Here is a 72,089-nt window from a genome sequence, read left to right as displayed (position 1 = left end):
CATAAAAGGAAATTTTCGTTTATAAGTCTATTCAATGGACTTAACAAACTTCCTGTTCCTAGTATTATAGGTTTGAGTTTATCTAAACCTATGGCTTGTGGTATACCTGGTAATTACTTACTCTAAGGCAAGCAACTTACTTTGGTAAGATGCTGAAGCATCTTCTTTCTAATGGAAATCTATAGAAGCTTCACAACTTCTTAGACATAGATTTTATTTATCTAAGGAAAAGTCTCAACTATTCCAGAAAAGATAAAGTCATTTCTTATATCAAAAGTGAGAGGTCTTAGATATGCTTTTGTATGCCTTAGACCAGACACCTGCTGTTGAGTGGGAGTAATGAGTAGGTATCAGATTAATCCAGGAGAAGAACATTGGAAGACAATCAAGTAAATCTTAAGATAAATAAGAGGAACTATATGTTAGTCTATAAGGGTGTGTTTAAAACTCTTAGACTACACCATATCAGATTTTGAAATTTGCCTTTGTGCTAGTAAATCTTACTGATAAGATGGTGATTACTTTGGGGGTGGAATAGTGATTTTGGAGAAGTGTAAAAACCTATCTGAAGTCTCTAGGTCTACCAGAGAGGGACTGAATGTTAAAGTTGCAGGAAAGTACTTATTCAGTCTAAGGAACGTTCTATACATTTTTGGCATCATTCCAAATTGCCTTAAACTACTAGTGTTAATTTCCTGATTAACCAAAAGTAGTTGCCAAAGATATAGAATCCAGTATCCCAAGAGAGTAGACATATTGAGAGGAATTTCACATAATCAATGATTTTGTGATTAAAGGAAGAGTAATGGTGGAGAAAAGGTTGTGTTTAATTCAACCTTTCAGATCCAATTACGAGGAGTTTACTACTACTACACTTGATTTGTATATCAAGGTGTTGAGATTATTTGAAACACACTTTTTTGTTTTATATTAGTGCAAGTGGGAGTTTGTTGGGTTTTATGCCCTAAATAAAACTCATTTCAATATAATCAGATTTACTTATTAATATAGATCAGAAATAACATTTAATGTTGCATGGTTCACATGATTTATTTCATGATTATATGTAAATAATGTATAAATTCATCCGAAACCCTTTTCACATACTTGATCCTGTTTATTGTGTTGTCAACACATTGGAAGGTAAACATGACTATGTGAAAAAAGTTTCCTAGATTTATCAGACACAGGGTTTTACTGATATGATAATCTACAACAGAGTTTACTTGCATTTGGAGAAATGCTATGTTCTTTCCAGAGCATTGGTTAAAGTAAAGCTCAGGTTGGATGCATGCAGTATGCATCGGAAGGGACCGATATTGAACTTTGACTTAGATTTATTAAACTTACCGCAATATCTATTCAAGTCAATATCGCCTAGTTGATCCTAGATCAAATGTTCTTAATCCTGTTATGATTAGGCTCAATCTTGAAAGGCTCGTGTTCTTTGATTTGTTAGTTAAGCCTACTCTTAGGTCAGGGTGATACGTACATTTTGGGAACACGGTAGTGCAATTGAGTGGGAGTGCTAGCATAAACATGGAATCTATAGCTTCTATCTGGCGAATAGTAAGCAAAGGATGATCTCCTTCGAGCTTGACCAAACGAACATAAATGGTGGAGTACTCATTTCACATAAGCTGAAATATCATTTATACGAGGTCAAGTGTTTTAAGGATAAAATACATTGTAGGGTGTAACGGTAATCTAATCCCTTTACAGTGTAGATCATTCATATAAAGGATCATTGATCAAATTAGAATTATAACAATGGATAACTAATGATGTGTCTATATGGTGGAACATATAGAGCATTCTATATACTGAGAGTGCAATTCTAAGTTCTATGCGTGGATTCAACGAAGAATTAATAAGTTAGTGAATTTCAGTGCTAAATTCTTGATCTACTTATTGGAAGCTCGGTTATATAGACCCATGGTCCCCGCATTAGTTGAGATAATATTGCTTGTAAGACTCATATAATTGGTTTTGATTAATCAATTATAATTCTCAAATTAGACTTTGTCTATTTGTGAATTTTTCACTAAGTAAGGACGAAATTGTAAAGAAAGAGTTTATAGGGGCATATTTGTTAATTATGATACTTTGTATGGTTCAATTAATAAATATGATAAATGACAATATTATTTAATAATTATTTATAGTTATTAAATAGTTAGAATTGGCATTTAAATGGTTGAATTTGAAAATTGGCGTTTTTGAGAAAATCAGATGCAGAATTGAGAAAACTGCAAAATCCAAGTAAGGCCCATTACTCTACATGGCCGGCCACTTGGTTTGAATTTTTAAACTGATATTTTCATTATTTTAATGCCAAATAATTCAACCTAACCCTAGTGGAATGCTATAAATAGATAGTGAAGGCTTCAAGAAATTTACACTTAAATTTTCTACTTTTTCATTCAGAAAAAACTGAGCCTTCTCTCTCCCTATCTTTGGCCGAACCCACTCTCTCTCTCTTCCTCATTGAGATTTCGAAATTCTTAGTGTAAGAGTAGTGCCCACACAAAGCAAGTGATACCTCAATCATAGTGAGGAAGATCGTGAAGAAAGACTTTCAGCAAGAAGGAGTTTCAGCATCAAAGATTCAGAGAAAGAGATCCAGGTTCTGATATTGATAATGCTCTGCTACAGAAAGGAATCAAGGGCTAGATATCTGAACGGAAGGAGTCATTATATTCCGCTGCACCCAATGTAAGGTTTCCTAAACTTTATATGTGTTTATTTCATCGTTTTAGAAAGTTCATATTTAGGGTGTTAATCAACATACTTGTCAGTAGATCTAAGATCCTGGTAAAATAATTTCCAACAGAAAACCGCTGCAAAAATCTTACAATGCGGTCTTTACTGGCCCACTTTGTTCAAAGACACCAATGATTTTTGTCGTTGTTGTGTAAGGGGCCAAAGGTTAGTGTGACAGTCAGTAGTCCTGTGATCCGTAAGGGGAAATACCGGGTAAGCTGTGCAATCCCACATTGCCTGGGGAAGGTCAAGTGGGATGATTCTGAGACTGTGTAGGTATAGGACTACACAGTTGAAGAGAGCTTAAATGGATTGATTGGTACTACCTATATCAACAAGGTGCATCTTATTTTTTGGTAGCCCATCACGAAAGAACTCCACAGTTAAGCGTGCTTGACCTGGGGCAATTTTAGAATGGGTGACCTCTTGAGAAGTTTTCTCAGGAAGCGTGCGAGTGAGGACAAAGCACGCTGGAAACACTTGTGTTGGTCTGTAGGGTCAGTCATCAATCCAGGAAGCAACCAGAGTGGCGTACTCGTGTATGAGAGCCATTCATTCCGTGGGTGTAAGGACCCAATGGAGGCTTAAAGCAAGGACGTTAAAAATGGTATCAGAGCCTTGACCCAGCCGGAAGTGTGGTCGACGAGGACATCAGACCTCGTAAGGTGGGGTGATTGTGATAGTCAGTAGTCCCGTGATCCGTAAGGGGAAATACCGAGTAAGCTGTGCAATCCCACATCGCCTCAGGAAGGTCAAGTGGGATGATTCTGAGATTGTATAGGTATGGGACTACACAGTCAAAGAGAGCTTAAATGGATTGATTGGTACTACCTATATCAACAAGGTGCATCTTCTTTTTCAGTAGCCCATCACGAAAGAACTCCAGAGTTAAGCGTGCTTGACTTGGGGCAATTTCAGGATGGGTGACCTCCTGGGAAGTTTTCACAGGAAGCGTGTGAGTGAGGACAAAGCACGCTGAAACACTCGTGTTGGTCTGTAGGGTCAGTCATCAATCCAGGAAGCAGCCAGAGTGGCGTACTCGCGTATAAGAGCCATTCATTCCGTGGGTGTAAGGACCCAATGGAGGCTTGAAGCAAGGACGTTAAAAATGGTATCAGAGCCTTGACCTAGCCGGAAGTGTGGTCAACAAGGATATCGGACCCCGTAAGGTGGGGTGATTGTGATAGTCAGTAGTCCCGTGATCCGTAAGGGGAAATACCGAGTAAGTTGTGCAATCCCACATCGCCTGGGGAAGGTCAAGTGGGATGATTCTGAGATTGTGTAAGTATGGGACTACACAGTTGAAGAGAGCTTAAATGGATTGATTGGTACTACCTATATCAACAAGGTGCATCTTGTTTTTCGGTAGCCCATCACGAAAGAACTCCATAGTTAAGCGTGCTTGACCTTGGACAATTTCAGGATGGGTGACCTCTTGGGAAGTTTTCACAGGAAGCGTGTGAGTGAGGACAAAGCACGCTGGAAACACTCGTGTTCGTCTGTAGGGTCAGTCATCAATCCAGGAAGCAGCCAGAGTGGCGTACTCGTGTATAAGAGCCATTCATTCCATCGGTGTAAGGACCCAATGGAGGCTTGAAGTGAGGACGTTACAGTTAGGCTCCTTGTCCCGACAGCACATGATGCCCTTGAACCCAATCCTTGTCATATAAATATTTTGTTGTTGGGGAATAGACTTTATGGGACTATTTTCGCCTTCTTTTGGTTACGTTTACATCATTCTTGCTGTTGGTTATGTTTCAAAATGGGTCGAGGTGGTACCATCTCGAAATAATGATAACGCTACAGTTGTGAAATTTTTAAAAGAAAATGTGTTATCAAGGTTTGGTACCCCTCGTGCTATCATTAGTGATCAAGGCACTCATTTTTGCAACTGATCTTTTGAGGCTCTCTTGCGAAAGTACGGTGTACTTCACAAAGTTGCAAATGCCTATCATCCACAAACCAATGGTCAAGCTGAGCTAGCTAATAGGGAGATCAAAAACATTCTTGAAAAGATGGTAAATCCCGACCGAAAAGATTGGTCAACACGTCTTCAAGACGCACTTTGGGCATACCGCACAGCTTACAAATCCCCTCTTGGGATGTCTCCCTATCGACTTGTCTATGGAAAAGCATGTCATTTACCTGTCGAACTTGATCACAAAGCTTATTGGGCTATTAAGGCCTTGAACTTCGACCTAAGTGCGACAGGTATGAATCGGAAACTCCAATTGTTTGAAATTGAGGAGTTGAGAAATGATGCTTACGATAATTCCAGGATCTACAAAGCAAAGCTTAAAGTTGCTCACGATAAACAGATCATGAGAAAACATTTTGAGCCAAATCAGAAAGTACATTTGTACGATTCTCGTTTGCATATCTCCACCCTAGAAAGTTGAGATCAAGGTGGACTGGTCCATTTGTGGTGAAACAAGTATTCCCCAATGGTTCTGTTGAGGTCGAGAACCCAACAGATGGGAGGACTTTTTGAGTCGATGGCCAGAGACTGAAATATTACATTGAGAGTATGAGCTTTGTTGAAGAGGTCCTTCTTGAGGACCCAGATTATACACTCTAAATGATTGTTTTTCCTATCTATATGCTATAGTATTTTATTTTATCTTTATGTTTTTGTTGTTTTGCATTTTTTTTCTATGTTTGTTGTTGTTACCATTATCAAGTTATCTCCGCTCTCGTCTTGTGCTTATTATCGTCAATCAGGTGTACTCCTTTTTCTATCTTTTTCATTTCATATTTTGTGACATTGAGGACACTGTCTAATTTTGAGTTGGGGGTGGTGAGCTCTGCTGAGCGTTCATTTGGAGAATTTTAATTATTTTGTTGAATTTTTAAGTCAATTTTTTCAAAATTATCTGAACATGATTGTAAAATTGCGGTTTGAGTCAAATTTTTACTATGTTTTGTTATCAAGTTGTGATTTTTAGAGTTATTTTATGCACTTTCAACTTGTGAAGAAATTTTTGTTAACACATATAGTTGATAAAAATTTAGAGTGTAAATTTTTTTATTTTTTTGTGAGTTGTGAGAGTTGAGAAAACAAATTTTTGAACTTTTATTGGTCATTTGAGTTGGCAAAGTTGAACTTTTAGAATTTCAAACATGATATTTACAAGAGGGATTAATTTCTTTTGTAATAAAGAGCCTTTATTTTATTTCTTTGTAATCTTATTTTATTTCTTTGTACTTTTATTCCTTCGTATATGTTGTCTCTTGTCAAAAAAATAAAAAAAAATCAATCAAAAAAATGAAAAAAAAAAGAAAAATCATTAAAATATATATATATATAGAACAAGAGCAATATCATTTTACTTCAATTTTCAAGTAGTCTCCATTTTTTCTAAATAAAAAAATATATATATAATCAAAAAAAGAGAGAGAACTACAGTAACGCTATCTTACTCTCTCTCTAAAAAAAAGTGTTTCAATTCAAGTATTTTATTCAAAAAAAAAAAAAAGAGAGAAACATCATATTTCTCTTTTAAAATATATATATACATATATTTATGCACATATAATTATCGTTGTATTTTTTTTAATTTGTTGGCTCTTTATCTCTTATTTTGTAAGTGTTTCACAGAAATCCCAAAGGTTGTTTGTCATTTGAATTCTAATGGTTTGATGTGTCTATCTTGTAATCAATTCTTATTCAAATTGTTTGTCCTAAAAAAGATATTTATCCTCTCTCATTTGTGCGTTAATTGCTACATTTCCAACTCCAAAAGAGTGTCACCCTCCCGATAAATACTTTCAATACCCGTGACGATATTGGAGTTGAGACCTTTACACTTTTGATATTTTTCAATACTATTTGTGTTAACACTTAAAAAAAATTGATAAAAGTTTGGTGCATACACACACAACTCTGGAATTACAACTAAAATAACATTGATAGAAATGTTTGACTCCCTACCAATATTTTGAAAATGCTTGGATAGTTTTGCTTGGTTTGACTTGTTTAAACAACTCGATTATTACTTTTCTCCACTTGAATTGCTAGGACTAGCAATAAGCTAGTTGAGGATTGTGATTAATGGTGAAAAATATACATTTAGTAAGCTTAAAGTTTAAAATAAATTAAAAATAAATTAATATTTTCATATGAAATTTACGAGATATATTTTTATTTTGAAAATATTTAATTTAAATTTAATATATTATCTTTATTTTACTATTGATTATACCTTTCTTTACTCTCTTTTAATATTTATTACCAAAACAAAAATCACAAAATCATTGGTTACTATTGTCACTCTTTATTAACCTTTTGTTTTTATTTTTCTACTAACATTTTTGTTCATAATCACCTCCCTGTGGAATCGACCGCCCGATCTATACTACAACCACCGCTGTAGAAGTCACAATTTTGGGCGTTAACAATCACCTGGCCACCAGAACATAGCTTTGAGGTCTTGATACATCATTGTTGACCCTGGATGAACTGAGTAAGGAGTCATATGAGACTCGTTCATAATCTCTCTTTTAATGTCGTCGTTTATAGGCACACACACACGATTCATAAATCGTAGCATTTCCGTATCATCCACTTCAAATTCACCAATCTTTCCAGCTGAAACCCTATCTCAAGATTTCACTAACTCTGGATCTTGCAACTGTGCTTCTCTGATTCGCTCCAAAAGAGTAGATTGTAGGGTAATATTAGCCAATTGCCCCACAACCAACTCGATTTTAGCTCGGGTCATTTCATTTGATAACTGATGGGAGATTTACTTCACTGTATTTATCTGACTCTGGCCCTTTCTACTCAAGGCATCGGCAACCACGTTGGCCTTCCCAGGGTGATAAAGGATCTCACAATCATAATCCTTCACCAACTCTAGCCAGCGTCTCTGTCTCATGTTCAGGTTCCTCTGGGTAAAGAAGTATTTAATTAAGACTTTTATGATCAGTGTATATCTCGCATTTCTTGCCATATAGGTAATGCCGCCAAATCTTTAGTGCAAATACCACTGCTACGAGTTCTAAGTCGTGAGTAGGGTACCTATGCTCGTACTCCTTTAACTACCGAGAAGCATGGGTTATCACCTTTCCAGTTTGCATAAGAACACAACCCAGATCTTGTCTCGAGGCATCACAATAAACAACAAACTTTTCCTTATCTGAAGGAAGAGTAAACACTGGAGCGGTAATCAAGCATTGCTTTAACTCTAGAAAAGTTTTCTCACATCGATCAGTCCAAACAAACTTTAAGTTCTTTCGGGTCTACTCCGTTAAGGGTACAACAATCTTTGAGAAACTCTCAACGAATCGACGATAATACCCATCTAAACCCAAAAAGCTTCTAACTTCAATAGACGATTTTGTTGGGTTTTATGCCCTAAATAAAACTCTTTACAATCTGATTAGTTATCAATATAAGAAATTTGAAGTGATTAATGTTTGCATGAATTTTACATGCTAATGGTTTAATATGTTTATTACTTTTATACACAAAATCAGTTAAATCCAGATCATATGTTTATTCACAATTACAGTATCGTCAACACAGTGGAATGTGATTGTGATCATATGAATCAAAAGACTTGGTCCCTGTTTCATCAGTGTTATTGGATTTACACTAATGTGATAATCAGCGATGATGTGTACTTATACTTGGAGTAAGTGTTATGTTCTTTCCAGGACATTAGTAAAGTATACTAGTTTCGAATGTATGGAGTATACATTGGACTGAACCGATATTGCAACTAAGTTAAGATATTACAAACTTACCGTTATATATATCTTTCCAAGTCAATATCAGTAGTTGATCTTAAGGTTAAAAGAATCTAAATCCTAATATGCTTAGGCTCAACTCAGGAGTGCTATTCATGTTCTTTGATTTATTAGCTAAGCCTACTTTTAGGTTAGGGTGATACGTATATTTTGGGAACATGATCGTATGATTGAGTGGGAGTGCTGAACATAAATATGGAATCTATAGCTTCTAATGGTGTATAGAAGTCAAGTGATGATTCCCTTCGAGCTTAGCAAATAGAAGTAAATGGATGAGCTCTTGTTTAACTGACTAATTATTAGATCACTAAACACCATTTATAGGTAGCTAAGTGTTTTAAGGGGCAAAATACATTGAGGAGTGAGAACGGTAAAATTATCCCATCTCGATGTAGATCATCTATATAGAGGATCTTTAAATCACAATAAGATTATAACAACGGTTAAATGAGATAGCATATTGATATCGTGAAACATATAATATGCTCTATATAAGTCTGAGAGTGCAATTCTAAGTTCTAAGAGTGGATTCAACGAAGAATTAATAAGTATGAATTTACTTGGTAAATTTGGTTCACTTATTGGAAGCTCAGCATATAGATCCATGGTCCCCATTCTAGTTGAGAACATTCTGCTTGTAAGGCTCATTAATTGATTCGTGATTGATCAATTATAATTCTAAAGTTAGGCTATGTCTAATTTTGTGAATTTTCACTAAGCAGGGGTGAAATTGTAAAGAAAAGAGATTCTAGGTTTATTTATTTATTAATGGACTTTATATGTCTAGTTAATAATTAAATTAAATGACAATATTATTTAATAATCTATTTTAGTTATTAAATAATTAGTTTTGGCATTTAAATGGTTAGAATTGGAAAATTGGCGTTTTTGAGAAAATAGAAATAAAATTTGTTAAAACTGTAAAATCAAGTGGGCCCATAAACTACACCATGGCCGGCCACTTGTTTGACTTTTTCAAATTAATATTTTCATTATTTTAATGCCAAATAATTCCTAACCTAAACCTAGTAGTTGCCTATAAATAGAAAGTGATGGCTCAGTCAAATAATAAGTTTTCATAAGCTTTTCTGTCAGAAATTTCTCTCTTCAGAAAAATTGAGCCTTCCCTATTTTCTATACCTTGGCCGAAATCCCTCTCTCTCTCTTTTCTCTTCCAAAATTTTGAACCCTGGTGAAAGAGTAAGTGCCCACACACAGCAAGCAGTAACTCAATCATAGATTGGAAGACTGTGAAGGATCAAACTCAAAGAAGAAGGACAATCGGGCTCAGATCTTGATTATACTCTGCTACAGAAAGGATACAAGGGTTAGAGATCTGAGTGGAAGGAGACATTAATTCCGGTGCATCAATGTAAGGTTTTCTTAACTTTATATGTGTTTATTTCATCGTTTTAGAAAGTTCATATTTAGGGTGTTACACAACATACTTGTGAGTAGATCTAAGATCCTGGTAAAATAAATTCCAACAACTGGCCTCAGAGCCATGCTAATTGATTTTCTTGCAAGAAATTTGGACTTTAAAACGATTATTTGTTATTTGGATGGTTTCATGTTGTATTGAGTGTTATATGATGATTGATTGATGTTTGTGAATTTTCGTGAAAAATAATTAAAATTTTGTTTCTGGAATTATTTTTAATGGATAGTATGGAAAAAATTAAGAAGTTATTTTTTTACAAAACTCAATTTCGATTTAATTTGAATTAGTTATGATTTTTTGAAGATTCGAAAAAAAGATAAGGTTGTTGTGCATCCTCACGCGCGTGCGGAACCGAGTGAACCTCGGTCTCACGCGTGTTCAGCAGGATTTTGTCTGAACAACGTGCGCGGATGTCTGATGACACCCCATTCCGCGCGCGGACATGCTGCACGTCTCCCATTCCACCGAGTTTTGTCGGCCAGCATCCCTATGAGCGCCCGCGGACGGTATGCAACGCATACTGTCCGTACAGCTCGCAAATTTTTTGTTTTTCTTCGTTATTTCATGCTTTTTCATGGATTTAAGTTCCGATTTTTTGTGTAGTTTTGTTTTTATATATTTACTATTCCTAATTCAATTCTAATTATAATTAATTTATTTAATATTTTTTTTATTTTAATTAATGATATTAGTGTAATTAGAATTTGAAATTAGTAAATATCTATCTTTTTGCTTAATTAACTATCTTATTTTTAAATTTGATTATATCTTATCTTATTTTTAAATTTAAGGTCAGATATTAAATTTTAATTTTTTTTTTAAATTAAATTTTTTTAAATATTTTGACCTTATTTAAATTTAAAATAAGATAACTATAATCATGTAATTTTAAATAGATGTAAGATATTTTGCTAACTTTTAAATTTTGTTATTTTATTTATTTAAATTAAATTTAAAATCTGAAAAAGATATTTCATTTATCTTTTTTTAATTTTTTATTTAGTTTTTATTTATAAAATAACATTTAATTTTTAAAAGTAGTTAGCGAATTTTGAAATGATATTTAGGTTAGTTTAAACTTAATTTTTCAAAATTGTAGGTTTAACTTTAAATATTTATTTTTTAAATAATTTCGAAATTAAATTAATTTTTTTTTATTTTTCGAAAAATAAATTAATATTATTATTTATTTTATTTTTCAAAATTAAATATTAATTTTATTTATTTATTTAATTATTTTATTTTCAAAATTTATTTATTTAAAATTAAATAAATCCTACTTCCAACTATCCAGCTTACCTTGTTGCAAGAGTATGTGGTTTTAGCTTGTATGTAAGTTTTTAAAACCTATTATTACTAAATTGCAAATAGCCATGGTTAACTTGTTGACAGATCCAATGATTTGATTTTAACTCATGGCTCCCTTGGTCAAGTTAATAATTTGTAACAGGTAAATTTTACAATCTTCTTTCATCTGTGTATGACCTAGCAACATGATAGGACCCATCCAAAGTGTGCCTGTGTGAGCCTATGTGTTTATTTTATTATATAGATGCGTTCTTGCTAAATAAAATGTCACACCATGATAGGTTTTATTTAGGTCCATTTAGTTTTTGGACCTATTCAATTAATAACAGTTATTTATTTTAAGGTTAAATTCCTCTCTTTTGGGCCTTGTGTGAGAGTTGGGAGCCATAGAAGTGGGTACGACATACTGAACCCAGCACCCCTTCACATGAACTACCCCAATTGTGAAGACTCATTTGCGTGATTTGAATAACTGTACTAGGTTAATTATATTAGTTTGACCTAATAAAATTAAATTAGCAACATTATTAACTTTTAAAATATATGAAATTTATTTTCATTTTAATATTTTAAAGTTAATTTTAAGAAAAACACCTTTAGTTTTAGATATTATTTCTAGACAAACTATTTGTATTTTTCTTGTATTTAATTAAATAAAGAATTTTAACTAACTAGATTCTTTCTGGAGCTTATTTAATTAAATATTCCTATTTAAGTTATAAATTAGTTATATCAACTGATTTTTAATATCTAACTTAAATTTGAATATTTTATTTAAATTTTAAATTAAGTTGAGGAATCCTAGGCATTAGTTATTAAAGATTCTTAAGATATTTTTTAAGTTAGTTTTAAACTTAAAATGGAATATTCTTCAAATTAAGTGGTTATAACTTAATTTTTGATATTTAATTAAATCTAAATTTGAAATTATTTAAGTTCTAGATTTTTTCTACACAACTTAAATTAGATATTTTTCAGATTTTTGTTGAAAAGATACTTAGTCAAATAAGATATTTTCTAGATAGTTATTTCTAGACTACTTATTATTTCTAATATTTAAATAGGAAAATATTATACACTATGAAATTAATTATTTAAATAATTTTATTTAAGTATATTTTTCCTAGTATTAAACTAGAAATTATTAATTAAGCCTTCTCTACACTTAATTATTTATTTCTTGAATTTAATACATTTAATTAAATTGAAAAATTAAATATCTAAGTTGATTCTTATCATGATACATAAATATTTATTTTTCATAACACTTAATTAAATAGAAAATTATTTTTAGGTTGAAATTTAATTTTTCAACTTAAATTTAAGTAATTTTCAATATATATTTTTATTTTATTAATCAATTTCGAAAATTGCATTTTAATTATGCAATATTTTGAATTTTCTTGAAAAATAGATTGAGTTGTAAATTAATTATTTATTTTAATTAATTCTTGGACCAACTTAAATCAATGATTTTTTCATATATTGATTAATTTAAAATAAATGAATTTTAAAATATATATTATTAGAAATTGAATTAACTAGTCAAAAGAAAATCTAGATAGGTGATATTTTTGCTTGAAGTATTTTTCTAAGTTTTATTATTTTCGAAAATTTATAAAGTTTTTATACTTATTTTTCGAATACAATAAATATATTCTCAAGAAAATTTTAAGTTGCTAATTAATTTAAATTAATACAACTTAAATTAATTTCCTTAATATTTATATTTAAGATTACTGTTAAGATGGAAAAAATTAATTTTATTTCAAATCACCATCTAAGTGTAATTTTATAAATATTATATTAAATTTTTTTTGAATTTTTTAATTCTAAATTCGAATTTAATGAGTATATTTATAAGAATAATAAAGAAAATACATTTTAAATAATGAGCTTTATTAGTATTAAGATATTCGATCTCCATTGTTGGTTTTACATCGCGTTTGTTTTAGTGAGCAATCCTCCCTAATGGAGAAACGTTCATTAGCAATTTCGCACCGTTTAATCTCGAAATATAAGTAGTTTGTAAGTGTTTTATATGGTATGGATCACCCTAATGGTGGCGACCATATTTGACTTGCAAATTGCGAAACAATGGTAGTAGCTCATAAGATAGAATAGCCTTGACTCTCGCCTAAATGTGACAACGCTGGATTCCAATCTTGATCGAATAAAAGGTTGCTAGAATGTTTAACATTTTAGATTAGCTGACAACTCTATTCAATAGATGGTAACTTTGACTCTCGCCTAAACGGGACACTGATATCAGTTTGTTGAAAAACCTTGGAAATTATTTAGGATTGAATTTTTTTTAAGTATTTTCTCATATCATTCCTACTTGCTATGTGCTTATAATTTCTGAATTGATTCTATGTTAAACCATTATTAATTTCTGTTTGTTGAATTCTATTATTTTGTAGTATCCTGTATTATCAAAATGAATCCCATGTTATCACTGTTGACTGAAAATAAGCAGAATGGATCTACCTTTTCTAAATGGAATGAGAACATTAATATTGCTCTCATAGGAGAAAGTGCCTTGTTTGTTTTAACTGAGCCGTCACCTGAAGTGCCTGGGGACAATGCATCCAAAGCTGTGAAAGAAAAGTATGAGCGTTGGCAAAAAGCAAATGACAAAGCTCTATACTTTATGCTTTCTAGCATGGTTGACACCCTCAAAACTCGATTTTCTAAAACCGAGAAGGCTGCTGAAGTTATGACGAAGTTAAATGAGCTATTCGGTAAGGCATCACTTCAGTCACGCTTTGACGTGACTAAGAAGTACATTAATGCACGGATGGAACCTCATCAAAACGTGCGTGACCATGTTCTCCTCATGGCAAGTTATTTCCAAGAAGCCCAGGATCATGGTGCTGAAATAGATAGTGCTACTCAAGTAAGCCTTATCTTGAATAGCCTAACTCCAGCATTTCTACCATACACATCAAATTATGTCATGAATAAGAAGGAAATAGACTTTCATGAGTTAGTCAATGACCTTCAAACTTATGAAAATTTGATTGGAGGACCCAAGAAGAAAGGGAGTAAACCTTACAATCCTGGGAATGGTAATGGAACGATGAAACCTGAAGCAAATGTTGCCTCTACTTCGAAACCCAAATCGAAGAAGAAGTGGAAGAACACCAAGAAGCGTGCAAAAGCCATGAAACAGAAAAAGGCTGCTGCTTCTGGTGATGCTACACTTAAAGGAAAGTGTTTCTACTGCAATGAGAAAGGTCATTGGAAACCCCAGTGTCCTAAACTTCTTGCAAAGAAACAAGGTATTTCTATTTATAAACTTTAAGAGTTTTAGTGAATTATTATCCAATTGGATTTATGATCTGGACTAACTTTGTTTATTTGTTTCTTCTTCTTATAGGCCAAGCTACTTGAACTCAAATGAGTTGGATCAGAAAGCTGGATCAAGGGTGAAATCGTCCAGATGAAGATGAAACTCTTCAAATTTTATTTGATTTAATTGTTTTGGTTTAAAGACAATTTAGATTTCAAATTTTAGTTAGGGATATTTATCCCTGTTTTTCTCATATTGTTGCAATACATTTTTATTATTAATAAAGTTTCTTTAATTTTTTCGAATTCAACAATTGCAATTAATGAGATTGAGCTTCATTTAATTTATCTTCATCAATTATTACCACATTATATTTATATGTTTGTATGTGTTAATGTTTTTATTATTGATGCAAATTCTATAATATTTACAACTCTTCATAGAGTTATATTAAATAAACACTAGAATTTATTTCTATGTTTATTAATAATTGTTAATTCTAATACAATTATTAAGAATTTGTTTAATAAAAGGATCTTTTGATCTGATAGGGGTGGAGAAAAGTTAAGAAAACTATGCAGTTCAACGATCTTTTATATCTAATGAACTCTGGATAGTATTCAACTTCACATAAACTCTATCACACTGAATCATGATCTTTACAACCTTTAGGGGTGGATCATAATCTCTATATACTTAGGGGTGGAGTTTATCCACAATACCCTATATGTATATACTTAGGGGTAAAGTCTATTCCACAATTCCCTATGTAACACATATCTTCTTTAAACATGGAAGTAATATAATGAGTTAGCTATTATCAATATAAATGCTTGATCTTGATTGTATGTTTCATTTCGTTTTACTATTGTAAGTAAAAGTTTGATACCTATAAAAGTTCTTTGATAAAGTTTCACACCACCTTAATTGAGTGGGAGAATTTTAAAGTTCTATACCCATCTTCATCAGGTTGATACTTGTGATAGGTACTTAAGAACACTACTGAAAAGCAAATCTAACCATACACATGGATAGGTATAACTTATCAGGGTTATGAGAATAAGATAAAGAACTCTAGTTCAGTCTATTCGAATGACTTGAACCTAGAATTCTTAATCCTCATAAAATTTTATGGTATCTTAATTTTGATTACTTTATCTCTGGCATGTATTTTTCACTTCAAATACTAGTCTGCCATGTTGATGACTTAGTCTTAACTTAAAGTTTCAGACTAATACAAAAGTCACAACTAGGTAACTCTCCAAACAATAAGAGGTTAAAAGTATTATTTAACCAGACATCTGCTATTGAGTGGGAGCTATCTGAGATGTAATCAAATAGGGAACATTAGAAGATATTCAAGAAAGATTTATGAAAGTGATCTATATGTTAGATATTAAGGAACTGTGTATCAGTTGTCCTTGTATCTCACCATCTAATTTCGAAATCCTTGAGATGGTGCTTACTTTGGGGGTGGAGGAATTATTCTATAATAATTCAAGCTCTACCAGAGAAGAATTATAACTTTGTAAATTCGAAAATACCAAGAAAGTTATATTACTGAAGAAGAGTCTACACTGTATTATCTCAATTCCACATTTTAAAATATGAGAGATATGTCTTCTGTTAATTCAGATGTACTTTTAAAACAGTAAAGATTTCAGTATCCCTTGATGAGTAAAGCATATAGTAAAGGATGTTTCATAAGAGTATTTATGAACTAGTTTCCAGAAGTTTGGGTGGATTCAAATATACTACACTTGATCTGAAGATCAAGACATCAGATTGACCTATTTGCACAGTTTGTTTTATGTTAGTGCAAGTGGGAGTTTGTTGGGTTTTATGTCCTAAATAAAACTCTTTACAATCTAATTAGTTATCAATATAAGAAATTTGAAGTGATTAATGTTTGCATGAATTTTACATGCTAATGGTTTAATATGTTTATTACTTTTATACACAAAATCAGTTAAATCCAGATCATATGTTTATTCACAATTACAGTATCGTCAACACAGTGGAATGTGATTGTGATCATATGAATCAAAAGACTTGGTCCCTGTTTCATCAGTGTTATTGGATTTACACTAATGTGATAATCAGTGATGATGTGTACTTACACTTGGAGTAAGTGTTATGTTCTTTCCAGGACATTAGTAAAGTATACTAGTTTCGAATGTATGGAGTATACATTGGACTGGACTGATATTTTAACTAAGTTAAGATATTACAAACTTACCGTTATATATACTTTCCAAGTAAATATCAGTAGTTGATCTTAAGGTTAAAAGAATCTAAATCCTGATATGCTTAGGCTCAACTCAGGAGTGCTATTCATGTTCTTTGATTTATTAGTTAAGCCTACTTTTAGGTCAGGGTGATACGTATATTTTGGGAACATGATAGTATGATTGAGTGGGAGTGCTGAACATAAATATGGAATCTATAGCTTCTACTGGTGTATAGAAGTCAAGTGATGATTCCCTTCGAGCTTAGCAAATAGAAGTAAATGGATGAGCACTTTTTTAACTGACTAATTATTAGATCACTAAACACAATTTACAGGTAGCTAAGTGTTTTAAGGGGCAAAATACATTGAGGAGTGAGAATGGTAAAATTATCCCATCTCGATGTAGATCATCTATATAGAGGATCTTTAAATCACAATAAGATTATAACAATGGTTAAATGAGATAGCATATTGATATCGTGAAACATATAATATGCTCTATATAAGTCTGAGAGTGTAATTCTAAGTTCTAAGAGTGGATTCAACGAAGAATTAATAAGTAGGAATTTACTTGGTAAATTTGGTTCACTTATTGGAAGCTCAGCATATAGATCCATGGTCCCCATTCTAGTTGAGAAAATTTTGCTTGTAAGGCTCATTAATTGATTCGTGATTGATCAATTATAATTCTAAAGTTAGGCTATGTCTAATTTTGTGAATTTTCACTAAGCAGGGGTGAAATTGTAAAGAAAAGAGATTCTAGGTTTATTTATTTATTAATGGACTTTATATGTCTAGTTAATAATTAAATTAAATGACAATATTATTTAATAATCTATTTTAGTTATTAAATAATTAGTTTTGGTATTTAAATGGTTAGAATTGGAAAATTGGCGTTTTTGAGAAAATAGAAATAAAATTTGTTAAAACTGCAAAATCAAGTGGGCCCATAAACTACACCATGGCCGGTCACTTGTTTGACTTTTTCAAATTAATATTTTCATTATTTTAATGCCAAATAATTCCTAACCTAAACCTAGTAGTTGCTTATAAATAGAAAGTGATGGCTCAGTCAAATAATAAGTTTTCATAAGCTTTTCTGTCAGAAATTTCTCTCTTCAGAAAAACTGAGCCTTCCCTATTTTCTATACATTGGCCGAAATCCCTCTCTCTCTTTTCTCTTCCAAAATTTCGAACCCTAGTGAAAGAGTAAGTGCCCACACACAGCAAGCAGTAACTCAATCATAGATTGGAAGACTGTGAAGGATCAAACTCAAAGAAGAAGGACAATCGGGCTCAGATCTTGATTATACTGTGCTACAGAAAGGATACAAGGGTTAGAGGTCTGAGTAGAAGGAGACATTAATTCTGCTGCATCAGTGTAAGATTTTCTTAACTTTATATGTGTTTATTTCATCGTTTTAGAAAGTTCATATTTAGGGTGTTAAACAACATACTTGTGAGTAGATCTAAGATCCTGGTAAAATAAATTCCAATAGATTTTGGTGTTGGCCAATCCTAAAAAACTTCAATCTTGGCCAGATCCACCATGATCCCATCTTTATCTACTATATGCCCCAAGAAAGAGACATGAGATAACCAGAATTCACACTTTTTGAACTTAGCATACAACTTGTGATTTCGTAACCATTGCAATGCCGATCGAGATGCAATTCATGTTCCTCTTCTCATTCAGAATAAACCAAGATGTCTTCAATAAATACGATCACACATCTATCCAAGTAATCCTTGAATACCCAATTCATAAGATCCATGAATGTCGTCGGGGCATTGGTGATTCCAAAAGACATCACAAGAAATTCATAATGTCCATACCGAGTATGGAATGCAGTTTTTGGGATATCTTTCTCTCAAATTCTAAACTGATGATAGCCTGAGCGAAGATCGATCTTGGAGAAGATCGTCTTCCCCTTCAATTGATCAAAAAGATCATCAATTCGAGGTAAAGGATACTTGTTCTTGATGGTAAGCTTGTTCAAATCCCTGTAATCAATACACATTCACAACGACCCGTCTTTCTTCTTCACAAATAATACTGGTGCACCCCAAGGAGAGCAGCTCGGTCTAATGAATCCCAGATCCAATAACTCCTGTAATTTGGATCTTTAACTCTTTCAATTCTCCTGGAGCCATTCGATACGGTGCTTTTGATACTGGTTCTACTCCTTAAACTAATTCAATTACAAATTCAATCTCCCAGGTAGGTGGCAATCCCGGTAAATCTTCTGGAAAGACGTCAAGGAACTCACACACCAATCTTGTGTTTTCAGGTCCAGATGTCACAGGTTGGTTGGTATCCACTACAGTGACTATGAATCCCAGACAACCTCTGCTCATCAGATCCTTTTCTTTCAAAAGTATTATTCTTGGTATGCGTGTCCCCTGAACTTTACCCACAAACACTGCTGGATTAGCACTATCAGGCTCAAACACCACCATCGTCCGCTTGCAGTCGATCGTTGCCCCATACTTAGACTAGAAAATCCATTTTCAAGATTATATCAAAATCAGACAGTTGCAACTCTATTAGATTGGCGGTGAATTCACAATCGTCAATCCAAAAAGACAAAGACCGAATCCACCTAGTGGATATAATAAGATCTCCCGAAGATAACAGGGTACCAAACCCCGAAGCATAAATATCACACGGTTTATAGAAACTTTCAATTATTCTACTCGACACATAAGAATGAGTAGCTCCCGAGTCAAACAGTACAGTATAGGAACAACCATTTATAGATAACTGACCTGTCACCACTGACGGACTACATCAGCGTTAACCTGTGTTATAGTAAAAATTCCTCCCAAATTCTGAGTAGTATTCTTCTTAGGCTCCTCTTTCTTGGCCTGAGGACTATCTCTGATAAAGTGGCCCACCATGCCACACTGGAAATAAGCCTTGGCCCGACATTCACCTTGATGGTGTTTCTTGCATTTTGGACACTCAGGATAAGATCGGAATGAAGACCCGAGGCCCTGACGACCACCTCTGTTTCCCCGAAACTTTCTATTACCCCCTGATGTTCCGGAAGCGTCAGCCTTCCATTTGTGATCAGGGTTACCACCGTCGGTCCCCTTACTAATATTACCACTAGACGGAGGATTCGATGCCATGGTGGCATCCTTTGCTGTTTGTTCTTTTATTACATGTTGCTTAGCCTCCCCAGCAATTAGGGCTATCTCTACCACTTTCTTGCACAAAGTGTCATGAGTAGTGGTAATTTTCAAGTCCCGACTGATTGTGGCATTCAGTCCTCTCACATATTTCTGTTTCCTGGTGAAATCTGTAGGCACCAGATCACCAGTAAACTTGGACAACCGATCAAACTCCATAGTGTATTCGGCCACAGACATTTTCCCCTGAGTTAGTTTCACAAAATCTTCCATATGTGAAGTCCTTACAACAATGTTATAAATTTTTTCCTCAAACAGACTCTTGAACTCTTCCTAAGTCATCACACTAACATCTCGAGTCTGTCCCACAATATCCCACCAGACGCGGGCATGATCTTGTAACATGAAAGTGCACAATTTACTCTTTCTGTTCCCGTCACCCCCATATTATCAAGGATTCGGGTGATTGTACTCATCCACTGCTCAACTTTGATTATGTCAGTACCTCCCAGAAAATTTGGAGGTTGCAACTTCACAAACCGCTCAAACACCGAATTTCTATGCGATAACATGAACCACTGGTTACCCAGCACTGACACAAGTGCAGGTGGTAACACTTGCTCAACAGGGGTAGCTGGTGCTGGTTGCCTTAACTGACGCAACTCTTCCTCTTGACGAAGTATGATACCTCACATTTCTTGAAACATCTGCTGCCAGTCAACATGTGGATTAGCATTGCCAACCCTCGCATTATCCCCTGGATTCTGCGGAGGCGCAGGCGGTGCCGCTGGATTGGTTTGGTCAACCCAGGCTCTACTTGCTCGCCCTGTGGTCTAGATGATTGCGGAGGGTCCATTTTTACAAGTACCCTTGTAATCAACAACCCCGACGAGTTAAACACCAATACCACACTTATGCACTTATTGCCTTAAACCCTAACTCAACTATTTATTCCATTTAAATAAACACTTATCATATAATATTTTAAGCATGACATCATATATCACATAAAAACTATGCTCGCATACTGCCTAAAATGGAAAACAGTAAATAAATGATCACATAAGTAGTAAAGCATTTACTCTCAACACTTACTGCACCATGAGTCGAGCTTGTTTCTGACGGTGATTGTACATGTTCGGTTGGTCTACAAGAAGTTTAAAAACCTTGACACTCTGATACCAAACTGTAACACCCTAACAATTAGGCACGCTACCCAAGGTGATTAAGAACCCTAATCCCCTAAACGGGATTACTAAGCAGAAAAGTGCGGGAACTTTAAACTTTAAACGAAAATAGAATGAAAATAAAACTTGTAATAATTTTAACTTTACAATGAAAGTTACATATTTCGGGATTCCAAAAATATTTTTCAAAATATTACAAGTCTTTCCACTAGCCGACCTAAGCAGTAAAATAGGATTACAAAAGTTCATCACTACTAGACCCCAACCTGCTTGGTCTAGTGTGGCCCGAACATGTACATACATCGCCCAGCTCTCGCACTCATGGCTGATCAGAGACAGATTTACCCTTTCCTAAACAGTAGATCACCCGTGAGCCAAGCCCAGCAAGACAGTATAAAATACCAATAATCATAAATAACACATCATATAAACATTAATGCCATTTCACCTTTATTTGTATGACATAGACCTGCATGTTACACTCACATGCCTATTTATGTCTATGTAGCATAGACCTACGTGTCACGCTCACACGTCTATATACAATAAGGCCTTAGAACGGTTCATCTCAGTTCTATTCTGTCTTGAACGCATAACCCTAAATCTCAATATACACATATAATTAACATGGCATAGCATTTACACATTATTAATCACTAGGGTAATAACCTTAGGCCATTAACCGCTTATATTAGGGTAATAACTCCAATCCCAGTTTCTAATTACTCACATATATTATTTCCAATATAAGCGCCACCGCGCATTACTCTACATGCTAAACTACTATCTTACCAGATGTTCTGCAAACGTGGAGATTCCAAATCCCTAGGTGCTATTGACCAAGTGTCGGTAATCCTAGTCACAAATATAGGGTTAATCCCTAATTCCACTTTCACATAATATAAAATTGGCATTCAATTCACAGATATTCATATAGAGCTCAAAACGAGCTTTTTAATGATATATAGAACTCCCGAAACAGAGTCCAGATCACAAAGTTATGAGTATTTGAATTTCGCATTCGAATCTGCCCAGAAACAAGGGGGCGGGTCGCGGCACTCCCCACATGGGGCCGCAGCACTTGGGTTCAAATCCCAGGCCACAAGACAGAGGCGGACTGCGGCGCCCAAGGAGCTAGGCCGCGGGCCCTGGGTTCCAAACCCAGATCAACCCACTTTCAGCTTCGAATTTCATGCTTAAACACACCTAACTCAAGCCAAATTTACATATGATTCAAAATCATCCTCAACAAACTAGCAAGTACTAAAGCAGGGCATTAAAATACATATAACGTGCATCAAAATCCAACAATAACATGCTCTAAAATCAGATTTAAACATACTCAAACATAAGCTCACACATGAGCAAATCTTTACACCATGTAAATTCAAGAACATGAAAATCACAACATGCTTCACCATCATTCATACCACAATGAAGAGAATCAAAAATCAGATTCTCAAACTTAAATTTTACACATTAAACTCAGTCCAAATTCCAAATAATCACAACAATAAATTGAACCCCATCAAGCTAGAGGAAATAGCATAAGCATCTTAATTCCATCCATTTCTTTATTCATGCAATCAAGAGCAAAACAACAATTAAATATATTTAAACAACTTCAAACTCCAGCAATTAAATTCAAAATCAAAGGTGAAAATTACCTCAAACCTTCTCAAAACCAAGCTCTAGATCCTAAGCTTCAATACCACCAACTCAAATGCAAAGAACAATCAAAGCAAAGCAAATTTGAGAGAAAGAGAGAGAGGGGGGGGGGGGATTCGGCTAGGGCAAGAACAAAGCAGAAGTTGATTTTCTAAAATGCCAAAAATCCCATTTTTGTAAATAATTCAAATGCCCAAAATGACAAAAATGCCCCTAGGGCCATATAACACACACATTTCAATTAAGGTCAAATAGGTCATTTCCAACACACATCACATAACCAAATAATTTTTAGATGAATCACTCATAAATTATATACCAATAAATTGTCCCAAAATTATATTTCAGCCCTGAACTTGATTTGACCCGAAATACCCGGTTGTGACTACACCGCCCCGACTTGTCAGAACACACCTGAAAAAGAACAAAACAAGCATATTATATAATAATGTAGTCCATAAGCGCATAATTAAATTAAACTCATAGTTTTACCCTCCTCGAGTCAAAATTACTAAAATCCCCTGGCTCACCAGCGGGGTCTTAACACGTCATATATCATATTAATTCACATATAATAAATTATATAATAAGACACAATTAAGGGTCCGTTTTGAATAGCTTTTTAAAAAGTTGAAAGTGCTTTTTGAAAAAGTTGTTGCTTAAAAAGTGTTTGGTAAAATAAAAAAAATAGCTTATTTTAAAATTTAAGCTAAAATTGTGGCTTTTAGTTAAAGTTGGCACACACCAACTTTTAGATTTTAGCTTTTACGGGAAGCTGAAATTTGGGTTTAATGAATTTTTTAGTTGACCCAATTACTCTCATTTAAATTAAAAAATTATCATTTTATTGAGGGTTTTTTTCAATCGTAAAATCAACCCAGACATATTGTATATTGCGGCTCCTCAAGTTCAATCGCAGGAACCTTCTCCTTCCCCGATCACTCGCACCGCCGTTTGCCAACACTGTCATCAATAACTCTGCACAATTAAGGTTTATCTCTTAACTTTTCCTTTGAATGCCATAGAAATATTTTTTGATTTTTTTTTTCAATCGAACCAATTTCTTTCTTTTCAATTTCTTTTATGTGATTATCATTTTAGATGATAAAATGTTCACTGTAAAATGATCCATCGATAGGTTCAACTGGGCTTCCTATATCATTACAATAAGTTCACAACATTTATGTTTAATAAAAAAGAAGCAAAATCGTGAATAGTAATAATTCAAAAATAACAAATAAAGTCATGTGATTAGATGTGTACCTCAATGAATTTTAATACATTCAAATGGTACTCTACTGTATTAAATGGTTCAATCTCATTATTGTTGCAGTATATAATATTGATAGCCCAGAAATTTTGAATCTAATGTCAAAGTGACAAAAAAAAAAACCAACTTTAACATTAGAAAATGATAGAATCATTTTGGCATTAAGTAAAAGATTAGATACTTACCAGGAATGATAGAGAGAAGAAGACGCTCACCTCCATTAATGATTCATCTAAGCTTAGATCACTGTAACAAAAATGGGTTTGTTCCTCTTTAGTTATCAAAGAAGAAAGTTCATCACTTTTCCAAAATAAATCATTTTCTAGCAAAACCAATGGAAAAAATTGTTACTTTTTCTCACACCCATTATCACAGTTCTTACTCTCTTCTTCTTCTTCTTTTTCCTCAAACTCATCTTCAAAATCTTCTTCCTCACAAAACAAGGTATCAAGAACCATTGAAGGATTTTGTAGGTCTTGAACCTCATCAAATAAGGTCATTTTTTATTCTTTCAAGAAAAATAAAGTAGAATAAAAATCACAACTTTACTCTTTATTAGTATGCCATGAAACTGAAAAATGTAAAGCTTTAAAAGCCTAAACCCCAAATACCCATATTCTATATCTATATATGTATTGGCAAGACTTACTTTTACTTTCTCTCTCTACAATATGATGAGAAAGTGAGAGAGAGAGATAAATAAGTCAATAGTAAACCTTAGTCTTATATATGTGTATGTTGAAAATTATATATAAAAAGACAGATCAAATCAGAACTATATAAAAATAATATATATATATATATATAATCAAGGTAATTAAGCTTACCACTACTGTAAACTAGATAGACTGACCTTAACTCTTGGCATCATAGTGTTACTCATATCTATATAATAACTAGTTAATTATAGTACTGGTACTATATTTTGATGAGAGTACTAACAAAAAACTATGCAAAAACATATATATGTATATATATATATATTATATATATAAATATTAAAAAATCAGTGTTTACATTACTTTGGTCTCACTTTAAAATTCTACTTTATGGTAAAAATTTTAAGTACCCAAATAGAATAGAATGATGATGAGGCTATCATCATAATTATTATGTGTTTTTCGTGTTGGATTACTCTTTAGCTTTATGACTCATTATTTTACTTTTTACTTCTTAATAAAACTTATTATTTTAATTTAATTAGATGGAGAAAGAAAAAAATATTTGTACTAAAGGTGATGTAGCCGTACCACGAGGTAAAGCAATATGGAATTCTGAGAGTGTGAATTTTTTCTTGGAATTCTGTATCAAAGAGGTTGAGGATGGACATCGTCCTACTACTTATTTAGATAAACTTAGATATCTAAACTTGATTACAAATATGAAAAAAGTAACTGAAAGAGATTACACTAGAGCCCAGCTAAAAAATAAATGGGATGGATTGAAAAGTGAATGGAAGCTTTGGAAGCAACTCAAGGGAAAAGAAACTGGTTTAGGATGGAGTATGCAAAAGAATACAATTGATGCAACTGAAGATTGGTGGAATAGTAAATTACAGGTACATTATAATCTTGTTAAATATTTATATGAAACTAAAAGACTTTTTTATGAATGGTATATTTAATTAACAAACTTTCTTTTGTAGACTCATCCCGATGCTGCAAAGTTTCGCATTCGGGGAATTGAACCAGAAGTAGAGGAAAAATTAGATAAGATTTTTATGAACATTGTTGCTACAGGAGAGTATGCTTGGACACCTTCATCTGGAATAATTCCATCTGAGTCTGAAAAGCCTTTTAATGATACTGAAACCTTACATGAACAACTTGAGAGTAGTGATGATGATATAGAGATGCCTAATATTGATAGATTTTCTTAAGAGAAAACTAGCAAGAGAACAACTGAGCCACTTGAGAAACAAAATAAAAAAAATGAAAAATGGAAAAGGAAAAATGAAGAAGACAGGGCCCGTAATGATATTTGAACAAATTGGTCGCCTTGCTGATGCCGTGGAGACAAGAAGTAGAAATATTGAAATAGCTAGAAAAGAGAATAGTATTGCCGAAGTTATGAAAATGTTAAATTCTTTGCCTGAAATCGAGAAAGGGAGCAGCTTGTATTTATTTGCAACACGCTTGTTTATCATGAAAGAGAAGAGAGAGATGTTTGCTTCATTGGAAGAACCTGAGTTAATGCTTACTTGGCTCAAGAATGAGTATACTCTGGAATATAATTATAATGCTTAAATCGTTCAGAATAGTAGCCTTTATTTTCTAAACTTTGTGTAATGACTTTAATATATTTTTGTTATGTTATTTCTTTAATCGTATTGCTCTCAAGACTTTAATATATGTTTGTTATGTTTTTTCTTTAACTGTATTTGTTCTTCAGACTTGGTGTTATTACTAATATGAATATGCTTTATTATTTTTTTTTTAACTTGCATTTGCTATAAAGACTTTATGGCTATTTCATATGTATTTCATATACTCTTTAATATTTACAGGATAATTTTAAATTAGAAATAATGGCAGACACTGATGAGGAGATTGAGTTACAATCGGCGTATCTAGCTACATATCTAGTTCAACATTATTATACAACATACATTGAAAAGACTCCTTGTATGAATTCTTCTCAAACTGGTCATATGTGGTTGATGGAAATATTACAAGGAAATGAAAGTAGATGTCATAGAATGTTTAGGATGGAGAAGGGTGTTTTCATTAAATTATGCAATGAATTGGAAGCTAATTATGGATTTAAGGGTTCGAAGAGAATGTGTGCTCTTGAAATATTAGGCATGTTTTTATTTACATTAGGTCACGGTGCTGGAAACCGGTTGACACAAGAGCGATTCCAGCACTCAGGCGAGACAGTTAGTCGATATTTCAATAAGGTTTTAGATGTTTTATGTCATATGAGTGTAGATGTATTAAAACCTCCAGACCCAGACTTTAAAGATGTTCCTGAAGAGATATTGAGAGATTCTAGATACATGCCTCATTTTAAGGTAAGTCATACTTTAAAATTATACATTTTTTTTTTCTAGCTATAGTATATTTTTATAATTTAGTGTTCTTTTTTTAGAATTGTATTGGCGCAATAGATGGTGTACATGTGAATGCCGTAATTCCTCCTGAAGATCAAGTACCGTTTGTTGGTAGAAAAGGGGTACCAACTCAGAATGTCATGGCAGTATGTAATTTGATATGCAATTTATATATGCATATGCCGGGTGGGAAGGTTCTGCTCATGATACAAGAATTTTTTATTCGGCTTTACGTAGTTCAACTTCAAATTTTCCAAAACCTCCCCAAGGTTGCCATCTAAACACATTTATAAATTATTAAAGTTTTATAATTTTTTAATTATGTTTTTATATTTTATTTGACAGGAAAATATTATTTAGTAGACGCGGGATACCCACAAATTACAGGTTTTTTAGGACCATATAAAGGCCAAAGATACCATCTTCCACAATTTCAACGAGGTAGCAAACCTACTGGCTATAAAGAGGTATTCAACCAGGCACATTCTTCTCTTCGAAGTGTTATTGAAAGAACTTTTGGAGTATGGAAGAAGAGATGGAAAATATTAAGAGATATGCCTAGTTATCCATACCAGAAGCAAGTAAAAATAGTGATTGCATCAATGGCCTTGCATAATTACATTCGAAGGCATGCAAAACGTGATCGATATTTTGAGAAAATTAGAGACAATCCAGATTATTGTGCAAATAATCAAACGAATATTGAAGATGAAGATGAGACCATTACAACTTCAAATTTAAATGAAATGGACAATATCAGAGATATGATTGCTGCAAGTTTAATGGGACATAATTAAAATATATTCATATATATTTTGTCAAATTAAATTGATTGTTATGAGCAAAATTTGTAATAATCTAAAATTATTTAATAGATAATATTTATGTTGATTTTTTAATTATTTTTAAATGTCTACTAATTATTTTATTATATATACAAAAATTAAATATTATAAAAAAATTATTATTATTTTCAATAAAATAAAAAAAAATTATAAATATATGTTAATATGTATAATTTATTTAATAAATACATATGATACTTATTTTGGTCATTGTATATTTGACAACTATCTAATCATTTAGTTTACCAAACACTTATATAAAACTTTTCTAACTCACAGTTGTTTTAAAATTATATTTACCAAACACTCAGCAGCTTTTTCTCACAGCACAGCTACAGTTGCTTTTTCTCACAGCACAACTACAGCTGCTTTTTGCCACAGCACAGCTGTGCCAAATTGGCCCTAAATAGTTAGGGTTTGCTAATCTATTCTCTTAATCTTAGGGTATTACAGAGCACGTGTCACACTATTCCCCTAGTACATGGGTTGAGCAAGTCCACGTACCAACAGAAAGTTCCCACGCGGACTTGTGGGCAACTGTTATTCTAAATTTTGCACAGTGCGATGTGGCGTTCATCTAGATGACACGTGAAACATTTTAAGACCTGGACTGGTGATTCCTCCTCAACATGTCGTCCAGGGTGGGTTATTTCATAAAAACAACTTATTTGAAGAATAAACTGGAGCATTCGGACAATGTAAATGACACCATCCAACCGGTGTCAATCTCGGAGTAAGTCCACATATACCGACCAAGGTAAATACAGCTAAAATATCTTTGGAGATACTTTTCTTATTTATTTTATTAATTGAATTACTATTTTAATGTGATTTCCACATGATATTGTTGTAAAATAGAAAACATTTCTACTTTCCCTTATTATTTTTCATTCATTTGGGAAACCTAATTGATGTACTTATTCCATATAAATAATGAAGCCATTATATTATTCAGGGGCCAAATTCTATTCTTCAAGAGAGCTCTTATGCTGCAAAATTGTAAGCTTTCGAGTGAGATCAAGAAACTCAATTGCTTCTTTTCTCATAAGTAATACAAGTAAAGGGAGAGTAGGCTATTACTATTGTCACAGGACCGAGCCTCTATAAATCTTTGTGCACTTATGCTTAATTTCATTTAATAACTATCATTATTCCTTATCGCTTTGATTGACTTAGCGTCGTTGGCTAAAATCGAGTTCAACACCTCATAAGGTGAGAGCAGCTCTGTATCTCTAGAATTGAGAGCTCATACCTTAGCTAGTTTTCTTGTAATTTTCGTGAGAAATAAAAACATAAAGTAGATGTAGCTTTATTACTGTCGTGATGTAGATAGGGTTGAGCAACGACCAATTTGGTCAGTTTTTTACACTAAAAAAATCTAAAATTCCGTTTTCAGTTTTTATGGTTATAAGCCGAAAACCGACCGACTATTATATAAATGTAAAAAAAAACTGACCATTTTAATCAACGGTTTGGTCGGTTAAAATTGACCAAACCGAGCTTCATCTTTTTTTTTTTTTTTTAAAAAAACAAGTCTTTAAATTTGCTATAATTATTTGAAAACTAAAAAAATTAGAGTATTGTATCAAATATCATATAATTCAAGAACAACAATTTTCTTACTTAAATAAACAATGTAAAATAAATATTTTTTTAAATTTGCTCAAATTATTTGTACTACTAGTATGGTAATAAATTATATTAAAAAACCCATATTACTTTATGAATGTATGTATATAATACATAAATACATTAAATTATAATAAAATAAAACAACAGAGAATTGAGACTTTAAATGAAAAAGATAATAAGTAAATTTAGTTTAATAAAATTGTATATTAAATATGTACAAAAATAGTTATATTTATAGAGTACCATATATATGTTCGGTCAGTTTGCTATTGACATTAAAACTGACCGTGCAAAGACAGTTTCAATCGGAGGCAGTTTTTTCGATTTTAGGTTTTTTCGATATTCAGACAGACGGTGTACACGGTTTGGTGAGTTTCTTGTTTGCTCAATCCTAAATACAAGAAGTGAATTATTATAAATTTATTGTATCTTTCTAAAAATTTACTTATGCCAAACTTTAACTTCAACAATATATATTTATTTATATGAGGGAGAGAGATAAACACGATGTCAAAAATTTAAGATGATTTTTCTTTTAAGATTTTAGAATAAGGCTTATAATTTTTTTGAGTGATTACAATAATGCTTATAAAAATATAGAAAGTTGATTAGATAACAATATAATATAGAAGGAAGCACATATACATAGTAACTAAAAAACAAAAAAAGGAAGAAAAACAGGAAGCTTAGCTCGGAATGTCAGTTATTTTTTATAATTGGGTATTGATTGCTTCCATTCCATGAAGTCAGGTATGTATGTATGGGTTATGCTTCCTTCCTTCCTTCCTTATACAATTCAATGGAAATAGCACAAATCTTCACTCACTGACGCTGACCTTTTATTCTCTCTCTCTGTAATTTTTGCTGTGGCTCAGAACTCAGATCTAAATCTGCCCCCTCTCTCATGTGACGTAAAACTAAATCTCCACATAAAAAAATCCTCCTTTTTGGAAAAACCGAAAAGCTCGCTTTGAATCTACTTCTACTACAATGGCGGTCTAGGAGGAAGAGGACGCAGTGATGATGATGAACCGGAGAGACTCTTTTATCGGAGGAAGGAATAATATTCCTTTGTTGGCGCAGCACCGGCGAGGTCAAAGTTTAAATCTCGCTGGAAATAAGGCGGACGCCGTCGATGAAAACTTAGATCTGTTCTCAAAGAACCGGCGGAGTCTCTCCGTCACATCCTCTGATGAATCCTCAGATGGTACATTTTTTTTTATGCTCTTTTAGTGGATCGAAATGCCCCTTCTGTACTGGACTGTCTTTACTTGTCTTTTTCTTGTCAATCGTGAGGCTGTTCAATGCTTAAGGACAAACATGGAAACTAAACTATATTATACAGATTAATTTTGTCGGCATGTATAACTACGACTTGTGGCTGAGTTTTTGATTTATATTTTCTTTTTGGAATGGCATTTTCCGGTGATTGGACATTTGTTGGACAATAAAAATGAGGCAGTGGAAATCGATGTCTCCATTCTCATTTTCGTGTCTTTTTTTTTTAGATTTTCGATCATACGAGTGTTTTTACCTTTTAGATTAGATTAGATAATGATAATTTATAATTATTTCTAATTGTGAGTAGTATTTTTACATTTGTATTCGTATTCTATAGTTTCGGTGAAATTGGGGAAACTATCAGTTGGATCGGCGAAAGTGTCTCGTAGTGGCATCGATGATTTGTTGTCTTCCACAGACGGTGGAAAACACGACTACGATTGGTTGGTCTCTTTTAACTATTTAATTTAATATTTATACAGATTACACACATATCATCACTACTATTTAATATATCACATATTATCATATTTTAAAATTCACAAATTTCACAATAATAATTTCCCAATATTTAGCCAGTAGATTTCTTTCAAATATCACATTCGGCCCTGTGATTTCTTAAATGTTGTTACTTATACCCACAGTTTCTAAATCCAAACTTGAGGAAAGTGTATTAGAGATAGTCTCACATTATTATTACTAATGTGTAAAAATAAATTAAGATATATAAGATGATGAACTACTCCTTTTACCAATTAGTTTTAAGATAGAACCACATTTATCTTATTCCTAAATTCTAACACATCATTCTTTTTTCATCGTGTTCCTTCATTTCAATTCAGATCTGCTTCTTGTTCTTTGTATTGATTTTGCTGAAGAGTTGGTATATTTATGTAGCTTATATATTATATGCTGTTGTTGGCACGTGGGATATATTGGTATGATTGTGTCAGCTTTGGCTTAAATTCTTACAATTTTGATTTTGGGTACTTAAAAGGCTTCATATCAATAAAAATAGTATCTATTCTTATATTATATATCTAATATCCTTCATATTTCTTGTTTGGAATTTTGAGTCATATATATATTTATATAAAAAGTCTGTACATTCTCTTCTCAAGTAATTTTCCACTGGAAAGCTTTTATGCAGATTCAAACATCAGTTAAGTGAAAAACTACACCTTACTCAATAGAGAAAATAAGAAATGAATCTTGTCGTCAGTGATATGATTTTCACTAGCAGTGACGGAGCTAGGGGCGGATGCCCCCAAATATTTTTAAATTTTTTAAAATTATATGTAAAAACTAATTAAGAAAATAAAATAAAATAATTTTATATAATCTTACATGGCCTCTCCATTGATTTCGGTCTGGCTCAGCCATTGATTTTCAGTGCATATATTTTTTTTTTTTTAAAAAAAATACGTTGTCATTTTTCCATGTGGGACAATGTCCGCAGTATATCTCTATACCATGTTGAGAATTATGGGGGTCTATTTCAAAACTAATTGACAATGAATGGAGTAGTCCATGTTCTTATATATGACTCAATTCTCTACCATTTATTCCATTGGGACAATGTCCACAATAATTGTCAACTAAATGTTATTTTATTAGACTATTGCTCTATTAGGGCGGTGGTGGTTCCTTTGATAATTGTTGAAATTGTACGGATCGTAGTTATCAGTGTTTAATTTGTTTGTATGCCATATTTCTCTTTTCCCTCCCCACTAGGCTTCTCACTCCTCCTGGAACTCCAACAATATTCCCTACATCAGAGTCAAGTGAATCTAAACCAACCGTAGCGGCTACGAGAAGCAGTTCCTTAGCCAGATCATCGTCTACTACTAAGGCTTCAAGGGTATGTGCAACCATGTATTATTGTATTTCAAACATTAGTTGCATCATTGCAGGTGTGCTGGCATTATCTTCTTTTGTGTTTGTTCATGCGTACTGTACTAGCTGTGTTCTGCTGCAGTACTTCTCTGACATTAATTTTCACTTAAGCAGATTTACCATTTATTTTCCGCTATAAAGTATTGAAATGTGATTAAATCTGTGTCATATTCTCTGTTTCAGCTATCAGCTTCACAAGCTGAGAATAGTCACCATTCAAGACCAGCTAGAAGCAGCTCAGTGACTCGCTCCTCAACCTCCACATCAATGTATGGTAACTATTCCTCGAACAGATCTGGATCAATACTTAACACTAGCTCTGCATCAGTTTCATCTTATACAAGGCCATCCTCTCCCATTACCCGTTCTACATCTAGTGCAAGACCCTCCACTCCTGGACGCACATCAATATCAAGACCTTCCACACCTTCTAGAGCTCGCCCAACTCTATCCAACTCATCTGCTGAAAAAAGTCGATCAGTTCAAAGCTCTAGGCCCTCCACTCCCAGTTCTAGACCACAAATCCCGGCAAACTTGAGTTCTCCAGTTGTTCGATCGAATTCCCGTCCATCTACCCCTACCCGTAGGAATCCAGCACCATCTATTTCCCCAGCAGCAAGTCCTTCACTGTCAGCTGCCCGTGTGCTATCAAATGGACGCAATCCAAATCCGCCATCCAGACCAAGCTCGCCTGGACCGCGTGTTCGGCCTCCTCAGCCTGTTATCCCGCCTGATTTTTCTCATGACACACCCCCAAACCTTAGAACCACTTTACCAGCAGATAGGCCGGTTTCTGCAGGTAGGTCAAGACCAGGCGCTACAGTCTCAGCGAAAGGAAATTCAGATACCACAGCGGCTACCAATATCTCAAGAAGACATTCATCACCCATTGTCACAAGAGGAAGACTTTCAGAACCAACTGGAAGGGGTCGTCAACATGGAAATGGACACCATACTGATGCTGAAGCTCGGAAGGGCTCCCATCTTCCAGATTCGGCAATGAGAAAACCTGTAAAAACATCAACAACATCTGCCGATGCCAATGGCAATGGATTTGGGAGGACGATCTCCAAAAGATCTCTGGATATGGCTATCAGGCATATGGTATGCATACTCTCTGTTTCATAATATAATGTTAAATGACACACTAAATGGAGGTCAACAGTTTTAGATTTTAAATTACTAATTGCGTGCGTGACCAATTTGTCATTCTAAAATATGCCAAAAGATACAAGTATTAGAATATGATTCTTTTTCTTAACAATGTTTAGAACTCTTGACAATGATACATCAAACAAAGGACCCATAGCTGGCCACTGTCATTTAGAATGTCGCGACACCTTTCAAATTTCCCAATATATTTTATGTTCTTATTATTGTAAGGCGATCTGTCTTGAACTTGGCCATTATAGAACAGCTAAACTCTTCCGGGATATAATCTTGGTGGATTCCTGTGAAAGGATTGAATACACAATCAAAATCTTATCATATAATTTAATCTGTTGAAACTATAATTTGTCAATGTATGCTTAATGTAGAAAGGCACTGTGTGCATCATAGTTGGTTGAAATGGAATGAGAACTTCAGTATCATACTCAATCTTCTACTTCTGTTGCTGTAGCAAAATGTGTCATGATTCTTGAAGATGAAGGTTGCATCCAGTTAGATAAATCCTGACATCTGAAATTTCTTATGTAGGATATAAGAAGTGGTGCAGGGAACAGTCGGTCACTTACCGGTACCACACTCTTCCCACAAAGCATTCGATCCACGACCTCAAAAACCCAGTCGGTTCGAAGTTTGAGTTCTTCATCATCTGTCAGCATGAATGGAGGGTTACAAACCAACTATAATGGAATCATGTTAGAGAATGACAATATTGATCGGTCAGCTGAAAATGGAATTGAATCTCATGCTGGTAGACATTTTGCAAAGTTGAGTGAAATAGACATGTATGAGAGCTCACGATATGATGCAATTTTGCTGAAAGAAGACTTGAAAAACACAAACTGGCTGCACTGTATTGATGACAAAACAGATCAGGGGCCTATTTTTGACAATGGATTCGAAACTCTGCCTGAGCCTTTTGGTCTCTTATAACGTCTGGAGAGTGGTTTTCTTAAAATATTCTCTTGTATTCAGTTTGTATTTTTCTTTTATTATTGTTAAGTTATCATATCGATGAAATTATTTGGTTTCTTTAACGAACAATGGAGTCTGTAAATCACTCCAAACATGAAAGAATGAGAAGGCAGTATGTGTTTCTGGAGAGAGATAAATGAAATATTTATTCTGTATTTGCAAATAGTGCTATAATGGTGTGGTGCATAGTTAGTTCTGAGTCTCCGGCGTAGCCTTCTAATTCTTGACCCCAAAAACAGGGTTAAATTGGTAAGTATCTAAAATTTTAAGTTTGTAAATGACATAAATTTAATATTTTTTTAGCCATTGTATTTTTTTTTTTTAAATTTTATTTTGTTTTAAATTTATTAAAAAAGACTTTAGAAGTAATTGATACTATATGTTTTTATCCGGACCTAATGATCTAGAATTTGAGCATTATATGTGTCATGTTATAGACAATAACAAAGTATGTATTGATGGAAATAAAGTAAAATTACAATTAGGGCTGAGCATCGGTCGGTTTGGTCGGTTTTTTTTATATAAAAATCCAAAATTCGGTTTTCGGTTTGAATTGGTGCAATTCTAAAACTGACCGACCAATCCAGAATATATCTTAAAACCGAATGTTTTGAACCTCAGTTTGGTCGGTTTAAACTGCCCAAACCGAACTTTTTTTTTTAAAAAAAAAATAATTCAATTTATTGTATAAATACATTATTTTACATTTTACAACTACAAACATATAAATTAATTGTTTAAAAATTAATTATCTTATTCTTTTAAGTTTAATATTATTAAAAAAATAATATATTATTTTTTTTTTATATTATTAGTAATTATAATACATGAATTTTTTTTTAATAAATTAATATATATATGTATAACGGTCGGTTTCGATTTTTTCAGTCGATTTATTACTAAAAAGAAAACCGACCGTTCAATGGCGGTTTAAACCGTTAGCGGTTTTTTCGGTTTTCAGTTTCGTCGGTTTTGTTTCTAACGGTGTTCGGTAGGTTGGTTTGAACGGTTTTTTTAGTTTTCCGGATTATAAATATTTTGTACTTATGCCACTAAAGAAAATCATTAAGTTTATGTCGCTTATAATATTAAAATTTGAAGTACATGTGCTGTTATTTACCTTAGTATTTGCGTAGAAAGAAAAAAAAACTTATTGAAAGAAGAACAATTATGAAAAAGTACTTTCATCATTAATAAGAAACTTTTAGATTTTCTATAATGAATGAAACAAGTAATGAGAAAAGGAACACTTTATTAGAGGATTATTTATTTATTTTTTAAAGAAATATTTGCGTCATGACAATTTAAAATTTTACCTTCATAATTGGTTATATCCAATGATATATTTTTAGTGCCAAATTACTCAAGTTACTAAAACTATAATTCAGTCACTTTGAATAGTTTACTTCCACTAAATGGTTATTAGAATAAAAAATGTGTCATGACCGAAATTTAAATTTTGACAAATATGTAATATCCATAATATAACTTAAGTGTGGTTAAAGGTCATACTTTAATCATTATTGGAAAATAATATTTCCAAATAATCATTTATTTTAACTTATAAAATCACATTAAATACATAATTAAAATAATGAAACAACTCTAATAAATATATTTTAATTATTAATAATAAAATAATTTTATTTCTCATTATATAGAGAATAGTAATAATTTAATAAATCCACAATTATGTAATCGCATAATAGTTAGATTTTGTTTACACGAAAATTTGACGTGATAACATGGGCATTGTTATTCGTATTTCTGGAAGAGAGACATGTGTACTTCCACGACTCAAATACAACTAACAAAGGCACAGTTTGCAGGCCCAATCAAGATAATAGACCAAATTCACTAATTTAGGCCATTAGGGGTTCTAAAAAGACATCTCGTTTGAAAGAAGTGTCCAGTGAAGAGAGCATCTGGATACCTTCAAGCGATGCTTCTAGAAAGATAATTAATAGGCCTCCAAATGTCAATGTTGATTTACTGCTCATTTTGTACCGAATCCCACCACATTAGGACTTTGTTTCCAAAGTTAAATCTAGAAATCAATCATTCCATGAAATACAGTGATTTTCAAGCAGTCATTAATGATAGCCCTGGTGTCCAGGTTCAAAGGCCTACCATTTGGGGAAGGAAAAACTGTAACGTCCCCGCTTCAAGCCTCCATTGGGCCCTTACACCCACGGAATGAATGGCTCTTATACACGAGTGCGTCACTCTGGCTGCTTCATGGAATCACGACTGACCCTACAAACCAACACGAGTGTTTCCAGCGTGCTTTGTCCTCACTCGCACGCTTCATGGAAAAACTTCTCAGGAGGTCACCCATCCTAAAATTTCTCTAGGCCAAGCACGCTTAACTGTTGAGTTCTTTCGTGATGGGCTACCGAAAAACAAGATGCACCTTGTTGATACAGGTAGTACCAATCAATCCATTTAAGCCCTCTTCAACTGTGTAGTCCCATCCTACACAGTCTTAGAATCATCCCACTTGACCTTCCCCAGACAGTGTGGGATTGCACAGCTTACCCAGTGTTTCCCCTTACAGATCACGGGACTACTGACTGTCACAATCACCTCCCCTTACGGGGTCCGACGTCCTCGTCGATCACACTTCCGGCTGGGTCAAGGCTCTGATACTATTTGTAACGTCCTCGCTTCAAGCCTCCATTGGGCCCTTACACCCACAGAATGAATGGCTCTTATACACGAGTACGTCACTCTGGCTTCTTCATGGAATAACGACTGACCCTACAAACTAACACGAGTGTTTCCAGCGTGCTTTGTCCTCACTCGCACGCTTCTTGGGAAAACTTCCCAGGAGGTCACCCATCCTAAAATTGCTCCAGGCCAAGCACGCTTAACTGTGGAGTTCTTTGATGATGGGCTACCGAAAAACAAGACGCACCTTGTTGATATAGGTAGTACCAATCAATCCATTTAAGCCCTCTTCAACTGTGTAGTCCCATACCTACACAGTCTCAGAATCATCCCACTTGACCTTGTTGGGTTTTATGCCCTAAATAAAACTCATTTCAATATAATCAGATTTACTTATTAATATAGATCAGAAATAACATTTAATGTTGCATGGTTCACATGATTTATTTCATGATTATATGTACATAATGTATAAATTCATCTGAAACCCTTTTCACATACTTGATCCTGTTTATTGTGCCGTCAACACATTGGAAAGTAAACATGACTATGTGAATAAAGTTTCCTAGATTTATCAGACATAGGGTTTTACTGATATGATAATCTACAATAGAGTTTACTTGCATTTGGAGAAGTGCTATGTTCTTTCCAGAATATTGGTTAAAGTAAAGCACAGGTTGGATGCATGGAGTATGCATCGGAAGGGACCGATATTGAACTTTGACTTAGATTTAATTAAACTTACCGTAAAATCTATTCAAGTCAATATCGCCTAGTTGATCCTAGATCAAATGATCTTAATCCTGTTATGATTAGGCTCAATCTTGAAAGGCTATTCGTGTTCCTTGAATTGTTAGTTAAGCCTACTTTTAGGTCAGGGTGATACGTACTTTTTGGGAACACGGTAGTGCAATTGAGTGGGAGCGCTAGCATAAACATGGAATCTATAGCTTCTATCTGGCGAATAGTAAGCAAAGGATGATCTCCTTCGAGCTTGACCAAACGAAAATAAATGGTGGAGATCTCATTTCACATAAGCTGAAATATCATTTATACGGTGTCAAGTGTTTTAAGGATAAAATACATAGTAGGGTGTTACGGTAATTTAATCCCTTTACTGTGTAGATCATTCATATAGAGGATCATTGATCACATTAGGATTATAACAATGGATAACTAATGATGTGTCTATATGGTGGAACATATAGAGCATTCTATATACTGAGAGTGCAGTTCTAAGTTCTATGCGTGGATTCAACGAAGAATTAATAAGTTAGTGAATTTTAGTGCTAAATTCTTGATCTACTTATTGGAAGCTCGGTTATATAGACCCATGGTCCCCCCACTAGTTGAGATAATATTGCTTGTAAGACTCATGTAATTGGTTTTGATTAATCAATTATAATTCTCAAATTAGACTGTGTCTATTTGTGAATTTTTCACTAAGTAAGGGCGAAATTGTAAAGAAAGAGTTTATAGGGGCATATTTGTTAATTATGATACTTTGTATGGTTCAATTAATAAATATGATAAATGACAATATTATTTAATAATTATTTATAGTTATTAAATAGTTAGAATTGGCATTTAAATGGTTGAATTAGAAAATTGGCGTTTTTGAGAAAATCAGATGCAGAAAAGGTAAAACTGCAAAATTGCAAAAAGTGAGGCCCAAATCCACTAGTATAGGGCCAGCCACTTTTGTAGGAAATTTAAACTGATATTTTCATTATTTTAATGCCAAATAATTTAAACCTAACCCTAGTGGAATGCTATAAATAGATAGTGAAGGCTTCAGGAAAATTACACTTAAATTTTCTATTTTTCCTTCAGAGAAAAACCTGAGCCTTTCTCTCTCCCTATCTTTAGCTGCCACTTCTTCTTTCTCTTCCCTCTTGAATTTCGAAATTCTTAGTGTATGAGTAGTGCCCACACACAGCAAGTGATACCTCAATCATAGTGAGGAAGATCGTGAAGAAAGACTTTCAGCAAGAAGGAGGTTTCAGCATCAAAGATTCAGAGAAAGAGATCCAGGTTCAGATATTGATAATGCTCTGCTACAGAAAGGAATCAAGGGCTAGATATCTGAACGGAAGGAGTCATTATATTCCACTGCACCCAATGTAAGGTTTCCTAAACTTTATATGTGTTTATTTCATCGTTTTAGAAAGTTCTTATTTAGGATGTTAATAAACATACTTGTGAGTAGATCTAAGATCCTGGTAAAATAATTCCAACAACTGGCCTCAGAGCCATGGTAATTGATTTACTTGCAAGAAATTTGGACTTTAAAACGATTGTTTGTATGTTCTTTGGATGGTATCATGTTGTATTGAGTGTTATTTGATGATTGATTGATGATTGTGAAATTTTCTTCAAAAATAATTGCGATTTTATCTCTGGAATTATTTTTATTGGATAGTATGGAAAAAATTAAGCAAGTTAGCATTTTATAGAACTTAATTTGGATTTTATTTGAATTAGTTATGATTTTTTCAAGATTTGACAAAATCGGGGCTGTGCTGATATTTTCCTGCGATCGCAAATCTGTCCGTACAGTTTCGAAATTTTTTGTTTTTCTTCAATTTTTCATGCTTTTTCATGGAATTAACTTCCAATTTTTTGTATAGTTTTCTATTTATACTATTACTATTCCTAATTCAATTCTAATTATCATTTTGAATTAATTTAATTTTTTTTTTTAATTTAATTCAAGATATTAGTGTAATTTGAATTGGAATAGAATTAGTATTTATCTTTTTGCTTAAAAAACTATCTTATTTTTAAATTTGATTATATCTTATTTTTTTTTTTATATTTAAGGTCAGATTTTATAAGATATTTATAAAATCTTTTAAGATATTTTTTAAAATATCTTATCTTTTAAGATATTTTTAATTATATCTTATCTTTTAAGATTTTCTTTAAATCTTGTTAGATATTTTGACCTTATTTAAATTTAAAATAAGATATTTATAATCATGTAATTTTAAATAGATGTAAGATATTTTGCCAACTTTTAAATTTTGTTATTTTATTTATTTAAATTAAATTTAAAATCTGAAAAGATATTTCATTTATCTTTTCTAATTTTTATTTTTAAAATAACATTTAATTTTTAAAAGTAGTTAGCAAATTTTTGAAATGATATTTAGGTTGGTTGAAACCTAATTTTTCAAAATTGTAGGTTTAATTTTAAATTTAATTTTTTTTTTAATTTTCGAATTTTTTCAAATTCTTTTAAAATTTTCGAAATTTTTTTTTATTTAATTAATTATTTTCGAAATTAAATATTTAATTTAAAATTAAATAAATCCTACCTCCAACTATCCAACTAACCTTGTTGCAGGAGTATGTGTTTTAGCTTATGTGTAAGTTTTCAAAACCTATTATTACTTGATTGCAAATAGCCATGGTTACTTTTTGCCAGATCTAATGATCTGATGGCTCCCTTGGTCAAGTTAATAATTTGTAACAGGTATATTTACAATCTTCTTTCATCTGTGTATGACCTAGCAACATGATAGGACCCATCCAAAGTGTGCCTGTGTGAGCCTATGCGTTTAATTTGATTATAGATACATATAGGTTGTTGTTGCTAAAATAAATTATCATAGTTCTTGATAGAATTTATTTAGGCCCATTTAGTTTTTGGGCCTATTCAATTAATAACAGTTGTTCTTATTAAGGTTAAATTCATCTCTTTTGGGCCTTGTGTGAGAGTTTGGAGCCATAGAAGTGGGTACGACATACTGAACCCAGCACCCCCTCACATGAACTACCCCAATTGTGAAGGCCCATTTGCCTGATTTGAACAACTGTACTAGGTTAATTACACTAGTTTAACCTAATAAAATTGATTAGCAACATAATTAATTTCATTTATTTTGAAATTAATTTAAGAAAATTATAGTTTAAAGAATTCTTTATTCTAAGCTAAACTATATGTATTTTCTTGTATTTAATTAAATATAGAATTATAACCATCTAGATTCTTTCTGGAACTTAATTTAAATTTTTCATTAAATATTCTTATTTAAGTTGATATTTAGTTATCTACAACTAACCAACTTAAATCTGAATATCTTTTGAATATCAAATTTCAAAATTAAGTTGAGGAATTTTAGGCATTGGTTATTAAGATTCTTTAGATATTTTTTAAGTTAATATCTTTTCGAATATTAACTTAAAATGGAATATTTTCAAATTAAGTGGTTACAACTTAATTTTTGATATTTAATTAAATTTAAATTTGAAAAAAAAATATTTAAGTTCTAGATTTTTTCTAATACAACTTAAATTAGATATTTTTTTTTTTTTCAAATTTTGTGGAAAAGATACTTAGTCAAATAAGATATTTTCTAGATAGTTATTTCTAGACTACTTATTATTTCTAATATTAAAATAGGAAAATATTATAAATTGTGAAATTAATTATTTATATAATTAATTTTGGTACAATTTATTTTAAGTATATTTTTCCTAGTATTAAACTAGAGATTAATAATTAAGTCTTCTCTACACTTAATTATTTATTTCTTGAATTTAATACATTTAATTAATTTGAAAAATTAAATATCTAAGTTGATTTTCATCATGATACTTAAATATTTCTTTTTTATGACATTTAATTAAATAGAAAATTATTTTTAGTTGAAATTTATTTTTTCAACTAAATTTAAATAATTTTCAAAATATATTTTTTCTTTATTTTATTAATCAATTTTCGAAATTGCATTTCTTAAATGCTAGAATTTTGAATTTTATCTTGAAAATAGATTAAGTTGTAAATTAATTATTTATTTTAATTAATTCTTGGATCAACTTAAATCAATGATTTTTTCATTTATTGATTAATTTAAAATAAATTGAATTAAAGTATATTATTAGAAATTGAATTAATTAGTGAAAGGAAAATCTAGATAGGTGATATTTTTGCTTGAAGTATTTTTCTAGTGTATTTAATTAAATAGAAAATTAATATTTAAGTTGATTTACATCATCATACTTAAATATTTGAAATTTTTCTTATATATTTAATTAAATAGGAAAATTATATTGTTTTGTTGTAAATTAATTTTATTAATTAATTTTGGGCCAACATTAAATTAGAATAATTTTTCCAGGATTTATTTTTTATTTTATTATGCATTTTTCGAAAATTGTATTCTTATATACTTTAATTTTTCGAAATGCAATATATATTTATAGAAAATTAAATTTGAGTTGTAAATTAATTTAAATTAATTTTGTAACAACTTAAATTGAATATTTTTCTAAATATTTATTGGAAATTATTACTAAGATGGAAGAAATATATGTTATTTTCATATCCATCTAAGTAAAATTTATAAATATTAAATTAAAATTTATATTTAGAATTTTACATTCTAAATTGGAAATTTTAAATAAATATATATTTAAAATAAATAGATTTAATAAAGAGAATCAAAGAAAATACAACTCACTTTAAATAATGAGCTTGATTATTATTAAGATATTCGATCTCCATTGTTGGTCTTACAAAAGTTAAATGTTTTCAATATAACCTCGAGACGCTAGACTTCGTCCCCCTATGGATGGTTATTCGTTGAACGCATTTAACACCGTAAGATTTCATTTGATAAGTGTTTTGTAAGTTTTCGTCTCTATTAGACTCTCCCCTACGGTGACTACTTAGAGATAAACTTATGAAACATGAAACAATGGTGGAAGCTCATAAAATGAGAATAACCTTGACTCTCGCCTACCGGGACAACGTTGGATTCTTATTTTGATCGAATAAAAGGTTGCTAGAATGGTTTCTATTTTAGATGAGCTGACAACTCTATTCAATGAATGATACTTTGACTCTCGCCTACCGGGACACTGTATCAGTTTGTTGAAAACCTTGGAAATTATTTAGGATTGTATGTTTTAGTATTTTCACTGGTCATTCCTACTTGCTATATGTTTAATAATTTCTGAATTGTGTATGAATTTATATTGAACCATGTTATTTTCTGTTATTAAGTTGTAGTTTAATTTCGAATCTTCATTGTTGGTCTAACATGTTTGTTTTTCTAATGAGATAAATCCCTAATGGATTTTCACCATTAGACATACATAATAGTGTAAGATCTCGAAAGATAAATATTGTATATGCAACATCTAAATTTGTTCATCAATTGATGACACCTTAGACTAGTATTTTTACAATATGAAACAAGAAGATTACATAAATAAGATTACTTTGTCTTTCGCTAATCGAAGCATCGTTGGATTCTTATTTATAAACGAAATTATCCTAATTCCTCTTAGCTTATTCATTTCGAATTAGCTTTAAAAACATATCATTGGATGAATGGTCTATAAATCATTTCATGTCATTATATTTTCTCTTAAGAAATTAAATGACGCATATGATTATAATCCCAAAATTCTATTCCCAATTGATATAAATCCTCAATCTTAGAAATCTTCTACTTGTATGGGCAAATCTGACTTAGAGTTTGTATTAGTAGTGCTGGTCCAAGATAGAATTACTCATTATTTTTGGTATAAATTTAAGTCTTTGACTTTAATTTTAGATTCCAAATAGAAATTTTCTTATATTTCTAATTCCAGAATACAATACAGTTACACTTTCTCAAGTGTTTAATATCCATCTTCTATTAATGGATTAAAACTGTATGGAATATGAGTTAGGTATTCTGTGACCAGGATCCACTTGCAATATTCTAAGAACTCTTTGATGTAACTAAACCTATGTCATCAAAAGACACTACCACCTTTTTTTTTTAATCTATGGCATTTGTATCTTGTTCATAGTGGATTTGACAAGATCAATCTCTGCAAAGAGTTAATATGCCTATATCCACTGAAAGTAGTTCATCTCATTCGCAGATGGATGTACATTCAGGGGTGGATATGAGTTTTTCGTTGTATTCTTAAAACGATAACTCTAGATTATACCTTTTAGCAAAGAAATTTGAAATATTTGAAAAATTTCATTAATTTCTAGCAATGGTTAAAACCATTAAGGTAAGTGGTTAAAGATCTTGCGAACTGATAGGGGTGGAGAAATAGTTAGTAGATATGCAGTTCAAAGATCATTAAATTGATTTTTGAATTATATCCAAACTTACCTCCCCAGAAATTTCGAGTTGCATGTTAATGATTAGTTACTAGTCGTTGCCTAATTCCTTCTATGGTAATACAATTTCAGAATGATGTAATGGTTGCATACTTAATGTAAAACATTACTAGATTCATGGATGACCTAATCAAAAATCTTAAGAAAAGCTAGAACTGTTAACCATGGTTTGTTAGCTATTCTAAGTGATTAGGGGTGGACCATCCCATTGTCAATAGATAAGAAAGTGTTTGTTCAAACAAATACTACTTTTCTAAGAAAATGACTAAGTCTGAAAAACAAGTAGCAAATAAAGGAGATATTTAATTCTTGATTCCAAAAGTGTTCTATCATCTTATATAACATATGATGATCCCACTGCCTCTGTTGTCTTGTCACAACCGAAGAGATCAATACCATTTAGTTTTCTTAGACATAATTCACGGTGCCTTGTCGTAGTGGGAGAGTTTCTAGGAACTCACCTTCTTATGACTTGGGAGACACTAGTGATTAAAATTCATTGTGAGTTTAAACAAGTAATGGATTGTCAAGATAAGAAACTAAGAAGAAAGCCAATAGAACTATGGTTTAATCCATTCACATGGAATAACCTAAAGTTTTCTATTACAAGGACATAAAAGGAAATTTTAGTTAATAAGTCTATTCTATGGACTTAACAAACTTCCTGTTCCTAGTATTATAGGTTTGAGTTTATCTAAACCTATGGCTTGTGGTATACATAGTAATTACTTACTCTAATGCAAGCAACTCACTTTAGTAAGATCGAAGCATTTTCTTTCTAATGGCAATCTATAGAAGCTTCATAACTTCTTAGGTATAGATTTTATTTATCTAAGGAAAAGTCTTAACTATTCCAGAAAAGATAAAGCCATGAAAGAATTTCTTATATCAATAGTGAGAGGTCTTAGATATGCTTTTGTATGCCTTAGACCAGACACCTACTGTTGAGTGGGAGTAATGAGTAGGTATCAGATTAATCCAGGAGAAGAACATTGGAAGACAATCAAGTAAATCCTAAGATTAAGAAGAGGAACTATATGTTAGTCTATAAGGGTATGTTTAAAACTCTTAGACTACACCATATCAGATTTCAAAATTTGCCTTTGTGCTAGTAAATTTTTCTGATAAGATGGTGGTTACTCTGGGGGTGGAATAGTGATTTTGGAGAAGTGTAAAAACCTATCTGAAGTCTCTAGGTCTACCAGAGAGGGACTGAATGTTAAAGCTGCAGGAAAGGTACTTATTCAGTCTAAGGAAAGTTCTATACATCTTTGGCACCATTCCAAATTGCCTTAAACTACTAGTGTTAATTTCATGATTAACCAAAAGTAGTTGCCAAAGGTATAGAATCCAAAAGATCCCAAGAGAGTAGACATATAGAGAGGAATTTCACATTATCAATGATTTTGTGATTAAAGGAAGAGTAATGGTGGAGAAAAGGTTGTGGTTAATTCAACCTTTCAGATCCTATTACGAGGAGTTTACTACTACTACACTTGATTTGTATATCAAGGTGTTGAGATTATTTGAAACGCACTTTTTGTTTTATATTAGTGCAAGTGGGAGTTTGTTGGGTTTTATGCCCTAAATAAAACTCATTTCAATATAATCAGATTTACTTATTAATATAGATCAGAAATAACATTTAATGTTGCATGGTTCACATGATTTATTTCATGATTATATGTACATAATGTATAAATTCATCTGAAACCCTTTTCACATACTTGATCTTGTTTATTGTGCCGTCAACACATTGGAAAGTAAACATGACTATGTGAATAAAGTTTCCTAGATTTATCAGACATAGGGTTTTACTGATATGATAATCTACAATAGAGTTTACTTGCATTTGGAGAAGTGCTATGTTCTTTCCAGAATATTGGTTAAAGTAAAGCTCAGGTTGGATGCATGGAGTATGCATCGGAAGGGACCGATATTGAACTTTGACTTAGATTTAATTAAACTTACCGTAAAATCTATTCAAGTCAATATCGCCTAGTTGATCCTAGATCAAATGATCTTAATCCTGTTATGATTAGGCTCAATCTTGAAAGGCTATTCGTGTTCCTTGAATTGTTAGTTAAGCCTACTTTTAGGTCAGGGTGATACGTACTTTTTGGGAACACGGTAGTGCAATTGAGTGGGAGCGCTAGCATAAACATGGAATCTATAGCTTCTATCTGGCGAATAGTAAGCAAAGGATGATCTCCTTCGAGCTTGACCAAACGAAAATAAATGGTGGAGATCTCATTTCACATAAGCTGAAATATCATTTATACGGGGTCAAGTGTTTTAAGGATAAAATACATAGTAGGGTGTTACGGTAATTTAATCCCTTTACTGTGTAGATCATTCATATAGAGGATCATTGATCACATTAGGATTATAACAATGGATAACTAATGATGTGTCTATATGGTGGAACATATAGAGCATTCTATATACTGAGAGTGCAATTCTAAGTTCTATGCGTGGATTCAACGAAGAATTAATAAGTTAGTGAATTTTAGTGCTAAATTCTTGATCTACTTATTGGAAGCTCGGTTATATAGACCCATGGTCCCCCCACTAGTTGAGATAATATTGCTTGTAAGACTCATGTAATTGGTTTTGATTAATCAATTATAATTCTCAAATTAGACTGTGTCTATTTGTGAATTTTTCACTAAGTAAGGGCGAAATTGTAAAGAAAGAGTTTATAGGGGCATATTTGTTAATTATTATACTTTGTATGGTTCAATTAATAAATATGATAAATGACAATATTATTTAATAATTATTTATAGTTATTAAATAGTTAGAATTGGCATTTAAATGGTTGAATTAGAAAATTGGCGTTTTTGAGAAAATCAGATGCAGAAAAGGTAAAACTGCGAAATTGCAAAAAGTGAGGCCCAAATCCACTAGTATAGGGCCAGCCACTTTTGTAGGAAATTTAAACTGATATTTTCATTATTTTAATGCCAAATAATTCAAACCTAACCCTAGTGGAATGCTATAAATAGATAGTGAAGGCTTTAGGAAAATTACACTTAAATTTTCTATTTTTCCTTCAGAGAAAAACCTGAGCCTTTCTCTCTCCCTATCTTTAGCTGCCACTTCTTCTTTCTCTTCCCTCTTGAATTTCGAAATTCTTAGTGTATGAGTAGTGCCCACACACAGCAAGTGATACCTCAATCATAGTGAGGAAGATCGTGAAGAAAGACTTTAAGCAAGAAGGAGGTTTCAGCATCAAAGATTCAGAGAAAGAGATCCAGGTTCAGATATTGATAATGCTCTGCTACAGAAAGGAATCAAGGGCTAGATATCTGAACGGAAGGAGTCATTATATTCCGCTGCACCCAATGTAAGGTTTCCTAAACTTTATATGTGTTTATTTCATCGTTTTAGAAAGTTCTTATTTAGGATGTTAATAAACATACTTGTGAGTAGATCTAAGATCCTGGTAAAATAATTCCAACAGACCTTCCCCAGGTAGTGTGGGATTTCACAACTTACCCAGTGTTTTCCCTTACGGATCACGAGAGTACTGACTGTCACAAAAACTACCCTAGTGATTCTATTAACCAGAGTGAAGGAATAGAGGAGATTTTCCCAAAAGACAGTATGTCAACAACGGATCTCTAGGAACGTTTGAATGCAAAAAGAGATAAAACTAAAGGTGAGAAAGCTAATCCTCACGGAGGTGATCTCAAAAATAGTATTAATGATAGAATCATTACTAGAAAATTGGGTTTTAGTGACACTCCACACGTGTCACTGAAATCTTTTAGTGACACTTCAATGCGTGTCACTAATAAGGCTGACTAGAAAGGCAGTTTTTAGTGACACTCCACACGTGTCACTGAAACCTATTGCGCTCGTTTTTTGCGCGTCACTATAGGGATATAGTGTCAGGTTTTGCCAGACTAAAAAGGTAACAGCCACACACAAGGAGTGTCACTATATCCTATTTTTCTTATTTTTTTTTCTTTTTTATTAATATTTTTAGAGTTATAGTGACACACTAAAAGTGCCACTATATTAAATATTTATTTAAAAAAATAAAATAATTAATTAAATTAATTCAAATATATATTATAAATAATAATTTATATTAATTATATACAAATACAATTAAATATAACAATAATAATTTTAATTGACTAAATGTAAAATTTATAAATTAGACCATTATAATAATTCACATCAACAAAATTAATAAATATTACATATTAGTTCATTATACTAATAAATCCATAACTATAAAATTATATAATAACTATTAGTCTATTAAAACAAAAAACAACTAACATCGGTAAGTTTGAATAACTGATAACATCTCACTTGCGCTATTAAAACAAAAAACAACTAATGTCGGTAAGTTTGAATAACCGATAACATCTGACTTGCCCAATGCTCTTTCACTTCATCAATTTCTTCTTCTGTATACTTTGCATCACTTAACTACAAAATTTAAAGATAAATAATATATTAATTAAGGTTATCATCATATGCATTCTTAAAAATAATAATAATAATGTATGACCACTACTACAAAAAGGTGTGAAATAAACACTTGGCAACACCACTACTATATTAAATATAACTATGTGTCTAAATATAAATGTTGCATAATTTCATGCAATGCAAGTATAAGTTTATCTTCTATTTTATATAATGATTCTTTTTTAAATTACATCATCAAGAATCTTCGTTTTTTATGTTATAAAATATATTCTACAAATTTTGCTTTCTATATTTTTCTACTTTCATTTCTTCCTTTAATAATACTATCTGTTTCTAAGAAAATAGAGGGAACCTGGGACAAGGAGCACCTAAACAATCATTTTTTACCTTATGAGAAACAATAAATTGTATATTTATATAAAAGAAGAAAAATTAGCAATCTAAATTAAAGTTAATGGTGCCAATCATAAATTAGCATCTTTCCTTCGCAAGTGAGGGCTCCCAATACATTTGGGAGGAGGTCACTCATGGATACATGACCTTTGCCTCTTTCAAAAAATAAAAAATCACAAATTAACAACAATAAAAGATTCAAACAGCCACACTATATTTCACTCTCTCCCAATGGACTTGAAAAACATTATTGTTTCTTTCTATCTATAAGGCCCAAAAGTAAGGAAATTATTGTGTGCTTTAACTTACAAATATTTTGTTAATCTCCGACAAGGAGTTGTGAGTAATGTTACTGTAAGGAATTAAAATTAAATAACATGTAGGGGAAGGCATACATTTCCTTGCTTAAATTTGAAAAGTCTCTACTGACAGTTCCAACCAATTCCTAACAGAGGGCACAAATCCTTTAATTATCAACTCAAAGCCATTATGATGGCATTTAAAAATACTTTCTTAGCCATAAAAATGAAAATGCAATACCTAAATATAATAATTAGAGGATACCATGTTCACAGCCAATAAGTAAATACATAAATTATGCCTTAGTCAATCAAAAATATAAAAAGAAGATTAAAAGTGAATACGCTTCAATAGTGAGTACTAACCAACTGCAGTTAGTAGATAATACACAAGAAACCTAATTCTAATAAATGAAGGTTCCCTGTATAACATTACCAAAAGAATAAACTAAAACAGAATCATTCTAAGTAAACTCTTTCTCAATACATTGTTTTGTTATTAATTTCATCCACAAAACATCTCTCATACAATTTCAGTAACTCCATTGTTAGTTGTTCATCTTTCTCTTTTAACCATAACCATACTGTATTTTGACCAAAACCAAAGACTTGCACAGTAAATAGTGGGAAAAAAACAACAACAACTAGGCAACTACCACATGATATATGAAATCATTCTCTATCTCTATAAGAATTCCAAGCAAATTCTAAGCACATTTTCAGTAGCTTACTCAAATAGGTCTCATTAAACAAGAAACACAGTTAAATTGAAAAGGTTCATTTCAATACTTCCATCATCAAACTCAATTAACAGGATTCAATAGAATGAATAACGATAACCATAAATATTATACACATTTGTGTAAATTTGATTCAGGAATCAGTAAGAAATTACCTAACATTTTATAATCTATCTCGCACTGTGTTATACTTGATTAATAAAACAGATTCGGATCGTCAGGCTACTAGACGTGGTGGTGTGTCGCTGGCCTGCTGCTACTGCCAGTGGAAAGGGTCGAAGCATATAGATAACTACAAAACAAAAAGAACCTACAAAATCAAAATTCAATAAAGAGACAACTGAACACTAAGTTTGAAAATCTACATAGCATATATAAAGTAAGATAGAATCATTATAGTCAATCTTTTGGTCTGCAACATCATAGAAGCAACCATGAGCAAACCAAAATTTGATGCTCTGTTCAGACGAGAGAGAGAGAGAGAGAGAGAGAGAGAGAGAGAGAGAGAGAGAGAGAGAGAGAGAGAGAGAGAGAGAGAGAGAGAGAGAGAGAGAGAGAGAGAGAGAGAGAGAGAGAGTTTTAGATGACGGAGAGAGAGAACTACGTACCGAGAAAAATAATTTGAAATGGAAAAAAAGCAACCCAAAAGTTTTTATCATATATTAATCTGAAATGGAAAAAAAAAAATAAACGAAAATGAAATAAAAACTTCTTACCTGAGATGCGTCCGTTTGTTGCGCCTAAAGAGGAGCACCGGTCTCCGCTTGAGAGGGAAGACCTTGCGCCGGCCTCAGATGGGGAAAATTTTTGGGTCTGGTTGTGGTATCGCGCGAGAGATGAAGCAATGGGGTGTGGGGACGTTTGTGGGAGAAGAGATGAATTACTAGGGCTGACATATATTGTATTTTATTTTTTTTTAAATAAAATGGTATGGTGACGTGCCACGCGTGTGACCAAAGAGGTTTGAGAAATGCTAAAGGGCACCACTAGTGCCTAACACCCTCCTACGTGTCAATATCGCTATTGGTGCAATTAAGTATCGGGTCCCATATAGTTTAATATAATAATTTTTATGGAGTATCGCTAACCAATTACAAGGCGACACATCTAGAAGGTGCTAGGCACCACTGGTGCCCAATAGCAATGCTCAAGAGGTTTCCCCACGCTTTTTGCGCGTCACCAAAGAGGTTTCTCACGTGGCTTTAGTGACGCGCAAAAAGCGTGGGGAAACCTCTTTGGTCACACGCGTGGCACGTCACCATAGGCCTTTTTTTTTTTTTTTTAATTTTTATAAAATTATATATTTTGGGTTTTATTTTTAGTGACACTCAATATTTTTAGTGACACACATTCCGCGTAATAAATACCGAACATTTAGAGTCTAATGCTGTGTGTCACTAAAAACCACTCTTAATTTTTTAGTGACACACACTTTTATGAGTGTCACTATATAGTGTCACTAAAGGCCTAATTTGTAGTAGTGAATATCTAGACGCGAGTTCCCAGATGAGCATACCAGACAGCTGGAAGATCAAATAGCCGCATTGACTAAGCTCACGGAACATCTAGCCCAAAAACAAAGTGGGATCATATCTGATTCAGAAGAGGAGGATCTAGAAGCGTGTGTAAAAAATAATAGAATCATCCCTGCCTGGAACTTTTAGAATGCCACAAATGGAATTATATGAAAGCAAAACGGACTTAGGGCCCATTTGTCTAAATATATTAGACTAATGCAAGTTGTGAAGGTAGGTGACAATGAGAAATGTCTATTTTTTGTTAACTTTAACAAAGTTCGTTGAAGATTGGTGGAAAACGCTACCACCCAAATCCATTCAAAGTTGGAAAGACTTGCAATCCATGTTTAAGAAACAATTCGTAGCGACAAAAGACTACGATATGGAGGTTAGTTCTCTGACTAACATCAATTAATAGGGAGGAGAAACTCAAGAATTATATTTAGAGGATGATGGAAGCAGTGACTAGAACAAAATTTAATGATGATATGAAGTTATTGGCTCTAACATCCAGAATATCCATTAGATCCTTACTGTGGGGTGAGTTGCAAAGGAAGAGGTCCTACACCTTGTCCAATTTCTTATCTAGGGCCTAGGGTATCATAAATTTGGAGGAAGCATACATCTAAGCTTTTTAGATTCCCTTAAGCACCGTCAACAATCGTAGGTAGTTCAAATCACACTCCACAATCTTTAGCTCCAACTATAACTCCTCCTGGAAGCTAGTTGAAGACTCCTACAGATTATGTGTAATATCTCGATAAGCCTAATGGTAGATAATTAGGGCTTATATTTATCTTATGAGTTAATCAGGTAATAAGTGGGATTATGATCCTATTAATTTATTTCAGCATAAAATTTAAATTTTTCTATAAGTGAGTAAATAAGCGTAATTTGTAAATTACAGAGATTGATATAACATGTGTGAATGTAATATGAGTTATATGTAGAATAAAAGTATTTTTAGGTTTTGCGACCCTGAAGACTCGATAAGTGGATATATAAGCGTAATTTGTTAATTACGGAGATTTATTTAAAAGACGTGGATATAATATGAGTTATTTGTGAAATAAAAATATTTTGAGATTCGACGACCCTGGAGACCCGATTGGAGGCCAAAAATATCAAAATGGTTTTAGTTAGAAATATTAATAGGATTATTGGGATAAGTTGATTTTAGAAATGCTGAGGTATTTTGGAGTACTCGGAGTTGGCCAAATACCCTAAAGTAGAGGTTTCTAAATGGCTAAGAAATAATAAGATAACTATTAATAATAAAGTTTTTATTAATATTATTATATTATTATTAATATTTTATTATTATTATATTATTATATAGATACGAAAACTTATCAATTTTTATATATATATATGATTTATGTTTTAAAAACATTACAATAGCAGTAGCAGAAGAACGAACGAACGAAACCCTCGTTCTCTCCCTTCGACAAAACCTTCTCCTTCTATATTCATTTTTTTCGATTTTCAACCTGAAACCTAGCAATCTAAGCTCTGATAGTATCAGGATAGCAAATCCTTGAAGAGGGAGATCTTAAGGTATGGTTTAATTTCGTTTTACGTTTAAAAACAATTGGTTTCGTATAGGGGTTTTGTGAATTAGAATAGTTATGGAGATTCTGACTTCGTAGAATGGTTCTTTGGTAGCTATGGGACGAGTATCGATGTTTACTTATTGAAGTTGAGGTGATTTTGAGTTAGAAATTGAGTTTGGAACTTTTTAAAGCTTAGTCCGAACCTTAATGACATTTTTCATTTAAGGGCTCGATTTTAAATTCTGTTAAGTAAGGATGGTAATATTTATGGTATATATGTGCCCTGTGAAGTTTGGAGTGATTTGGATAAGTTTTGGTAGTCACTACTACAAAAAGGGCTATTCCCAATGGATTAGAAGAGGGTCAATTATAGGAACCATTGGAAAAAGTAAGTGGAAGTTTTTCCCATCAGTTTAGCACTGTAGCAAAAAAACTGTTGGGATAGTTATTTCCATGTTAAACGTAATGAGATTTAGGGATTATGCGCTCAAGGCATTATCAGGTTTGACTCGGTAACCATAACCGAGATGAACTATTCTAAGGCCTTAATGTATTTAGACGTGTGAGAGCAACACGTGGGTCTACGCCACGTAGATTTAAATAGATGTGTGAGTGCAACACATAGGTCTACACCACGTAGACATAAATGGGCATGTCAGTGCGATATGAAGGTCTGTGTCATACAGACATATGTGAATGTCCTATTTGTTTAAATAGTATGATGAGCATATTATTATTATTGTAATGTTTTATACTGTCTTGCTGGGCTTGGCTCACGGGTGCTCTACTGTGCAGGAAAGGCTAAGGCATTAGCTGATCAACCATGAGTTCGGTAACTGGGCGAAGAATGTACATGTCCGAGCCATATCAGACCAAGCGGGTTAAGGGTCTACCAGTGATGTATTTTGAAATTTCATTTTGCCGCTTAGGTCGGCTGAAAGAGAAAGACTTGTAATAAAGTTATAAATACTTTTGGGATCCCAACTGTTTAAAAGTTTAAATTATTACAATTTTTATTTGTTGGGTTTTGCGTCCTAAATAAAACCCATTACAATCTGATTAGTCATCAATATAGAATTTTGAAGTGATTTATGTTTACATGTATTTTACATGTTTATGGTTTAATATACATATTTAATATATGCACAAAATCAGTTAAATCCAGAACATATATTCATTCACAATTACAGTATTGTCAATACAGTGGAATGTAATTGTGATTATATGATTCAAAAGACTAAGTCCCTGTTCATCAGTGTTTTGGATTTACATTGATGTGATAATCAACGATGAAGTATACTTACACTTGGAGTAAGTGTTATGTTCTTTCCAGGACATTGGTAAAGTATACTAGTTTCGAATGTATGGAGTATACAATGGACTGGACCGATATTGAACTTGGTCAAAGATATTATAAATTTACCGTTGTATCTTTTCAAGTCAATATCAGAAGTTGATCTAAGATTAAAAGAATCTAAATCCTGATATGCTTAGGCTCAATCTCAGGAGTGCTATTCATGTTCTTTGATTTATTAGTTAAGCCTACTTTTGGGTCAGGGTGATACGTATATTTTGGGAACATGATAGCATAACTGAGTGGGAGTGCTTAACATAAATATGGAATCTATAGCTTCTACTGGTGTATAGAAGTCAAGTGATGATTCCCTTCGAGCTTAGTTAAATAGAAGTAAATGGATGAGCTCTTGTTTCAGTGGCTACATATATTAGATCACTAAAACATCATTTACAAGTAACTAAGTGTTTTAAGGGGCAAACTACATTGAGGGGTGGAAACGGTAAATTTATCCCATCTCGATGTAAATTATCTATATAGAGGATCTTTTAATCACATTAAGATTATAACAATGGTTAAATGAGATAGCATATGTATATCCTGAAACATATAGTATGCTCTATATAAGTCTGAGAGTGCAATTCCATGTTCTAAGAGTGGATTCAACAAGGAATTAATAAGTTAGGGATTTACTTGGTAAATTCGGTTCAACTTATTGGAAGCTCAGCAATATAGATCCATGGTCCCCATTCTAGTTGAGATCATACTGTTTGTAAGACTTTATAATTGATTTATGATTAATCAATTATAATTCTAAAAGTTAGACTATGTCTAATTTGTGAATTCTCACTGTTTAAGGATGAAATTGTAAATAAAAGGGTTTCTAGATTTAATTATTAATTGAGAGACTTTGTATGTCTAATTAATAATTATATTAAATGACAATATTATTTAATAATCTATTTTAGTTATTAAATAATTAGTTTTGGCATTTAAAAGGTTAGAATTGGAAAAGTGGCATTTTTGGAGAAATAGAAATAAAATTGAGGAAACTGCAAAATCCAAGTGAGGCCCATATCACACCTATGGCCGACCACTATAGGTTGTTTCCCAATTATTATTTTCAATTTTAATTTCCAAGTAATTGCTAACCAAAACCTAGCAATAATAGGAAAGTGGTGGAGTACACTAAATAAGGCAGTTAATCAATTACACAGTAAAAGAGGAAACTGTTTATTTGGAAAGTTGAGCTCTCCCTTTTTCCTATATAATGCCGCCCCTCTCTTCTCTTGGTATGCTTTTGAAAGCCTTGCATGCTATTGTATCACACGAAATTGAGAGAGAAAAAGGGAGTGAATTTCGAATTCCTTGTGAGAGAGAAGTGCCCACACACAACATACAGTACCTCAATCATAGATTGGAAGACTGTGAAGGATCACATCCAACTGAAGGAAATTCGGGCTCAGATCTTGATTATACTCTGCTACAGACAGGAATCAAGGGTTAGAGATCTGAGTGGAAGGAGACACTTAATTCTGCCGCCATCACTGTAAGGTTTCTTAACTTTTATGTGTTTTTATTTATCATTTTAGAAGTTCATATTTAGGTTGTTAAATCAACATACTTGTGAGTAGATCTAAGATTCTGGTAAAATTAATTCCAACATTATTTTCATTCTGTTTAATATAAATGTTTAAATTCTGCGCTATTTTGATTAGTAATCCCACCTAGGGGATTAGGGTTTCTTAAGTACTTTGGGTAGCGTGCCTAATTGGTTAGGGCGTTACAATAGTTGTATCACTAAGGTAAAGAAGATAACCTAATATACTTAAGGTGATACGGTAATGATGGAGAGTATTTCATAATTGACTGCATAGTCAATATGGTATATAAGGAGACCATTGAAATTCTTGGAAAAGATAACTTTATTAAGCAATTATGGAAAGGCATACTCACCCAGAATGGGGAAAAGCTTATGAATTGAGATGCAATTTAATGGACATGTATTTGAGTGATTAGTGAATATTGGATCACAATGTAGGTTGTTTATTAAACAGAGAGCTATATAATTGAGTGTAAAATAAGTTTTAAAGTGGTTAACCAAGTATGAAGATAGTGATGATTGCAAGGAAGCAGTGGTATCGTATGAACTAGGGAGTGAAACCTTACTGGTAATGATGGAAAAGAACATGAGAGTCTCAGATGTTGATGAATCAGCATCATCAACGAGAGACTCACTATAAATTGGTATGGCAGTTTGTACCAAAGGTTGTCAATAAAATAAAGAATATACTTGAGGTATGTATATTTCTGGATGTGTTTGAAAAGATTATTATGATTTCTACCAAACACAGAATAGAAATTTTAGGATCACGGAATGATCTTTGATTAAATGTTATTAGTTGAGAATTCAGGAAATGGATATTTCCAGTAGTTGTGGGTACCTAGTATGAGCAGTGTTGCCTCTACTGTATAGGTTTAATCAATTTACTTTATAATGTTGGTTAACCGTAAATGATTGGGAAATTTAAAAGTTGTGGCAGTTCAAGAGAAATTGATGCAAGTTAGAATAAGTGGAGATGAACAAGATTTAAGTTGACAATAAGAGGGGAATTCCTCAAGTTTAAGTGAACAAAACTTATGAGGAATTGCAAGAGGTTAATGAAGGGAATGATAGAAATTGAATTTTATTAACGAAAGAATAAAAGCAAGAAATACTATTAGGGATGACAAAGAAGCCTCTACTTTCTGATAACCGACCATGAGGTTACCTTGGAGTTAAGAATGCTTAACTTGGGGTAATCTCATGGTGGGAAATCTTCCGGGATGTTATCTTGGAGAGCACACTAGTGAGGACAAAGTACACTAGAAAGATTCATATTAGGATGCAGAATCGATAGTCGTTCCAGAGATTATCAAGGTGGAAGGGATGTGTTAATAAGTAGAAATTTACAAGGTGTTGAGATAAGTATATATTAGTGGGTGGAAATAAGAAATGCTCTAATTGAATATCTATCAGAAACAAATACTTAACTTGTTACTATGTTAAGTCAGTTGGTCAGCTTAAGAGATTCCATATAAGGAATGAAAAGACATAATTACAAATTATGTATTCTGGGATCTTATGATTTTGACTGGATAGTAACAGTTGGACATACCGAGTTGATATGTTGTCTATCAGTGTAGACAATTTATACAATAAATGAGGATATAGAATTCATATGAAGGAATAGTCTTATCTTGTGAAATTTCAAGGTTGATATCTTTGGCTATGATGTCAAGAATTAAAGAAGGTTATTGAGAACCATGGAGATTAAAATAGTGTGATGTTTTATTCTTGAAAGGTGGGTAACCTGAGAAGATCAATGGAATATTAAAAACATGCTCTGAGCATATATGATAAATGTTAGATTATCTTAGAATAATCTCTTCCCTTGACAAAGTGTTTGTCTAAAAGTGATAATAAAATGTACCATTGGACCTTAATAAGTGTGGTACGAGAGAAATATTAGATACATGTTTACTGGATTAAGTAGGCTCGGTAGCCTATTAGCTAGCCTCAACTCCTGCATTGTCTGGAGTATAAAATGTTTTTCATGTCTCCATGCTGAGAAAATATGTATCAAACTCGATCCATATTCTGAGCTGTGACGATGTTAAACTTCAGACAAATTTATTATATGGGAAAAATATCTTGTCCAGGTTTTGGACTAGAAAAATGAAGTACTATGAAATGAGACAATTCCACTAGTTAAGAAAGTGCTGTAGAAAAACAGCAAGATAGAAACAACAATTTGAGAGTTAGAATCATAAATACGGGAGTAATATTTCGAATTGTTTAAATAAATTTCGAGGATGAAATTTCTATAAGGAGGGGATAGTTGTAATATCCCGATAAGCCTAATGGTAAATAATTAGGGTTTATATTTATATTATGGGTTAATCAGGTAATAAGTGGGATTATGATCTTACTAATTTATTTTAGCATAAAATTTAAATTTTACTATAAGTGAGTAACTAAGCGTAATTGGTAAATTACGGAGATTTACATAGCATGTGTGAATGTAATATGAGCTATATGTAGAATAAAAATATTTTTAGGTTCGGCGACCCTGAAGACTCGATAAGTGGATATATAAGCGTAATTTGTTAATTATAGAGATTTATTTAAAATACGTGGATATAATATGAGTTATTTGTGAAATAAAAATATTTTCAGGTTCGACGACCCTTGAAATCTGATTGGAGGCCAAAAATTGCACAACAGTTTTAGTTAGAAATATTAATGGGATTTTTGGGATAAGTTGATTTTAGAAATGCCGGAGTATTTTAGAGTACTCAGAGTTGGCCAAATACCCTAAAAGTAAAAGTTTCTTAATGGCTAAAAAATAATAAGATAACTATTATTATATTATTATATTATTATTAATAATATATATCATTATTAATAATATATATTATTATTATATTATTATATATACGAAAACTTATCAGTTTTTATATATATGATTTATGTTTTAAAAACATTAAAGTAGTAGTAGTAGATGAACGAACGAACGAAACTCTCGTTCTCTCCCTTCGACAAAACCTTCTCCTCCTATATTCATTTTTTTCGATTTTCAACCTGATTTCTAGCAATCTAAGCTCCAGTAGTAGCAGGTAGAAAATCCTTGAAGAGGGAGAACTTAAGGGCCGAGATCATTGGGGATAGTTCTCCACTTAGGTTGGCCGAAATGTATGAACTTAAATTAAAGGTAAGAAAAGTATATTGTACTGCAAAGTACGTTGTATGTAATACAATTAGTATTGTTATGAATTGATTAATATTGAGATATAGTTAATATTGTTATATAATGAAAAGATTGATTGGTGGAGTATCGATAATGTGATGATATTATGCATGTGATATATGGGCTCACCTGATTAGGTGATAAAAATTTCCTAGCGACGCACTGGGCGTAAGTACGGGCGTCAGTGATATATAATGAGTACCAAACATAGGTACAGGCTTACTTGATTAGGTGATGCGATTTTCCTGGCGACGTACTAGGCGTAAGTACGAGCGTCAGTGATATATAATGAGTATCGAGCGTAGGTACGGGCTCACCTGATTAGGTGATGCGATTACTCCTGGCGACGTGTAGATACGACATTAGTGATATGAAAATTGCCAGGTTATGGCATAAAATGAAACTGTTGTAGGGTTTTCTCCTGGCCACGTGTAGATACGGACGTCCGTGACATATGATAAGTACCGGGGCATAGGTACGGGCTCGTCTGATTAGGCAATGCGATATATTGGTACCAAGTTGTGGCACGAGCTTACCTGATTAAGTGATGCAATTATATGATATATGGGTGCAGGTTTTTGGCACATGCTCACCTGATTAGGTGATGCAGTTATGCGATATATGGGTGCTAGGTTATGGCACGGGCTTGCCTGATTAGGCAAAGCAATATAGGATCATCCTATTTAAGCATCGACTTGCTTGATTAGGCAACATGATTTTATGAAGATGGTTACTTTATGAGGTAAGACATATATAATTTATATTAGTAAATGAATAGGAATTCTATTATTGGTGTAATGGTTTTGTATTACCAAATATCTGCATACTGATGTTTATTTGTGGCAGATGCCAGTAGTAATTTGGATTTCATCTTATGAACAATGTGTGATGGTTTGATTCTTATTGTATATAAATGACAATATTCGAATAATAAACTATATGATTATTATTATTACTTTTCTTGCTGTGTCCTTGTGACTCACGGGTGCTATGTGGTGCAGGTAAAGGCAAATAAAAGCTTGATCAGCCATGAAGTGACAGTCTTCTCCAGCAATGTACATATTGACCTCGTCGGCCTGCGCGCCGAGTTGCCAGGAGTTGTTTTGGGCTGGCTGTATCTACTGTGTACTTTGATTTTATGTTTAAATGGTTGTCGGATGTATTTCTTTAGCAAAATTTTTTATAACAGGAAATCTTGGAACACATTTTTTGCCGTTATAATGTCCATTTTTAGTGTTTTATTTTGGTCAAATTTTTAATATTATCAAGTTTTTTAATAATTAATTAATCTATTAGTATTAAACTACTTTATAAAATCACACACGTGGCGTCCCTATAGATTAGGGCGTTACAATGGGCCTATATAATCAAGCTCCCAATAAGTAGTTCTAGAATTTACCAAGTAGATTCTCTATCTTATTAATTCCTCCTGATTCCACTATAGATTACAAATTCCACTCTTGATTACATAGAATGTTCTATTCTACAAGAATAGACATGCTACTAATTGTCCAGTGTTTTTCAATCTAAATAATCAACGATCCTTTATAGATTGTCTACATTGAATAGGGACTAAAATTACCGTGTTATCCTTCAATGTATTTTATTCTTAAAACACTTGGCTTCCTATAAATGATATTTCATGAAACTAATATAATTGCCAAAATAAGAGCTCTTCAATTTATGTCTATTAGCCAAGCTCTAAGAAGACATCATTTCCCGTCTATCCAGTTATAGCAGTTATAGATTCTATGTCTATGATTAGCGCTACGACTTAAATATACTACCCTACTCCCAAGATGTAAGTATTGAGTGAAACCTATAGGTAGGCTTCGAACAAACAAATAAAAGACCAAGAATAACAAAGCTATGCCATAACCTAATTATCTCAGGATTAAGATCATTGATCTAAGATCAAATATTAGAGATTTACCTAGAAAAGATATTATGATAAGTTTACGATATCTCTTCTACTATAAATATCAGTCAAATCCAATGTATAACCAATGCATCTGATCTTAGCTAACTTCACTAATACCTTAGAAAAGGCATTCTACTTATTTAAGTGTGAGTAAGCAATATCGCTAGTTATCACATTAGTGTAAGTCCTGTGCATTAGTAAATTGTTGGACTAAAAGTTCAAAGCTGATGATCACGATTATTTTCTAATGTGTAGACAACACAATAATCATGATTACCATAAGTAATGGATTTAGATAGAAATTATATATTAAACAAATAATCACGAAATAATAATATAAAGTTTGACTTCTGTATCATTCTTTATTAGTCAATAAGATTACCATGAGCTGGGTTTTATTTAGAGCATAAAATCTCAACATACTCACACTTGCACTAACATAAAACAAAAGTGCATCTCTCTAAATCTTATAAGCTCGGTGTATATATCAAGTGTAGTCTATGCCTTAATCTTTATCAATTGATCCTAATGTTTGTGTTCAACATCAATCTTCTTTATTTCCAATACTTACAAAGACTTTGATTTATTTTGGGGATTCAAAGTTACTACTATATGGATACTATATCTATGTTACCTTTCGGTGAAAATTGTAATTGTTCCATCACTAGAACAAATCCAAAATATGTATTTGAATCTTTATAAATCTCAATAATTTTCTGGTTGTTTCGAGCAACACTATTATTTAGGCAAGCTGATGGAGTTTAGAATATGCAAAGATAGCTTTTACACTAATCTTGAATAACTTCCACCCCAAGAATAAGGTCTTTCTTAGTTTATAGATTATCTATAAATCCAAGTTTAAAAAAGGTCATAGCTAAAATTGTCTGGTTATGTCCTTATTTTTCAATCCTGAATAAAATTCTTTTATTCTTTATTCCTCCCACTCAATAGCAGATCTCTGGTCTAAGTATGCCAAAGAATATTTAAGACCTTTAAATGATTACATCCAAAGGTTAATGGATGAGGCCACCAAGGTGAAAGACGTAACAGAAGATGGCTGATATACGACCATCCTAGGGGGAATCTTTCCACTGAGTGACTTTCGGAAAGATATTTGGAGGATCTCAATCAACAACATGAAGGAGTTCCTCGATAGAGTTGATGGCTTTATAAAGATGGAGGAAACTATCCGACAATCCGAGATAGGGCAAGTTGGTAAGAGGCAGTCTCAGAGCATCCTACAGCCCCATGACTTGCTAGGTGTGCAGACTGGCGCTAGCAACTCTGCCCAAACCCCTAGTGGCAAGAACACTGGAGGCAAGCGCAATAACAATATCTCTGAAAGAAACAGTGGCAAAAAGGGAAAGTACAACACTTCTCCCACTCTACAAAACTAGAAAGACAAGGAGAAGAAGTTCACCTGTTTCACCCTCAAGACAGAGAAACCAGAGGCCATCTTCATGGCCACTTAGGGAACTGTCCCATATAAAAAGCCCCTCTCATCAAAAGGGAGTCGAGCAAAAGGGACATGTCAAAGTTTCGTCAGTTTCACAATGACTTCAGCCATGACACAAATTAGTGTCAAAACTTGAAGGGGAGATCAGATTTATTATAAGGAAAAACAATCTCAATCTGTGTCGTTATGTGTACAAGGTGCCAAAAATGCAGAGCCCATGCCACCTCTAGTGGTAGGTCACTTAGGGGTCATTATTAGGGGACCCCATATTGCATGCACTACTAGAAAATCTAGGGAGTGCTATGATTGGAAATTACATCACGAGCCAAAAAGTGACATCTTGGCCATCGAAGAAAGGGGCTCCAAGCAACCAAAATTGTGGGAGCCCACTATCTCTTTTGCCAAAGGAGATGCGGCTCAAGTTAGTTTCTCACACAATGATCCATGCTCGTTACTGCACAGATTGGGAGTATAATTGTGGCAAGATGCATGGTGGACAATAGAGCCTCCTCCAAGATTATTTTCAAATCAAAATACAAAAAGATGGGGCTCCAATTGACTAACTTGGCGCCCTACACTCAAGTAATGTATGACTTCTTTGGCCAAGGCATTGCTCCTATAGGGTATATTAGATTGCCCCTCACTATTGGAGAAAATCCAATAGCTAGAACTTTGACGGCGGAGTTCAATGTAACTGACGTTCCCTTGGCTGTCAACACCATGATAGATCAACTAGCCATGTACGACCTGAAGGCAGTGACAACCATCTATCACATTTACCTGAAATTCCGAACAAGGCATGGGGTAGGATGTTTGAGGAGAGACCAACAATCAGCCCATCATTGTTACAACTTGTATTGGAAATATTTTACCAGGATCTAGATTTACTACCAAGTATGTTTGATTAACATCCTAATATGAATTCTAAAACAATGAAATAAACACATAAGAGTTTAAGAAAACCTTGCATTGGGTGCAGCGTAATATTATGACTCCTTCCATTCAGATCTCTAGCCCTTGATTCCTTTCTGTAGCAGAGCATTATCAAGATCTGAATCTGGATCTCCTTCTCTCCTTCTTTGATGCAGATTATCCACAGTCTTACACACTGTGATTGAGGTACCACTTGATGTGTGTGGGCACTACTCTTTCACTCAAGGGTTTCGAAATTTTAGAGAAGAAAAGAGAGAGAAAGTGGCGTGTAGAAAGTTTGCTCTGAAGGAATGAGATGCAAGTGCATAGTTTCTTGAAGCCAACACTTTCTATTTATAGAATGCCGTCTAGGTTTAGGTTAGAATTGTGTGGCATTAAAATAATGGAATAAAATGGTAAAAGCCTATGCATAGTGGGCGGCCCATATAAGGAAATTGGGCCTCATTTTGCAACTTTCCCATTATGTTATTTCTCATTCCTATTTTCTCAAAAATGCCAATTTTCAAATTTAACCATTTAAATGTCAATTCTAATTATTTAATAACTTAAAAATAATTATTAAATAATATTACCATTTAATATATTTATTAATTTAGACATATAAAGTATCTTAATTAATAAATAATCCTAGAATCTCTTTTCTTTACAATTTCGCCCTTGCTTAGTGAAAATTCATAAAGTAGACATAGTCTAACTTTTAGAATTATAATTGATTAATTAAAATCAATTAACTGAGTCTTACAAGCAGTATGGTCTCAACTAGTATGGGGACCATGGGTCTATATAACCGAGCTTCCAATAAGTCGAATCGAATTCACCAAGTAAATTCCCTAACTTATTAATTCCTTATTGAATCCACTCTTAGAACTTGGAATTGCACTCTCAGTCATATAGAACGCTCTATATGTTCCACGATATAGATACGTCATTAGTTATCCATTTTTATAATCCTAATGTGATCAATGATCCTCTATATAGATGATTTACACTGTAAAGGGATTAAATTATCGTTACACCCTACAATGTATTTTATCCTTAAAACACTTAACCCTGTATAAATGATATTTCAGCTAAGTGAAATGAGTACTCCATCATTTATTTTTCGTTTGGTTAAGCTCGAAGGAAATCATCCTTTACTTTCTATTCGCCAGATAGAAGCTATAGATTCAATATTTATGTTAGCGCTCCCACTCAATTACACTACCGTGTTCCCAAAATGTACGTATCACCCTGACCCAAAAGTAGGCTTAACTAACAAATCAAAGAACACGAATAACACTCTTGAGATTGAACCTAATCATATCAGGATTAACATCATTTGATCTAGGATCAACAGGTGATATTGAATTGAATAGATATTACGGTAAGTTTTAATATATCTAATCAAAGTTCAATATCGGTCCCTTCCGATGTATACTCCATACATCCGATACTGGTAAACTTTGCCAATATCCTGGAAAGGACATAACACTTTTCCAAGGTGTAAGAATACCTATCGTTGATTATACCATGTCAGTCCAAATCCAGTGTTCTGACAAATTAGGGAATAAACTTTCGAACATATAATTAAGATTATATTCCACTGTGCTCACAACACTATAATCTTTAACAAATTCATATGTTCTGGACTTAAATAGAATTCATACATTATATATATCTAATCATGAAATAAATCATGTGAACCATGCAACATAAAATGTTATTTCTGATCTTTATGAATAAGTAAATCTGATTATATTGAAATGAGTTTTATTTAGGGCATAAAACCTAACAAACTCCCACTTGGACTAATATAAAACAAAATGTGCATTTCAAATAATCTCAACACCTTGATATACAAATCAAGTGTAATAGTAGTAAACTCCTTGTAATAGGATCTGACAGGTTGAATTAAACACAACCTCTTCTCCACCATTACTCTTCTTTAATCACAGAATCCTTGATAATGTGAAATTCCTCTCTATATGTCTACTCTCTTGGGATACTGGATTCTATACTTTTGGCAACTACTTCTTGGTTATTCAGGATGTAACACTAGTAGTTAAGGCAAGTTGGACCAGTGCCACAAATGTATAGAACTTTCCTTAGACTGAATAAGTACCTTTCCTGCAACTTTAACATTCAGTCTCTTTCTGGTACACTAAGAGATTTCAGATAGGTTTTTACACTTCTCCAAAATCACTACTCAACTCCCAGAGTAATCACCATTTTATCAGCAGACTTTCTAGCACAAAGGCAAGTCTTGAAATCTGATGTGGTGTAGTCTAAGAGTTTTAAACACACCCTTATTGACTAACATATAGTTCCTCTTCTTAATCTTAAGATTTACTTGATTGTCTTCCAATGTTCCTTTCCTGGATTAATCTGATACCTACTCATTACTCCCACTCAACAGCAGGTCTCTGGTCTAAGGCATACTAAAGCATATCTGAGACCTCTCACTGTTGATTTAAGAAATTCTTTCATGGCTTTATCTTTTCTGGAATAGTTGAGACTTTTCCTTAGATAAATAAAATCTATGCTTAGAAGTTGTGAAGCTTCTATAGATTGCCATTGGAAAGAAAATGCTTCAGCATCTTACTAAAGTAAGTTGCTTGCATTAGAGTAAGTAATTACCAGGTATACCACAAGGCATAGGTTTAGATAAACTCAAACCTATAATACTAGGAACAGGAAGTTTTGCTAAATCCATTGAATAGACTTATTAACGAAAATTTCCTTTTATGTCCTTGTAATAGAAAACCTTAGGTTACTCCATGTGAATGGATTAAACCATAGTTCTCTTGGCTTTCTTCTTAGTTTCTTATCTTGACAATCCATTACTTGTTTAAACTCACAATGGATTTTAATCACTAGTGTCTTCCAAGTCACAATAAGGTGGATTCCTAGAAACCCTCCCACTACGACAAGGTACCGTGAATTATGTCTAAGAAAACTAAATGGTGTTGACCTCTTCGGTTGTGTTAAGACAACAGAGGCAATGGGATCATCTTGTAACGAATAAGATGATAGAACACTTATGGAATCAAGAAAAAAATATATATCTCCTTTATTTGCTACTTTATTTTCAGACTTAGTCATTTTCTTAGAAAAGTAGTATTTGTTTAAACAAACACTTTCTTATCTAATGACTATGGGATGGTCCACCCCTAATCACTTAGAATAGCTAACAAACATGCAAATCAGGGTTAGCAGTTCTAGCTTTTCTTAAGATTTCGATTAGGTCATCCATGAATCTAGTAATGATTTACATTAAGTATACAACCATTGCATCATTCTGAAATTATATTACCATAGAAGGATTTAGGCAACGACTAGTAACTAATTATCAATATACAAATTAAATTTTTGGGGAGGTAAGTTTGGATATATTTCAAAAATAAATTTAATGATCTTTGAACTGCATATCTACTAACTATATCTCCACCCCTATCAGTTCGCAAGATCTTTAACCACTTACCTTAATGGTTTTTCACCATTGCTAGAAATTCATGAAATTTTTCAAACATTTCAAATTTCTTTTGCATAAGGTAAAATCTAGAGTGATCGTTTTAAGAATACAACGAAAACTCATATCCACCCCTAAATGTATATCCATCGGCGAATGAGATGAACTTAATTTTAGTGGATATAGGCATATTAACTCTTTGAAAAGAATGATCTTGTCAAAATCACTATGAACAAGATACAAATACCATAGATTTATAAAATATGTGGTTGTATATTTTGATGACTTAAGTTTAGTTACATCAAAGAGTTCTTAGAATAGTGCAAATGGATTCTGGTCACAGAATACTAAACCCATACAGTTTGAATCCATTGATAGAAAATAGTTATGAAACACTTGTGAAAGTGTAACTGTATAATGAGTAATTCTTCTTGGACCACCACTACTAATTTAACTCTAAGTTGATTTTCCCATACAAGTAGGAGATTTTAAGATCGAGAATTTATATCATTTCGGGATAGAATTTCGGGAATATAATCATATTCGTCATTTAATTTCTTAAGAAAAAATATAGAATGACTTTATATGATTTATAGACCATTCATTCAATGATATGTCATTGAGCTAATTCGAAATGAATAAGCTAAGAGGAATTAGGATAATTTCGTTTTAAATAAGAATCCAACGATGCTCCGATTAGCGAGAGTCAAAGTAATCTTATTTATACAATCTTCTTGTTTCATATTGTAAATACTAGTCTAAGGTGTCATCAATTGATGAACAACTAGATGTTGCATTTACAATACTTATCTTTTGAGATCTAACACTATTATGTCAGTCTAATGGTGAAAATCCATTAGGGATTTATCTCATTAGAAAAACAAACCAAGTTAGACCAACAATGAAGATTCGAAATTAAACTACAATTTAGTAACAGAAAATAACATGGTTCAATATAAATTCATACACAATTCAGAAATTATTAATCACATAGCAAGTAGGAATGATAAGTGAAAATACTAAAACATACAATCCTAAATAATTTCCAAGGTCTTCAACAAATTGATATCAGTGTCCCGTTTAGGCGAGAGTCAGTGATACCATCCATTGAATAGAGTTGTCAGCTCATCTAAAATGATAAACATTCTAGCAACCTTTTATTCGATCAAGATTGGAATCCGCGTTGTCCCGTTTAGGCGAGAGTCAAGGCTATTCAATCTTATGAGCTTCCACCATTGTTTCATATTCTTGCAAGTCTTATACAATCGCCACCATTAGGGTGATCAATACTATATAAAAAACTTACAAGATTACTTATCTTTCAAGATTAAACGGTGCTAACTTGCTAATGAACATTCATCCATTAGGGAGGATTACTCACTAAAACATAGCTATGTAAAACTAACAATGGAGATCGAATATCCTAATAATAAAGCTCATTATTTAATGAAGGTTGTATTTTCTCCTAATATTTATTTTAATCAATTTATTTTAAATATATATATTTATTTAATTCAAATTTCCAATTTAGAATGAAAAATTCTAAATATAAATTTTAATTTAATATTTATAAATTATACTTAAATGGATATGAAAATAACGTGAATTATTTCCATCTTAGTAATAATTTCCATAAATATTTTGAAAAATATGTAATTTAAGTTGTTTCAAAATTAATTTAAATTAATTTACAACTCAAATTTAATTTTCTATAAATATATATTGCATTTCAAAAAATGAAGTGTATAAGAATACTACTTTCGAAAATTCTTTAAAATAAAATAAAAATAAATCCTGGAAAAATTATCTTAATTTTATGTTGGCCCAAAATTAATTTACAACAAAAATATAATTTTCCTATTTAATGAAATATTTAAGAAAAATTTCAAATATTTAAGTATCGTGATTAAGAATCAACTTAAATATTAATTTTCTATTTAATTAAATACACTAGAAAAATACTTCAAGCAAAACAGATAACATCTATCTAGACTTTCATTGACTAATTAATTCAATTTCTAATTATTTTTAAGTTCATTTATTTTAATTGATCATTAAATGAAAAAAATAATTGATTTAAGTTGGTCCAAAATTAAAATAAATAATTTTCAACTTTAATCTATTTTTCAAATAAAATTCGAAATTTCTACATTAAAGAAATGCAATTTTGAAATTGTGGGTAAAAGATTAATAAAATAAAATAAAATATATTTTGAAAATTATTCAGCTTTAAGTTATTCTGAAATAAGATTCCAAACTTAAGGTAATTTTCAACTTTAATTAAATAACATGAAAATAACAATATTTAAGTATCATGATGAAAATCAACTTAGATATTGAAATTTTCAATTTAATTAAATGTATTTAATTCAAGAAATAAATAATTAAGTATAGAGGAAACTTAATTATTAATTCTAGTTTAATACTAGGAAAATATACTAAATTTAGATTGTACCAAAATTAATTATTAAACAATCAATTTCACAATCAATGATATTTTCTTAATTAATATTAGAAATAATAATTAGTACTAGAAATAACAATCTAGAATATATATCATTAACTAAGTGTTTTTCTAAAATTAACATTAAAATATTAAAATGAAAAATAAATTTCATATACTTTAAAAGTTAATTATGTTGCTAATTCAATTTTAATTAGGTTAGACTAATATAATTAACCTAATACAATTATTTAAATAAGGAAAATGGGCCTTCACAATTGGGATAGTTCATGTGAGGGGGAGCTGGGTTCACTATGTTGTACCCAATTCTATTGGCCCCCAACTCTCACACAAGGCCCAAAAGAGAGGAATTTAACATTTAAATAAACAATTGTTATTCATTGAATAAGCCCAAATCTAATTGGGCCTAAATTAAATTACTTATGTCAAATTTATTTTAGCAACCTAGTCTATTTACTTAGTAAAACTTAAATGGGCTTCCTATATGCATCTAAGCCCAATAGCAAACATATAGGCTCACACAGGTCAAATGATTTGGATGGGCCCTATCATGTTACTAGGTTTACACAAATGAAAGAAGTACAAAATTTACCTGTTACAAATTATTCATAAGATCTATTAACAATTGGACTATGATTAAAATCAGATCATTGGATCTGTCAACAAGTTAATCATAGCAATTTAGATCAAATAAATAATAGGTTTGGTTAAAAAAATTTTGAATAAACAATATAAATAAATAAACAAACATTGTCCATGTAACACATGTGAAATAAGATATTAATATAATTAAATTATACTTCTTAAACTAACCAATTAAATTTTGAAAATTTAGGGTTGTTAAAACAAACCTTAAAATCTCAAAATAAAGGAAACTAATTTTAAAATATCTAGGTTTATTTGAATCAAATAAAATTAAATATCAAATAAGATCAATAATTTGAAAGAAAGAATCTTCAATATCACTTTCAAATCATATAATTTAATTAAAACAAACCAATTTTAAAATAGATTTGGCTACATAATTATTATTTTAGGAATAAAATAATAATAAATAATAATTACCATAATTATATGTCAAAATATCTCAAATTAAGCAATATTCAAATTTCTACAAAATATCTAAGTTATTTAAATATTTAAGATATGATTTATAAATTTCTAATAAGGAAAAAAAAATGATATATATAGAAAAATATCATTTTTAAACTTATAATTTATAAATAATTAAATATTTAACAAAATAACAAATTTTTGAATTTGAAAATATTATGGTAAGTATATCTATAAAAATATCTATGTTAATTTCAAATTTATTAATTATTTAATTTGTCATATAAGATAATTTTAATATAATATTTTAAATAAAAAGACAAAGTTATCTTTTAATTTAAAATATGTTAAATATCAAAATATCTAATCTTATAATTAAATAATATATAAATATTAAAGAAGTTAACAAATTTTTAAATCTGACTATAATAGGAAATATTTAAAATTGAAAATATTTTGAAAAAGGAAGTATTTTAAATTGGAAATATTTCAAATTGGAAAAATCTAAAATTGAAAAAATTGAATTTTGGGAAACAATCCCATAAAAAATCTGATTTTTGGGGAAAAAACCCATAAAATCGCACTTTAGGTGAAAGCAGCCCAGGAGGCTGCACGTGCAGCCTAGGAAGGCTGCACGCGGCCTCCTACGCGCGCGGATAAGAGCATCCAGCCGAGGTTTCTCGGCGTCTGCAGGGTGTGTCTCGGCGTCTGCAGGGTGCGTCTCGGCGGATGCAGGAGTGACACGGGCGAGGCTCGCGCGCGCACGGCTTCGTTGTCCGAAGCCTGATGCGTGTGATTGAGCACCCATGGACACTCGAAATTTGATTTTTCCAAAAATCATAACTTTCTCAATGTTTATCGGAATCAAGTTTCGTAAAAAAACAAAATTGCTTAATTTTTCACAAGAAATCTAAATAAAATATATTCAAAAATAGAAAAAATATTTTTCATGGAAAAAATTCGTACAACACAAACTTTCATCACATAAGCACATAAACCAACATGAAACCATCCAAATCAACACAAAATATATGAAACATCGTTTTAATTCATATTACATGAAAGTAAATCATTA

General features: G+C 32.3%; 3 protein-coding genes and 1 long non-coding RNA gene across 4 annotated transcripts; 3 read left to right on the top strand and 1 right to left on the bottom strand.

Annotated features, from left to right (window-relative positions):
• Positions 1–25,252: 25,252 nt before the first annotated feature.
• Positions 25,253–26,395, top strand: LOC115717905 (L10-interacting MYB domain-containing protein-like). The gene is made up of 2 exons (XM_061116325.1): positions 25,253–25,606; positions 25,694–26,395. The coding sequence occupies exons 1-2, from the start codon at positions 25,253–25,255 to the stop codon at positions 25,925–25,927; spliced, it is 588 nt and encodes a 195-aa protein (XP_060972308.1). The 3' UTR covers positions 25,928–26,395.
• On the top strand, positions 26,001–27,897 carry LOC133038235 (uncharacterized). Its single transcript, XM_061116324.1, has 5 exons — positions 26,001–26,263; positions 26,440–26,446; positions 26,555–27,061; positions 27,139–27,211; positions 27,446–27,897. Exons 1-5 carry the CDS (start codon positions 26,001–26,003, stop codon positions 27,895–27,897), a joined length of 1,302 nt encoding a protein of 433 aa, XP_060972307.1.
• A 2,173-nt stretch (positions 27,898–30,070) lies between these two features.
• On the top strand, positions 30,071–35,059 carry LOC115716388 (uncharacterized). The gene is made up of 6 exons (XM_061115529.1): positions 30,071–30,327; positions 30,453–30,784; positions 31,196–31,301; positions 32,593–32,719; positions 32,938–33,858; positions 34,453–35,059. Exons 2-6 carry the CDS (start codon positions 30,598–30,600, stop codon positions 34,852–34,854), a joined length of 1,743 nt encoding a protein of 580 aa, XP_060971512.1. The 5' UTR covers positions 30,071–30,327; positions 30,453–30,597; the 3' UTR covers positions 34,855–35,059.
• Positions 35,060–48,827: 13,768 nt separating this feature from the next.
• LOC133037853 (uncharacterized) lies at positions 48,828–51,143 on the bottom strand. The gene is made up of 2 exons (XR_009687836.1): positions 50,741–51,143; positions 48,828–49,150 (listed from the first exon to the last, which is right to left on the bottom strand). It is a non-coding gene; the product is annotated as an uncharacterized LOC133037853 (long non-coding RNA).
• Positions 51,144–72,089: the final 20,946 nt, after the last annotated feature.

The sequence above is a fragment of the Cannabis sativa genome, chromosome 5 (genome assembly GCF_029168945.1).
Source record: "Cannabis sativa cultivar Pink pepper isolate KNU-18-1 chromosome 5, ASM2916894v1, whole genome shotgun sequence".
NCBI lineage: Eukaryota > Viridiplantae > Streptophyta > Magnoliopsida > Rosales > Cannabaceae > Cannabis > Cannabis sativa.
This window is presented reverse-complemented; position numbering and strand designations above follow the sequence as displayed.

Excerpts from the sequence above, each read along its gene's own strand:
- LOC115717905 (XM_061116325.1), top strand. The coding sequence starts at position 25,253 with ATGGAGAAAGAAAAAAATATTTGTACTAAAGGTGATGTAGCCGTACCA. Across the intron at positions 25,607-25,693 it reads GGTGGAATAGTAAATTACAG|ACTCATCCCGATGCTGCAAA; the intron begins GTACATTATAAT and ends TTTCTTTTGTAG.
- LOC133038235 (XM_061116324.1), top strand. The coding sequence starts at position 26,001 with ATGAAGAAGACAGGGCCCGTAATGATATTTGAACAAATTGGTCGCCTT. Across the intron at positions 27,062-27,138 it reads GATACATGCCTCATTTTAAG|AATTGTATTGGCGCAATAGA; the intron begins GTAAGTCATACT and ends TTCTTTTTTTAG. Across the intron at positions 27,212-27,445 it reads AGATCAAGTACCGTTTGTTG|GAAAATATTATTTAGTAGAC; the intron begins GTAGAAAAGGGG and ends TTTATTTGACAG.
- LOC115716388 (XM_061115529.1), top strand. The coding sequence starts at position 30,598 with ATGATGATGAACCGGAGAGACTCTTTTATCGGAGGAAGGAATAATATT. Across the intron at positions 30,785-31,195 it reads CTCTGATGAATCCTCAGATG|TTTCGGTGAAATTGGGGAAA; the intron begins GTACATTTTTTT and ends CGTATTCTATAG. Across the intron at positions 32,720-32,937 it reads CTACTACTAAGGCTTCAAGG|CTATCAGCTTCACAAGCTGA; the intron begins GTATGTGCAACC and ends TCTCTGTTTCAG.